The sequence below is a fragment of the Lepisosteus platostomus genome, chromosome 10 (genome assembly GCF_059453375.1).
Source record: "Lepisosteus platostomus isolate fLepPlt1 chromosome 10, fLepPlt1.hap1, whole genome shotgun sequence".
NCBI classification, from domain to species: Eukaryota; Metazoa; Chordata; class Actinopteri; order Semionotiformes; family Lepisosteidae; genus Lepisosteus; species Lepisosteus platostomus.
In genome coordinates, this window is record NC_142620.1 from 93,856 (window position 1) to 154,803 (window position 60,948).

At 39.4% G+C, this 60,948-nt stretch overlaps 1 protein-coding gene across 3 annotated transcripts; it reads right to left on the reverse strand.

Annotated features, from left to right (window-relative positions):
- Positions 1-31,583: 31,583 nt before the first annotated feature.
- Positions 31,584-60,296, reverse strand: ptpn21 (protein tyrosine phosphatase non-receptor type 21). Of its 3 annotated transcripts, none has more exons than XM_088647360.1 (20): positions 59,949-60,296; positions 57,024-57,328; positions 54,259-54,428; positions 53,967-54,064; positions 50,856-50,923; positions 50,630-50,700; positions 50,378-50,465; positions 49,605-49,693; positions 49,253-49,340; positions 48,415-48,494; positions 48,227-48,331; positions 47,860-47,920; positions 44,716-44,797; positions 42,747-44,218; positions 40,859-40,999; positions 40,350-40,568; positions 39,893-40,021; positions 39,364-39,598; positions 38,119-38,279; positions 31,584-35,408 (listed from the first exon to the last, which is right to left on the reverse strand). In XM_088647360.1, the coding sequence occupies exons 2-20, from the start codon at positions 57,201-57,203 to the stop codon at positions 35,280-35,282; spliced, it is 3,666 nt and encodes a 1,221-aa protein (XP_088503486.1). In that variant the 5' UTR covers positions 57,204-57,328; positions 59,949-60,296; the 3' UTR covers positions 31,584-35,279. The 3 variants fall into 3 exon arrangements, with proteins under 3 accessions (XP_088503486.1, XP_088503487.1, XP_088503488.1); XM_088647361.1 differs by lacking the exon at positions 59,949-60,296 and adding an exon at positions 59,321-59,475; XM_088647362.1 differs by lacking the exon at positions 48,227-48,331 and having other exon boundaries at positions 59,949-60,292.
- Positions 60,297-60,948: the final 652 nt, after the last annotated feature.

Below are 60,948 nucleotides of genomic sequence, written 5' to 3' on the forward strand. Positions count from 1 at the left end.
GGTTTGGGGAACATGTCAAAATCCCATGTCCAGAGAACTTCAGATAGAGTTCGCGGAAATGCTCAGTGGACAACCCAGGCAGGGTAAGGATCAGCATTTCCACAGTAGTCAGAGAATTTTTATTTTCAGGGATGGATTTTTAGCCCAATTCAAGTTGAAGAAAAGTGGTTTCGTGAAAATCGCAGAAAATTTTTTTTCAGAAACTCCGGGGTGCCTGGAGGTCTCGGTGCACCACGCGACAGTTGTATTCCAAAACTGAGTCACTCAGATCACACGAGTACCCAAGCATGCTTGAAACTCATTCAAATGCAAGTGCTTCTATCTGTTTCCTTGATTGTTTCCCACTCATTCCTTTTGGTTTGGGGAACATGTCAAAATCCCATGTCCAGAGAACTTCAGATAGAGTTCGCGGAAATGCTCAGTGGACCACCCAGGCAGGGTAAGGATCAGCATTTCCACAGTAGTCAGAGAATTTTTATTTTCAGGGATGGATTTTTAGCCCAATTCAAGTTGAAGAAAAGTGGTTTCGTGAAAATCGCAGAAAATTTTTTTTCAGAAACTCCGGGGTGCCTGGAGGTCGCGGTGCACCACGCGACAGTTGTATTCCAAAACTGAGTCACTCAGATCACACGAGTACCCAAGCATGCTTGAAACTCATTCAAATGCAAGTGCTTCTATCTGTTGTCTTGATTGTTTCCCACTCATTCCTTTTGGTTTGGGGAACATGTCAAAATCCCATGTCCAGAGAACTTCAGATAGAGTTTGCGGAAATGCTCAGTGGACCACCCAGGCAGGGTAAGGATCAGCATTTCCACAGTAGTCAGAGAATTTTTATTTTCAGGGATGGATTTTTAGCCCAATTCAAGTTGAAGAAAAGTGGTTTCGTGAAAATCGCAGAAAATTTTTTTTCAGAAACTCCGGGGTGCCTGGATGTCGCGGTGCACCACGCGACAGTTGTATTCCAAAACTGAGTCACTCAGATCACACGAGTACCCAAGCATGCTTGAAACTCATTCATATACAAGTGCTTCTATCTGTTTCCTTGATTGTTTCCCACTCATTCCTTTTGGTTTGGGGAACATGTCATAATCCCATGTCCAGAGAACTTCAGATAGAGTTCGCGGAAATGCTCAGTGGACCACCCAGGCAGGGTAAGGATCAGCATTTCCACACTACTCAGGGAATTTTTATTTTCAGGGATGGATTTTTAGCCCAATTCAAGTTGAAGAAAAGTGGTTTCGTGAAAATCGCAGAAAATTTTTTTTCAGAAACTCCGGGGTGCCTGGATGTCGTGGTGCACCACGCGACAGTTGTATTCCAAAACTGAGTCACTCAGATCACACGAGTACCCAAGCATGCTTGAAACTCATTCAAATGCAAGTGCTTCTATCTGTTTCCTTGATTGTTTCCCACTCATTCCTTTTGGTTTGGGGAACATGTCAAAATCCCATGTCCAGAGAACTTCAGATAGAGTTCGCGGAAATGCTCAGTGGACAACCCAGGCAGGGTAAGGATCAGCATTTCCACAGTAGTCAGAGAATTTTTATTTTCAGGGATGGATTTTTAGCCCAATTCAAGTTGAAGAAAAGTGGTTTCGTGAAAATCGCAGAAAATTTTTTTTCAGAAACTCCGGGGTGCCTGGAGGTCGCGGTGCACCACGCGACAGTTGTATTCCAAAACTGAGTCACTCAGATCACACGAGTACCCAAGCATGCTTGAAACTCATTCAAATGCAAGTGCTTCTATCTGTTGTCTTGATTGTTTCCCACTCATTCCTTTTGGTTTGGGGAACATGTCAAAATCCCATGTCCAGAGAACTTCAGATAGAGTTTGCGGAAATGCTCAGTGGACCACCCAGGCAGGGTAAGGATCAGCATTTCCACAGTAGTCAGATAATTTTTATTTTCAGGGATGGATTTTTAGCCCAATTCAAGTTGAAGAAAAGTGGTTTCGTGAAAATCGCAGAAAATTTTTTTTCAGAAACTCCGGGGTGCCTGGATGTCGCGGTGCACCACGCGACAGTTGTATTCCAAAACTGAGTCACTCAGATCACACGAGTACCCAAGCATGCTTGAAACTCATTCAAATGCAAGTGCTTCTATCTGTTTCCTTGATTGTTTCCCACTCATTCCTTTTGGTTTGGGGAACATGTCAAAATCCCATGTCCAGAGAACTTCAGATAGAGTTTGCGGAAATGCTCAGTGGACCACCCAGGCAGGGTAAGGATCAGCATTTCCACACTACTCAGGGAATTTTTATTTTCAGGGATGGATTTTTAGCCCAATTCAAGTTGAAGAAAAGTGGTTTCGTGAAAATCGCAGAAAATTTTTTTTCAGAAACTCCGGGGTGCCTGGATGTCGCGGTGCACCACGCGACAGTTGTATTCCAAAACTGAGTCACTCAGATCACACGAGTACCCAAGCATGCTTGAAACTCATTCAAATGCAAGTGCTTCTATCTGTTTCCTTGATTGTTTCCCACTCATTCCTTTTGGTTTGGGGAACATGTCAAAATCCCATGTCCAGAGAACTTCAGATAGAGTTTGCGGAAATGCTCAGTGGACCACCCAGGCAGGGTAAGGATCAGCATGTCCACACTACTCAGGGAATTTTTATTTTCAGGGATGGATTTTTAGCCCAATTCAAGTTGAAGAAAAGTGGTTTCGTGAAAATCGCAGAAAATTTTTTTTCAGAAACTCCGGGGTGCCTGGATGTCGCGGTGCACCACGCGACAGTTGTATTCCAAAACTGAGTCACTCAGATCACACGAGTACCCAAGCATGCTTGAAACTCATTCATATACAAGTGCTTCTATCTGTTGTCTTGATTGTTTCCCACTCATTCCTTTTGGTTTGGGGAACATGTCAAAATCCCATGCCCAGAGAACTTCAGATAGAGTTCGCGGAAATGCTCAGTTGACCACTCAGGCAGGGTAAGGATCAGCATTTCCACAGTAGTCAGAGAATATTAATTTTCAGGGATGGATTTTTAGCCCAATTCAAGTTGAAGAAAAGTGGTTTCGTGAAAATCGCAGAAATTTTTTTTTCAGAAACTCCGGGGTGCCTGGATGTCGCGGTGCACCACGCGACAGTTGTATTCCAAAACTGAGTCACTCAGATCACACGAGTACCCAAGCATGCTTGAAACTCATTCATATACAAGTGCTTCTATCTGTTGTCTTGATTGTTTCCCACTCATTCCTTTTGGTTTGGGGAACATGACAAAATCCCATGCCCAGAGAACTTCAGATAGAGTTCGCGGAAATGCTCAGTGGACCACCCAGGCAGGGTAAGGATCAGCATTTCCACAGTAGTCAGAGAATTTTTATTTTCAGGGATGGATTTTTAGCCCAATTCAAGTTGAAGAAAAGTGGTTTCGTGAAAATCGCAGAAAATTTTTTTTCAGAAACTCCGGGGTGCCTGGAGGTCGCGGTGCACCACGCGACAGTTGTATTCCAAAACTGAGTCACTCAGATCACACGAGTACCCAAGCATGCTTGAAACTCATTCAAATGCAAGTGCTTCTATCTGTTGTCTTGATTGTTTCCCACTCATTCCTTTTGGTTTGGGGAACATGTCAAAATCCCATGCCCAGAGAACTTCAGATAGAGTTTGCGGAAATGCTCAGTGGACCACCCAGGCAGGGTAAGGATCAGCATTTCCACAGTAGTCAGAGAATTTTTATTTTCAGGGATGGATTTTTAGCCCAATTCAAGTTGAAGAAAAGTGGTTTCGTGAAAATCGCAGAAAATTTTTTTTCAGAAACTCCGGGGTGCCTGGATGTCGCGGTGCACCACGCGACAGTTGTATTCCAAAACTGAGTCACTCAGATCACACGAGTACCCAAGCATGCTTGAAACTCATTCATATACAAGTGCTTCTATCTGTTGTCTTGATTGTTTCCCACTCATTCCTTTTGGTTTGGGGAACATGTCAAAATCCCATGTCCAGAGAACTTCAGATAGAGTTTGCGGAAATGCTCAGTGGACCACCCAGGCAGGGTAAGGATCAGCATTTCCACAGTAGTCAGAGAATTTTTATTTTCAGGGATGGATTTTTAGCCCAATTCAAGTTGAAGAAAAGTGGTTTCGTGAAAATCGCAGAAAATTTTTTTTCAGAAACTCCGGGGTGCCTGGATGTCGCGGTGCACCACGCGACAGTTGTATTCCAAAACTGAGTCACTCAGATCACACGAGTACCCAAGCATGCTTGAAACTCATTCATATACAAGTGCTTCTATCTGTTGTCTTGATTGTTTCCCACTCATTCCTTTTGGTTTGGGGAACATGTCAAAATCCCATGTCCAGAGAACTTCAGATAGAGTTTGCGGAAATGCTCAGTGGACCACCCAGGCAGGGTAAGGATCAGCATTTCCACAGTAGTCAGAGAATTTTTATTTTCAGGGATGGATTTTTAGCCCAATTCAAGTTGAAGAAAAGTGATTTCGTGAAAATCGCAGAAAATTTTTTTTCAGAAACTCCGGGGTGCCTGGATGTCGCGGTGCACCACGCGACAGTTGTATTCCAAAACTGAGTCACTCAGATCACACGAGTACCCAAGCATGCTTGAAACTCATTCATATACAAGTGCTTCTATCTGTTTCCTTGATTGTTTCCCACTCATTCCTTTTGGTTTGGGGAACATGTCATAATCCCATGTCCAGAGAACTTCAGATAGAGTTCGCGGAAATGCTCAGTGGACCACCCAGGCAGGGTAAGGATCAGCATTTCCACACTACTCAGGGAATTTTTATTTTCAGGGATGGATTTTTAGCCCAATTCAAGTTGAAGAAAAGTGGTTTCGTGAAAATCGCAGAAATTTTTTTTTCAGAAACTCCGGGGTGCCTGGAGGTCGCGGTGCACCACGCGACAGTTGTATTCCAAAACTGAGTCACTCAGATCACACGAGTACCCAAGCATGCTTGAAACTCATTCAAATGCAAGTGCTTCTATCTGTTTCCTTGATTGTTTCCCACTCATTCCTTTTGGTTTGGGGAACATGTCAAAATCCCATGTCCAGAGAACTTCAGATAGAGTTCGCGGAAATGCTCAGTGGACCACTCAGGCAGGGTAAGGATCAGCATTTCCACAGTAGTCAGAGAATTTTTATTTTCAGGGATGGATTTTTAGCCCAATTCAAGTTGAAGAAAAGTGGTTTCGTGAAAATCGCAGAACATTTTTTTTCAGAAACTCCGGGGTGCCTGGATGTCGTGGTGCACCACGCGACAGTTGTATTCCAAAACTGAGTCACTCAGATCACACGAGTACCCAAGCATGCTTGAAACTCATTCATATACAAGTGCTTCTATCTGTTGTCTTGATTGTTTCCCACTCATTCCTTTTGGTTTGGGGAACATGTCAAAATCCCATGTCCAGAGAACTTCAGATAGAGTTCGCGGAAATGCTCAGTGGACCACCCAGGCAGGGTAAGGATCAGCATTTCCACAGTAGTCAGAGAATTTTTATTTTTAGGGATGGATTTTTAGCCCAATTCAAGTTGAAGAAAAGTGGTTTCGTGAAAATCGCAGAAAATTTTTTTTCAGAAACTCCGGGGTGCCTGGATGTCGCGGTGCACCACGCGACAGTTGTATTCCAAAACTGAGTCATTCAGATCACACGAGTACCCAAGCATGCTTGAAACTCATTCATATACAAGTGCTTCTATCTGTTTCCTTGATTGTTTCCCACTCATTCCTTTTGGTTTGGGGAACATGTCAAAATCCCATGTCCAGAGAACTTCAGATAGAGTTCGCGGAAATGCTCAGTGGACAACCCAGGCAGGGTAAGGATCAGCATTTCCACAGTAGTCAGAGAATTTTTATTTTCAGGGATGGATTTTTAGCCCAATTCAAGTTGAAGAAAAGTGGTTTCGTGAAAATCGCAGAAAAATTTTTTTCAGAAACTCCGGGGTGCCTGGAGGTCTCGGTGCACCACGCGACAGTTGTATTCCAAAACTGAGTCACTCAGATCACACGAGTACCCAAGCATGCTTGAAACTCATTCAAATGCAAGTGCTTCTATCTGTTTCCTTGATTGTTTCCCACTCATTCCTTTTGGTTTGGGGAACATGTCAAAATCCCATGTCCAGAGAACTTCAGATAGAGTTCGCGGAAATGCTCAGTGGACCACCCAGGCAGGGTAAGGATCAGCATTTCCACAGTAGTCAGAGAATTTTTATTTTCAGGGATGGATTTTTAGCCCAATTCAAGTTGAAGAAAAGTGGTTTCGTGAAAATCGCAGAAAATTTTTTTTCAGAAACTCCGGGGTGCCTGGATGTCGCGGTGCACCACGCGACAGTTGTATTCCAAAACTGAGTCACTCAGATCACACGAGTACCCAAGCATGCTTGAAACTCATTCATATACAAGTGCTTCTATCTGTTGTCTTGATTGTTTCCCACTCATTCCTTTTGGTTTGGGGAACATGTCAAAATCCCATGCCCAGAGAACTTCAGATAGAGTTTGCGGAAATGCTCAGTGGACAACCCAGGCAGGGTAAGGATCAGCATTTCCACAGTAGTCAGAGAATTTTTATTTTCAGGGATGGATTTTTAGCCCAATTCAAGTTGAAGAAAAGTGGTTTCGTGAAAATCGCAGAAAATTTTTTTTCAGAAACTCCGGGGTGCCTGGATGTCGCGGTGCACCACGCGACAGTTGTATTCCAAAACTGAGTCACTCAGATCACACGAGTACCCAAGCATGCTTGAAACTCATTCATATACAAGTGCTTCTATCTGTTGTCTTGATTGTTTCCCACTCATTCCTTTTGGTTTGGGGAACATGTCAAAATCCCATGCCCAGAGAACTTCAGATAGAGTTCGCGGAAATGCTCAGTGGACCACCCAGGCAGGGTAAGGATCAGCATTTCCACAGTAGTCAGAGAATTTTTATTTTCAGGGATGGATTTTTAGCCCAATTCAAGTTGAAGAAAAGTGGTTTCGTGAAAATCGCAGAAAATTTTTTTTCAGAAACTCCGGGGTGCCTGGAGGTCGCGGTGCACCACGCGACAGTTGTATTCCAAAACTGAGTCACTCAGATCACACGAGTACCCAAGCATGCTTGAAACTCATTCAAATGCAAGTGCTTCTATCTGTTTCCTTGATTGTTTCCCACTCATTCCTTTTGGTTTGGGGAACATGTCAAAATCCCATGTCCAGAGAACTTCAGATAGAGTTTGCGGAAATGCTCAGTGGACCACCCAGGCAGGGTAAGGATCAGCATTTCCACACTACTCAGGGAATTTTTATTTTCAGGGATGGATTTTTAGCCCAATTCAAGTTGAAGAAAAGTGGTTTCGTGAAAATCGCAGAAATTTTTTTTTCAGAAACTCCGGGGTGCCTGGATGTCGCGGTGCACCACGCGACAGTTGTATTCCAAAACTGAGTCACTCAGATCACACGAGTACCCAAGCATGCTTGAAACTCATTCATATACAAGTGCTTCTATCTGTTGTCTTGATTGTTTCCCACTTATTCCTTTTGGTTTGGGGAACATGTCAAAATCCCATGCCCAGAGAACTTCAGATAGAGTTCGCGGAAATGCTCAGTGGACCACTCAGGCAGGGTAAGGATCAGCATTTCCACAGTAGTCAGGGAATTTTTATTTTCAGGGATGGATTTTTAGCCCAATTCAAGTTGAAGAAAAGTGGTTTCGTGAAAATCGCAGAAATTTTTTTTTCAGAAACTCCGGGGTGCCTGGATGTCGCGGTAAACCACGCGACAGTTGTATTCCAAAACTGAGTCACTCAGATCACACGAGTACCCAAGCATGCTTGAAACTCATTCCTATACAAGTGCTTCTATCTGTTGTCTTGATTGTTTCCCACTCATTCCTTTTGGTTTGGGGAACATGTCAAAATCCCATGCCCAGAGAACTTCAGATAGAGTTCGCGGAAATGCTCAGTGGACCACTCAGGCAGGGTAAGGATCAGCATTTCCACAGTAGTCAGAGAATTTTAATTTTCAGGGATGGATTTTTAGCCCAATTCAAGTTGAAGAAAAGTGGTTTAGTGAAAATCGCAGAAAATTTTTTTTCAGAAACTCCGGGGTGCCTGGAGGTCTCGGTGCACCACGCGACAGTTGTATTCCAAAACTGAGTCACTCAGATCACACGAGTACCCAAGCATGCTTGAAACTCATTCAAATGCAAGTGCTTCTATCTGTTTCCTTGATTGTTTCCCACTCATTCCTTTTGGTTTGGGGAACATGTCAAAATCCCATGTCCAGAGAACTTCAGATAGAGTTTGCGGAAATGCTCAGTGGACCACCCAGGCAGGGTAAGGATCAGCATGTCCACACTACTCAGGGAATTTTTATTTTCAGGGATGGATTTTTAGCCCAATTCAAGTTGAAGAAAAGTGGTTTCGTGAAAATCGCAGAAAATTTTTTTTCAGAAACTCCGGGGTGCCTGGATGTCGCGGTGCACCACGCGACAGTTGTATTCCAAAACTGAGTCACTCAGATCACACGAGTACCCAAGCATGCTTGAAACTCATTCATATACAAGTGCTTCTATCTGTTGTCTTGATTGTTTCCCACTCATTCCTTTTGGTTTGGGGAACATGTCAAAATCCCATGCCCAGAGAACTTCAGATAGAGTTCGCGGAAATGCTCAGTTGACCACTCAGGCAGGGTAAGGATCAGCATTTCCACAGTAGTCAGAGAATATTAATTTTCAGGGATGGATTTTTAGCCCAATTCAAGTTGAAGAAAAGTGGTTTCGTGAAAATCGCAGAAATTTTTTTTTCAGAAACTCCGGGGTGCCTGGATGTCGCGGTGCACCACGCGACAGTTGTATTCCAAAACTGAGTCACTCAGATCACACGAGTACCCAAGCATGCTTGAAACTCATTCATATACAAGTGCTTCTATCTGTTGTCTTGATTGTTTCCCACTCATTCCTTTTGGTTTGGGGAACATGACAAAATCCCATGCCCAGAGAACTTCAGATAGAGTTCGCGGAAATGCTCAGTGGACCACCCAGGCAGGGTAAGGATCAGCATTTCCACAGTAGTCAGAGAATTTTTATTTTCAGGGATGGATTTTTAGCCCAATTCAAGTTGAAGAAAAGTGGTTTCGTGAAAATCGCAGAAAATTTTTTTTCAGAAACTCCGGGGTGCCTGGAGGTCGCGGTGCACCACGCGACAGTTGTATTCCAAAACTGAGTCACTCAGATCACACGAGTACCCAAGCATGCTTGAAACTCATTCAAATGCAAGTGCTTCTATCTGTTGTCTTGATTGTTTCCCACTCATTCCTTTTGGTTTGGGGAACATGTCAAAATCCCATGCCCAGAGAACTTCAGATAGAGTTTGCGGAAATGCTCAGTGGACCACCCAGGCAGGGTAAGGATCAGCATTTCCACAGTAGTCAGAGAATTTTTATTTTCAGGGATGGATTTTTAGCCCAATTCAAGTTGAAGAAAAGTGGTTTCGTGAAAATCGCAGAAAATTTTTTTTCAGAAACTCCGGGGTGCCTGGATGTCGCGGTGCACCACGCGACAGTTGTATTCCAAAACTGAGTCACTCAGATCACACGAGTACCCAAGCATGCTTGAAACTCATTCATATACAAGTGCTTCTATCTGTTGTCTTGATTGTTTCCCACTCATTCCTTTTGGTTTGGGGAACATGTCAAAATCCCATGTCCAGAGAACTTCAGATAGAGTTTGCGGAAATGCTCAGTGGACCACCCAGGCAGGGTAAGGATCAGCATTTCCACAGTAGTCAGAGAATTTTTATTTTCAGGGATGGATTTTTAGCCCAATTCAAGTTGAAGAAAAGTGGTTTCGTGAAAATCGCAGAAAATTTTTTTTCAGAAACTCCGGGGTGCCTGGATGTCGCGGTGCACCACGCGACAGTTGTATTCCAAAACTGAGTCACTCAGATCACACGAGTACCCAAGCATGCTTGAAACTCATTCATATACAAGTGCTTCTATCTGTTGTCTTGATTGTTTCCCACTCATTCCTTTTGGTTTGGGGAACATGTCAAAATCCCATGTCCAGAGAACTTCAGATAGAGTTTGCGGAAATGCTCAGTGGACCACCCAGGCAGGGTAAGGATCAGCATTTCCACAGTAGTCAGAGAATTTTTATTTTCAGGGATGGATTTTTAGCCCAATTCAAGTTGAAGAAAAGTGATTTCGTGAAAATCGCAGAAAATTTTTTTTCAGAAACTCCGGGGTGCCTGGATGTCGCGGTGCACCACGCGACAGTTGTATTCCAAAACTGAGTCACTCAGATCACACGAGTACCCAAGCATGCTTGAAACTCATTCATATACAAGTGCTTCTATCTGTTTCCTTGATTGTTTCCCACTCATTCCTTTTGGTTTGGGGAACATGTCATAATCCCATGTCCAGAGAACTTCAGATAGAGTTCGCGGAAATGCTCAGTGGACCACCCAGGCAGGGTAAGGATCAGCATTTCCACACTACTCAGGGAATTTTTATTTTCAGGGATGGATTTTTAGCCCAATTCAAGTTGAAGAAAAGTGGTTTCGTGAAAATCGCAGAAAATTTTTTTTCAGAAACTCCGGGGTGCCTGGAGGTCGCGGTGCACCACGCGACAGTTGTATTCCAAAACTGAGTCACTCAGATCACACGAGTACCCAAGCATGCTTGAAACTCATTCAAATGCAAGTGCTTCTATCTGTTTCCTTGATTGTTTCCCACTCATTCCTTTTGGTTTGGGGAACATGTCAAAATCCCATGTCCAGAGAACTTCAGATAGAGTTCGCGGAAATGCTCAGTGGACCACTCAGGCAGGGTAAGGATCAGCATTTCCACAGTAGTCAGAGAATTTTTATTTTCAGGGATGGATTTTTAGCCCAATTCAAGTTGAAGAAAAGTGGTTTCGTGAAAATCGCAGAACATTTTTTTTCAGAAACTCCGGGGTGCCTGGATGTCGTGGTGCACCACGCGACAGTTGTATTCCAAAACTGAGTCACTCAGATCACACGAGTACCCAAGCATGCTTGAAACTCATTCATATACAAGTGCTTCTATCTGTTGTCTTGATTGTTTCCCACTCATTCCTTTTGGTTTGGGGAACATGTCAAAATCCCATGTCCAGAGAACTTCAGATAGAGTTCGCGGAAATGCTCAGTGGACCACCCAGGCAGGGTAAGGATCAGCATTTCCACAGTAGTCAGAGAATTTTTATTTTTAGGGATGGATTTTTAGCCCAATTCAAGTTGAAGAAAAGTGGTTTCGTGAAAATCGCAGAAAATTTTTTTTCAGAAACTCCGGGGTGCCTGGATGTCGCGGTGCACCACGCGACAGTTGTATTCCAAAACTGAGTCATTCAGATCACACGAGTACCCAAGCATGCTTGAAACTCATTCATATACAAGTGCTTCTATCTGTTTCCTTGATTGTTTCCCACTCATTCCTTTTGGTTTGGGGAACATGTCAAAATCCCATGTCCAGAGAACTTCAGATAGAGTTCGCGGAAATGCTCAGTGGACAACCCAGGCAGGGTAAGGATCAGCATTTCCACAGTAGTCAGAGAATTTTTATTTTCAGGGATGGATTTTTAGCCCAATTCAAGTTGAAGAAAAGTGGTTTCGTGAAAATCGCAGAAAAATTTTTTTCAGAAACTCCGGGGTGCCTGGAGGTCTCGGTGCACCACGCGACAGTTGTATTCCAAAACTGAGTCACTCAGATCACACGAGTACCCAAGCATGCTTGAAACTCATTCAAATGCAAGTGCTTCTATCTGTTTCCTTGATTGTTTCCCACTCATTCCTTTTGGTTTGGGGAACATGTCAAAATCCCATGTCCAGAGAACTTCAGATAGAGTTCGCGGAAATGCTCAGTGGACCACCCAGGCAGGGTAAGGATCAGCATTTCCACAGTAGTCAGAGAATTTTTATTTTCAGGGATGGATTTTTAGCCCAATTCAAGTTGAAGAAAAGTGGTTTCGTGAAAATCGCAGAAAATTTTTTTTCAGAAACTCCGGGGTGCCTGGATGTCGCGGTGCACCACGCGACAGTTGTATTCCAAAACTGAGTCACTCAGATCACACGAGTACCCAAGCATGCTTGAAACTCATTCATATACAAGTGCTTCTATCTGTTGTCTTGATTGTTTCCCACTCATTCCTTTTGGTTTGGGGAACATGTCAAAATCCCATGCCCAGAGAACTTCAGATAGAGTTTGCGGAAATGCTCAGTGGACAACCCAGGCAGGGTAAGGATCAGCATTTCCACAGTAGTCAGAGAATTTTTATTTTCAGGGATGGATTTTTAGCCCAATTCAAGTTGAAGAAAAGTGGTTTCGTGAAAATCGCAGAAAATTTTTTTTCAGAAACTCCGGGGTGCCTGGATGTCGCGGTGCACCACGCGACAGTTGTATTCCAAAACTGAGTCACTCAGATCACACGAGTACCCAAGCATGCTTGAAACTCATTCATATACAAGTGCTTCTATCTGTTGTCTTGATTGTTTCCCACTCATTCCTTTTGGTTTGGGGAACATGTCAAAATCCCATGCCCAGAGAACTTCAGATAGAGTTCGCGGAAATGCTCAGTGGACCACCCAGGCAGGGTAAGGATCAGCATTTCCACAGTAGTCAGAGAATTTTTATTTTCAGGGATGGATTTTTAGCCCAATTCAAGTTGAAGAAAAGTGGTTTCGTGAAAATCGCAGAAAATTTTTTTTCAGAAACTCCGGGGTGCCTGGAGGTCGCGGTGCACCACGCGACAGTTGTATTCCAAAACTGAGTCACTCAGATCACACGAGTACCCAAGCATGCTTGAAACTCATTCAAATGCAAGTGCTTCTATCTGTTTCCTTGATTGTTTCCCACTCATTCCTTTTGGTTTGGGGAACATGTCAAAATCCCATGTCCAGAGAACTTCAGATAGAGTTTGCGGAAATGCTCAGTGGACCACCCAGGCAGGGTAAGGATCAGCATTTCCACACTACTCAGGGAATTTTTATTTTCAGGGATGGATTTTTAGCCCAATTCAAGTTGAAGAAAAGTGGTTTCGTGAAAATCGCAGAAATTTTTTTTTCAGAAACTCCGGGGTGCCTGGATGTCGCGGTGCACCACGCGACAGTTGTATTCCAAAACTGAGTCACTCAGATCACACGAGTACCCAAGCATGCTTGAAACTCATTCATATACAAGTGCTTCTATCTGTTGTCTTGATTGTTTCCCACTTATTCCTTTTGGTTTGGGGAACATGTCAAAATCCCATGCCCAGAGAACTTCAGATAGAGTTCGCGGAAATGCTCAGTGGACCACTCAGGCAGGGTAAGGATCAGCATTTCCACAGTAGTCAGAGAATTTTAATTTTCAGGGATGGATTTTTAGCCCAATTCAAGTTGAAGAAAAGTGGTTTCGTGAAAATCGCAGAAAATTTTTTTTCAGAAACTCCGGGGTGCCTGGAGGTCTCGGTGCACCACGCGACAGTTGTATTCCAAAACTGAGTCACTCAGATCACACGAGTACCCAAGCATGCTTGAAACTCATTCAAATGCAAGTGCTTCTATCTGTTTCCTTGATTGTTTCCCACTCATTCCTTTTGGTTTGGGGAACATGTCAAAATCCCATGTCCAGAGAACTTCAGATAGAGTTCGCGGAAATGCTCAGTGGACCACCCAGGCAGGGTAAGGATCAGCATTTCCACAGTAGTCAGAGAATTTTTATTTTCAGGGATGGATTTTTAGCCCAATTCAAGTTGAAGAAAAGTGGTTTCGTGAAAATCGCAGAAAATTTTTTTTCAGAAACTCCGGGGTGCCTGGATGTCGCGGTGCACCACGCGACAGTTGTATTCCAAAACTGAGTCACTCAGATCACACGAGTACCCAAGCATGCTTGAAACTCATTCATATACAAGTGCTTCTATCTGTTGTCTTGATTGTTTCCCACTCATTCCTTTTGGTTTGGGGAACATGTCAAAATCCCATGCCCAGAGAACTTCAGATAGAGTTCGCGGAAATGCTCAGTGGACCACCCAGGCAGGGTAAGGATCAGCATTTCCACAGTAGTCAGAGAATTTTTATTTTCAGGGATGGATTTTTAGCCCAATTCAAGTTGAAGAAAAGTGGTTTCGTGAAAATCGCAGAAAATTTTTTTTCAGAAACTCCGGGGTGCCTGGAGGTCGCGGTGCACCACGCGACAGTTGTATTCCAAAACTGAGTCACTCAGATCACACGAGTACCCAAGCATGCTTGAAACTCATTCAAATGCAAGTGCTTCTATCTGTTGTCTTGATTGTTTCCCACTCATTCCTTTTGGTTTGGGGAACATGTCAAAATCCCATGTCCAGAGAACTTCAGATAGAGTTTGCGGAAATGCTCAGTGGACCACCCAGGCAGGGTAAGGATCAGCATTTCCACAGTAGTCAGATAATTTTTATTTTCAGGGATGGATTTTTAGCCCAATTCAAGTTGAAGAAAAGTGGTTTCGTGAAAATCGCAGATAATTTTTTTTCAGAAACTCCGGGGTGCCTGGATGTCGCGGTGCACCACGCGACAGTTGTATTCCAAAACTGAGTCACTCAGATCACACGAGTACCCAAGCATGCTTGAAACTCATTCAAATGCAAGTGCTTCTATCTGTTTCCTTGATTGTTTCCCACTCATTCCTTTTGGTTTGGGGAACATGTCAAAATCCCATGTCCAGAGAACTTCAGATAGAGTTTGCGGAAATGCTCAGTGGACCACCCAGGCAGGGTAAGGATCAGCATTTCCACACTACTCAGGGAATTTTTATTTTCAGGGATGGATTTTTAGCCCAATTCAAGTTGAAGAAAAGTGGTTTCGTGAAAATCGCAGAAATTTTTTTTTCAGAAATTCCGGGGTGCCTGGATGTCGCGGTGCACCACGCGACAGTTGTATTCCAAAACTGAGTCACTCAGATCACACGAGTACCCAAGCATGCTTGAAACTCATTCATATACAAGTGCTTCTATCTGTTGTCTTGATTGTTTCCCACTCATTCCTTTTGGTTTGGGGAACATGTCAAAATCCCATGCCCAGAGAACTTCAGATAGAGTTCGCGGAAATGCTCAGTGGACCACTCAGGCAGGGTAAGGATCAGCATTTCCACAGTAGTCAGGGAATTTTTATTTTAACTGATGGATTTTTAGCCCAATTCAAGTTGAAGAAAAGTGGTTTCGTGAAAATCGCAGAAAATTTTTTTTCAGAAACTCCGGGGTGCCTGGATGTCGCGGTGCACCACGCGACAGTTGTATTCCAAAACTGAGTCACTCAGATCACACAAGTACCCAAGCATGCTTGAAACTCATTCAAATGCAAGTGCTTCTATCTGTTTCCTTGATTGTTTCCCACTCATTCCTTTTGGTTTGGGGAACATGTCAAAATCCCATGTCCAGAGAACTTCAGATAGAGTTTGCGGAAATGCTCAGTGGACCACCCAGGCAGGGTAAGGATCAGCATTTCCACACTACTCAGGGAATTTTTATTTTCAGGGATGGATTTTTAGCCCAATTCAAGTTGAAGAAAAGTGGTTTCGTGAAAATCGCAGAAATTTTTTTTTCAGAAATTCCGGGGTGCCTGGATGTCGCGGTGCACCACGCGACAGTTGTATTCCAAAACTGAGTCACTCAGATCACACGAGTACCCAAGCATGCTTGAAACTCATTCATATACAAGTGCTTCTATCTGTTGTCTTGATCGTTTCCCACTCATTCCTTTTGGTTTGGGGAACATGTCAAAATCCCATGCCCAGAGAACTTCAGATAGAGTTCGCGGAAATGCTCAGTGGACCACTCAGGCAGGGTAAGGATCAGCATTTCCACAGTAGTCAGGGAATTTTTATTTTAACTGATGGATTTTTAGCCCAATTCAAGTTGAAGAAAAGTGGTTTCGTGAAAATCGCAGAAATTGTTTTTTCAGAAACTCCGGGGTGCCTGGATGTCGCGGTAAACCACGCGACAGTTGTATTCCAAAACTGAGTCACTCAGATCACACGAGTACCCAAGCATGCTTGAAACTCATTCATATACAAGTGCTTCTATCTGTTGTCTTGATTGTTTCCCACTCATTCCTTTTGGTTTGGGGAACATGTCAAAATCCCATGCCCAGAGAACTTCAGATAGAGTTCGCGGAAATGCTCAGTGGACAACCCAGGCAGGGTAAGGATCAGCATTTCCACAGTAATCAGAGAATTTTTATTTTCAGGGATGGATTTTTAGCCCAATTCAAGTTGAAGAAAAGTGGTTTCGTGAAAATCGCAGAAAATTTTTTTTCAGAAACTCCGGGGTGCCTGGATGTCGCGGTGCACCACGCGACAATTGTATTCCAAAACTGAGTCACTCAGATCACACGAGTACCCAAGCATGCTTGAAACTCATTCATATACAAGTGCTTCTATCTGTTGTCTTGATTGTTTCCCACTCATTCCTTTTGGTTTGGGGAACATGTCAAAATCCCATGCCCAGAGAACTTCAGATAGAGTTCGCGGAAATGCTCAGTGGACCACCCAGGCAGGGTAAGGATCAGCATTTCCACACTACTCAGAGAATTTTTATTTTCAGGGATGGATTTTTAGCCCAATTCAAGTTGAAGAAAAGTGGTTTCGTGAAAATCGCAGAAAATTTTTTTTCAGAAACTCCGGGGTGCCTGGAGGTCGCGGTGCACCACGCGACAGTTGTATTCCAAAACTGAGTCACTCAGATCACACGAGTACCCAAGCATGCTTGAAACTCATTCAAATGCAAGTGCTTCTATCTGTTTCCTTGATTGTTTCCCACTCATTCCTTTTGGTTTGGGGAACATGTCAAAATCCCATGTCCAGAGAACTTCAGATAGAGTTCGCGGAAATGCTCAGTGGACCACCCAGGCAGGGTAAGGATCAGCATTTCCACAGTAGTCAGAGAATTTTTATTTTCAGGGATGGATTTTTAGCCCAATTCAAGTTGAAGAAAAGTGGTTTCGTGAAAATCGCAGAAAATTTTTTTTCAGAAACTCCAGGGTGCCTGGATGTCGCGGTGCACCACGTGACAGTTGTATTCCAAAACTGAGTCACTCAGATCACACGAGTACCCAAGCATGCTTGAAACTCATTCATATACAAGTGCTTCTATCTGTTGTCTTGATTGTTTCCCACTCATTCCTTTTGGTTTGGGGAACATGTCAAAATCCCATGCCCAGAGAACTTCAGATAGAGTTCGCGGAAATGCTCAGTGGACCACCCAGGCAGGGTAAGGATCAGCATTTCCACAGTAGTCAGAGAATTTTTATTTTCAGGGATGGATTTTTAGCCCAATTCAAGTTGAAGAAAAGTGGTTTCGTGAAAATCGCAGAAAATTTTTTTTCAGAAACTCCGGGGTGCCTGGATGTCGCGGTGCACCACGCGACAGTTGTATTCCAAAACTGAGTCACTCAGATCACACGAGTACCCAAGCATGCTTGAAACTCATTCATATACAAGTGCTTCTATCTGTTATCTTGATTGTTTCCCACTCATTCCTTTTGGTTTGGGGAACATGTCAAAATCCCATGCCCAGAGAACTTCAGATAGAGTTCGCGGAAATGCTCAGTGGACCACCCAGGCAGGGTAAGGATCAGCATTTCCACAGTAGTCAGAGAATTTTTATTTTCAGGGATGGATTTTTAGCCCAATTCAAGTTGAAGAAAAGTGGTTTCGTGAAAATCGCAGAAAATTTTTTTTTAGAAACTCCGGGGTGCCTGGATGTCGCGGTGCACCACGCGACAGTTGTATTCCAAAACTGAGTCACTCAGATCACACGAGTACCCAAGCATGCTTGAAACTCATTCATATACAAGTGCTTCTATCTGTTGTCTTGATTGTTTCCCACTCATTCCTTTTGGTTTGGGGAACATGTCAAAATCCCATGTCCAGAGAACTTCAGATAGAGTTCGCGGAAATGCTCAGTGGACCACCCAGGCAGGGTAAGGATCAGCATTTCCACACTACTCAGGGAATTTTTATTTTCAGGGATGGATTTTTAGCCCAATTCAAGTTGAAGAAAAGTGGTTTCGTGAAAATCGCAGAAATTTTTTTTTCAGAAACTCCGGGGTGCCTGGATGTCGCGGTGCACCACGCGACAGTTGTATTCCAAAACTGAGTCACTCAGATCACACGAGTACCCAAGCATGCTTGAAACTCATTCATATACAAGTGCTTCTATCTGTTGTCTTGATTGTTTCCCACTCATTCCTTTTGGTTTGGGGAACATGTCAAAATCCCATGCCCAGAGAACTTCAGATAGAGTTCGCGGAAATGCTCAGTGGACCACTCAGGCAGGGTAAGGATCAGCATTTCCACAGTAGTCAGGGAATTTTTATTTTCAGGGATGGATTTTTAGCCCAATTCAAGTTGAAGAAAAGTGGTTTCGTGAAAATCGCAGAAATTTTTTTTTCAGAAACTCCGGGGTGCCTGGATGTCGCGGTAAACCACGCGACAGTTGTATTCCAAAACTGAGTCACTCAGATCACACGAGTACCCAAGCATGCTTGAAACTCATTCCTATACAAGTGCTTCTATCTGTTGTCTTGATTGTTTCCCACTCATTCCTTTTGGTTTGGGGAACATGTCAAAATCCCATGCCCAGAGAACTTCAGATAGAGTTCGCGGAAATGCTCAGTGGACCACTCAGGCAGGGTAAGGATCAGCATTTCCACAGTAGTCAGAGAATTTTAATTTTCAGGGATGGATTTTTAGCCCAATTCAAGTTGAAGAAAAGTGGTTTCGTGAAAATCGCAGAAAATTTTTTTTCAGAAACTCCGGGGTGCCTGGATGTCGCGGTGCACCACGCGACAGTTGTATTCCAAAACTGAGTCACTCAGATCACACGAGTACCCAAGCATGCTTGAAACTCATTCATATACAAGTGCTTCTATCTGTTGTCTTGATTGTTTCCCACTCATTCCTTTTGGTTTGGGGAACATGTCAAAATCCCATGCCCAGAGAACTTCAGATAGAGTTCGCGGAAATGCTCAGTTGACCACCCAGGCAGGGTAAGGATCAGCATTTCCACAGTAGTCAGAGAATTTTTATTTTCAGGGATGGATTTTTAGCCCAATTCAAGTTGAAGAAAAGTGGTTTCGTGAAAATCGCAGAAAATTTTTTTTCAGAAACTCCGGGGTGCCTGGATGTCGCGGTGCACCACGCGACAATTGTATTCCAAAACTGAGTCACTCAGATCACACGAGTACCCAAGCATGCTTGAAACTCATTCATATACAAGTGCTTCTATCTGTTGTCTTGATTGTTTCCCACTCATTCCTTTTGGTTTGGGGAACATGTCAAAATCCCATGTCCAGAGAACTTCAGATAGAGTTCGCGGAAATGCTCAGTGGACCACCCAGGCAGGGTAAGGATCAGCATTTCCACAGTAGTCAGAGAATTTTTATTTTCAGGGATGGATTTTTAGCCCAATTCAAGTTGAAGAAAAGTGGTTTCGTGAAAATCGCAGAAAATTTTTTTTCAGAAACTCCGGGGTGCCTGGATGTCGCGGTGCACCACGCGACAGTTGTATTCCAAAACTGAGTCACTCAGATCACACGAGTACCCAAGCATGCTTGAAACTCATTAATATACAAGTGCTTCTATCTGTTGTCTTGATTGTTTCCCACTCATTCCTTTTGGTTTGGGGAACATGTCAAAATCCCATGCCCAGAGAACTTCAGATAGAGTTCGCGGAAATGCTCAGTGGACCACCCAGGCAGGGTAAGGATCAGCATTTCCACACTACTCAGAGAATTTTTATTTTCAGGGATGGATTTTTAGCCCAATTCAAGTTGAAGAAAAGTGGTTTCGTGAAAATCGCAGAAAATTTTTTTTCAGAAACTCCGGGGTGCCTGGAGGTCGCGGTGCACCACGCGACAGTTGTATTCCAAAACTGAGTCACTCAGATCACACGAGTACCCAAGCATGCTTGAAACTCATTCAAATGCAAGTGCTTCTATCTGTTTCCTTGATTGTTTCCCACTCATTCCTTTTGGTTTGGGGAACATGTCAAAATCCCATGTCCAGAGAACTTCAGATAGAGTTCGCGGAAATGCTCAGTGGACCACCCAGGCAGGGTAAGGATCAGCATTTCCACAGTAGTCAGAGAATTTTTATTTTCAGGGATGGATTTTTAGCCCAATTCAAGTTGAAGAAAAGTGGTTTCGTGAAAATCGCAGAAAATTTTTTTTCAGAAACTCCAGGGTGCCTGGATGTCGCGGTGCACCACGTGACAGTTGTATTCCAAAACTGAGTCACTCAGATCACACGAGTACCCAAGCATGCTTGAAACTCATTCAAATGCAAGTGCTTCTATCTGTTTCCTTGATTGTTTCCCACTCATTCCTTTTGGTTTGGGGAACATGTCAAAATCCCATGCCCAGAGAACTTCAGATAGAGTTCGCGGAAATGCTCAGTGGACAACCCAGGCAGGGTAAGGATCAGCATTTCCACAGTAGTCAGAGAATTTTTATTTTCAGGGATGGATTTTTAGCCCAATTCAAGTTGAAGAAAAGTGGTTTCGTGAAAATCGCAGAAAATTTTTTTTCAGAAACTCCGGGGTGCCTGGATGTCGCGGTGCACCACGCGACAGTTGTATTCCAAAACTGAGTCACTCAGATCACACGAGTACCCAAGCATGCTTGAAACTCATTCATATACAAGTGCTTCTATCTGTTGTCTTGATTGTTTCCCACTCATTCCTTTTGGTTTGGGGAACATGTCAAAATCCCATGCCCAGAGAACTTCAGATAGAGTTCGCGGAAATGCTCAGTGGACCACCCAGGCAGGGTAAGGATCAGCATTTCCACAGTAGTCAGAGAATTTTTATTTTCAGGGATGGATTTTTAGCCCAATTCAAGTTGAAGAAAAGTGGTTTCGTGAAAATCGCAGAAAATTTTTTTTCAGAAACTCCGGGGTGCCTGGAGGTCGCGGTGCACCACGCGACAGTTGTATTCCAAAACTGAGTCACTCAGATCACACGAGTACCCAAGCATGCTTGAAACTCATTCAAATGCAAGTGCTTCTATCTGTTTCCTTGATTGTTTCCCACTCATTCCTTTTGGTTTGGGGAACATGTCAAAATCCCATGTCCAGAGAACTTCAGATAGAGTTTGCGGAAATGCTCAGTGGACCACCCAGGCAGGGTAAGGATCAGCATTTCCACACTACTCAGGGAATTTTTATTTTCAGGGATGGATTTTTAGCCCAATTCAAGTTGAAGAAAAGTGGTTTCGTGAAAATCGCAGAAAATTTTTTTTCAGAAACTCCGGGGTGCCTGGATGTCGCGGTGCACCACGCGACAGTTGTATTCCAAAACTGAGTCACTCAGATCACACAAGTACCCAAGCATGCTTGAAACTCATTCAAATGCAAGTGCTTCTATCTGTTTCCTTGATTGTTTCCCACTCATTCCTTTTGGTTTGGGGAACATGTCAAAATCCCATGCCCAGAGAACTTCAGATAGAGTTCGCGGAAATGCTCAGTTGACCACCCAGGCAGGGTAAGGATCAGCATTTCCACAGTAGTCAGAGAATTTTTATTTTCAGGGATGGATTTTTAGCCCAATTCAAGTTGAAGAAAAGTGGTTTCGTGAAAATCGCAGAAAATTTTTTTTCAGAAACTCCGGGGTGCCTGGATGTCGCGGTGCACCACGCGACAATTGTATTCCAAAACTGAGTCACTCAGATCACACGAGTACCCAAGCATGCTTGAAACTCATTCATATACAAGTGCTTCTATCTGTTGTCTTGATTGTTTCCCACTCATTCCTTTTGGTTTGGGGAACATGTCAAAATCCCATGTCCAGAGAACTTCAGATAGAGTTCGCGGAAATGCTCAGTGGACCACCCAGGCAGGGTAAGGATCAGCATTTCCACAGTAGTCAGAGAATTTTTATTTTCAGGGATGGATTTTTAGCCCAATTCAAGTTGAAGAAAAGTGGTTTCGTGAAAATCGCAGAAAATTTTTTTTCAGAAACTCCGGGGTGCCTGGATGTCGCGGTGCACCACGCGACAGTTGTATTCCAAAACTGAGTCACTCAGATCACACGAGTACCCAAGCATGCTTGAAACTCATTCATATACAAGTGCTTCTATCTGTTGTCTTGATTGTTTCCCACTCATTCCTTTTGGTTTGGGGAACATGTCAAAATCCCATGCCCAGAGAACTTCAGATAGAGTTCGCGGAAATGCTCAGTGGACCACCCAGGCAGGGTAAGGATCAGCATTTCCACACTACTCAGAGAATTTTTATTTTCAGGGATGGATTTTTAGCCCAATTCAAGTTGAAGAAAAGTGGTTTCGTGAAAATCGCAGAAAATTTTTTTTCAGAAACTCCGGGGTGCCTGGAGGTCGCGGTGCACCACGCGACAGTTGTATTCCAAAACTGAGTCACTCAGATCACACGAGTACCCAAGCATGCTTGAAACTCATTCAAATGCAAGTGCTTCTATCTGTTTCCTTGATTGTTTCCCACTCATTCCTTTTGGTTTGGGGAACATGTCAAAATCCCATGTCCAGAGAACTTCAGATAGAGTTCGCGGAAATGCTCAGTGGACCACCCAGGCAGGGTAAGGATCAGCATTTCCACAGTAGTCAGAGAATTTTTATTTTCAGGGATGGATTTTTAGCCCAATTCAAGTTGAAGAAAAGTGGTTTCGTGAAAATCGCAGAAAATTTTTTTTCAGAAACTCCAGGGTGCCTGGATGTCGCGGTGCACCACGTGACAGTTGTATTCTAAAACTGAGTCACTCAGATCACACGAGTACCCAAGCATGCTTGAAACTCATTCAAATGCAAGTGCTTCTATCTGTTTCCTTGATTGTTTCCCACTCATTCCTTTTGGTTTGGGGAACATGTCAAAATCCCATGCCCAGAGAACTTCAGATAGAGTTCGCGGAAATGCTCAGTGGACAACCCAGGCAGGGTAAGGATCAGCATTTCCACAGTAGTCAGAGAATTTTTATTTTCAGGGATGGATTTTTAGCCCAATTCAAGTTGAAGAAAAGTGGTTTCGTGAAAATCGCAGAAAATTTTTTTTCAGAAACTCCGGGGTGCCTGGATGTCGCGGTGCACCACGCGACAGTTGTATTCCAAAACTGAGTCACTCAGATCACACGAGTACCCAAGCATGCTTGAAACTCATTCATATACAAGTGCTTCTATCTGTTGTCTTGATTGTTTCCCACTCATTCCTTTTGGTTTGGGGAACATGTCAAAATCCCATGCCCAGAGAACTTCAGATAGAGTTCGCGGAAATGCTCAGTGGACCACCCAGGCAGGGTAAGGATCAGCATTTCCACAGTAGTCAGAGAATTTTTATTTTCAGGGATGGATTTTTAGCCCAATTCAAGTTGAAGAAAAGTGGTTTCGTGAAAATCGCAGAAAATTTTTTTTCAGAAACTCCGGGGTGCCTGGAGGTCGCGGTGCACCACGCGACAGTTGTATTCCAAAACTGAGTCACTCAGATCACACGAGTACCCAAGCATGCTTGAAACTCATTCAAATGCAAGTGCTTCTATCTGTTTCCTTGATTGTTTCCCACTCATTCCTTTTGGTTTGGGGAACATGTCAAAATCCCATGTCCAGAGAACTTCAGATAGAGTTTGCGGAAATGCTCAGTGGACCACCCAGGCAGGGTAAGGATCAGCATTTCCACACTACTCAGGGAATTTTTATTTTCAGGGATGGATTTTTAGCCCAATTCAAGTTGAAGAAAAGTGGTTTCGTGAAAATCGCAGAAATTTTTTTTTCAGAAACTCCGGGGTGCCTGGATGTCGCGGTGCACCACGCGACAGTTGTATTCCAAAACTGAGTCACTCAGATCACACGAGTACCCAAGCATGCTTGAAACTCATTCATATACAAGTGCTTCTATCTGTTGTCTTGATTGTTTCCCACTCATTCCTTTTGGTTTGGGGAACATGTCAAAATCCCATGCCCAGAGAACTTCAGATAGAGTTCGCGGAAATGCTCAGTGGACCACCCAGGCAGGGTAAGGATCAGCATTTCCACAGTAGTCAGAGAATTTTTATTTTCAGGGATGGATTTTTAGCCCAATTCAAGTTGAAGAAAAGTGGTTTCGTGAAAATCGCAGAAAATTTTTTTTCAGAAACTCCGGGGTGCCTGGAGGTCGCGGTGCACCACGCGACAGTTGTATTCCAAAACTGAGTCACTCAGATCACACGAGTACCCAAGCATGCTTGAAACTCATTCAAATGCAAGTGCTTCTATCTGTTGTCTTGATTGTTTCCCACTCATTCCTTTTGGTTTGGGGAACATGTCAAAATCCCATGTCCAGAGAACTTCAGATAGAGTTTGCGGAAATGCTCAGTGGACCACCCAGGCAGGGTAAGGATCAGCATTTCCACAGTAGTCAGATAATTTTTATTTTCAGGGATGGATTTTTAGCCCAATTCAAGTTGAAGAAAAGTGGTTTCGTGAAAATCGCAGAAAATTTTTTTTCAGAAACTCCGGGGTGCCTGGATGTCGCGGTGCACCACGCGACAGTTGTATTCCAAAACTGAGTCACTCAGATCACACAAGTACCCAAGCATGCTTGAAACTCATTCAAATGCAAGTGCTTCTATCTGTTTCCTTGATTGTTTCCCACTCATTCCTTTTGGTTTGGGGAACATGTCAAAATCCCATGTCCAGAGAACTTCAGATAGAGTTTGCGGAAATGCTCAGTGGACCACCCAGGCAGGGTAAGGATCAGCATTTCCACAGTAGTCAGGGAATTTTTATTTTCAGGGATGGATTTTTAGCCCAATTCAAGTTGAAGAAAAGTGGTTTCGTGAAAATCGCAGAAATTTTTTTTTCAGAAACTCCGGGGTGCCTGGATGTCGCGGTAAACCACGCGACAGTTGTATTCCAAAACTGAGTCACTCAGATCACACGAGTACCCAAGCATGCTTGAAACTCATTCCTATACAAGTGCTTCTATCTGTTGTCTTGATTGTTTCCCACTCATTCCTTTTGGTTTGGGGAACATGTCAAAATCCCATGCCCAGAGAACTTCAGATAGAGTTCGCGGAAATGCTCAGTGGACCACTCAGGCAGGGTAAGGATCAGCATTTCGACAGTAGTCAGAGAATTTTAATTTTCAGGGATGGATTTTTAGCCCAATTCAAGTTGAAGAAAAGTGGTTTCGTGAAAATCGCAGAAAATTTTTTTTCAGAAACTCCGGGGTGCCTGGATGTCGCGGTGCACCACGCGACAGTTGTATTCCAAAACTGAGTCACTCAGATCACACGAGTACCCAAGCATGCTTGAAACTCATTCATATACAAGTGCTTCTATCTGTTGTCTTGATTGTTTCCCACTCATTCCTTTTGGTTTGGGGAACATGTCAAAATCCCATGCCCAGAGAACTTCAACTAGAGTTCGCGGAAATGCTCAGTGGACACCCCAGGTAGGGTAAGGATCAGCATTTCCACACTACTCAGAGAATTTTTATTTTCAGGGATGGATTTTTAGCCCAATTCAAGTTGAAGAAAAGTGGTTTCGTGAAAATCGCAGAAAATTTTTTTTCAGAAAATCCGGGGTGCCTGGAGGTCGCGGTGCACCACGCGACAGTTGTATTCCAAAACTGAGTCACTCAGATCACACGAGTACCCAAGCATGCTTGAAACTCATTCATATACAAGTGCTTCTATCTGTTGTCTTGATTGTTTCCCACTCATTCCTTTTGGTTTGGGGAACATGTCAAAATCCCATGCCCAGAGAACTTCAGATAGAGTTCGCGGAAATGCTCAGTGGACCACTCAGGCAGGGTAAGGATCAGCATTTCCACAGTAGTCAGAGAATTTTTATTTTCAGGGATGGATTTTTAGCCCAATTCAAGTTGAAGAAAAGTGGTTTCGTGAAAATCGCAGAAAATTTTTTTTCAGAAACTCCAGGGTGCCTGGATGTCGCGGTGCACCACGTGACAGTTGTATTCCAAAACTGAGTCACTCAGATCACACGAGTACCCAAGCATGCTTGAAACTCATTCATATACAAGTGCTTCTATCTGTTGTCTTGATTGTTTCCCACTCATTCCTTTTGGTTTGGGGAACATGTCAAAATCCCATGCCCAGAGAACTTCAGATAGAGTTCGCGGAAATGCTCAGTGGACCACCCAGGCAGGGTAAGGATCAGCATTTCCACAGTAGTCAGAGAATTTTTATTTTCAGGGATGGATTTTTAGCCCAATTCAAGTTGAAGAAAAGTGGTTACGTGAAAATCGCAGAAAATTTTTTTTCAGAAACTCCGGGGTGCCTGGATGTCGCGGTGCACCACGCGACAGTTGTATTCCAAAACTGAGTCAATCAGATCACCCAAGCATGCTTGAAACTCATTCAAATGCAAGTGCTTCTATCTGTTTCCTTGATTGTTTCCCACTCATTCCTTTTGGTTTGGGGAACATGTCAAAATCCCATGCCCAGAGAACTTCAGATAGAGTTCGCGGAAATGCTCAGTGGAGAACCCAGGCAGGGTAAGGATCAGCATTTCCACACTACTCAGAGAATTTTTATGTTCAGGGATGGATTTTTAGCCCAATCGAAGTTGAAGAAATGTGGTTTCGTGAAAATCGCAGAAAAGTTTTTTTCTGAAACTCCGGGGTGCCTGGATGTCGCGGTGCACCGTGCGACAGTTGTATTCCAAAACTGAGTCACTCAGATCACACGAGTACCCAAGCATGCTTGAAACTCATTCATATACAAGTGCTTCTATCTGTTGTCTTGATTGTTTCCCACTCATTCCTTTTGGTTTGGGGAACATGTCAAAATCCCATGCCCAGAGAACTTCAGATAGAGTTCGCGGAAATGCTCAGTGGACCACCCAGGCAGGGTAAGGATCAGCATTTCCACACTACTCAGAGAATTTTTATTTTCAGGGATGGATTTTTAGCCCAATTCAAGTTGAAGAAAAGTGGTTTCGTGAAAATCGCAGAAAATTTTTTTTCAGAAAATCCGGGGTGCCTGGAGGTCGCGGTGCACCACGCGACAGTTGTATTCCAAAACTGAGTCACTCAGATCACACGAGTACCCAAGCATGCTTGAAACTCATTCATATACAAGTGCTTCTATCTGTTGTCTTGATTGTTTCCCACTCATTCCTTTTGGTTTGGGGAACATGTCAAAATCCCATGCCCAGAGAACTTCAGATAGAGTTCGCGGAAATGCTCAGTGGACCACCCAGGCAGGGTAAGGATCAGCATTTCCACACTACTTAGAGCATTTTTATTTTCAGTGATAGATTTTTAGTCCAAGTCAAGTTGAACAAAAGTGGTTTCCTGATCCTAGCTGAAAATGTTTTTTCAGAAACTCCGGGCCGCCTGGTTGTCGTGATGTGCCGCGCTGCAGTTGTATTCCAAAACTGAGTCCCTCAGATCACACGAGTACCCAAACATGCTTGAAACTCATTCAAATGCAAGTGCTTCTATCTGTTTTCTTGATTGTTTCCCACTCATTCCTTTTTGTTTTTGGAACATGTCAAAATCCTATGCCCAGAGATCTTCAGATATAGTTTGCAGAAATGCTCAGATTCGATTGTGCTTAATGACAACTTTTTTACCCAACGACTCAGTTTCAGGATACAACTGCTGTGTGGTATACCGTGCCATCCAGTCCCTAGAGTTTCTGAAAAAAAAGATTCAGATAAGACTACATACCACCCGTTCTAGTTGACTTGGGCCCCAAAATCCATCTCTGAGCTTAAAAAGTAAAAACTGTATAATCTATGAATTCTAACCCCATCTTTACCTGTGGTTTCAACTGAGCATTTCCGGGATGAATATCTGAGCCTCTCTGGGCATAGGATTTTGACATTTGCCCCAAACCTATAGGTTTGAGTGGGAAACAATCAAGACTATTGATCAAAGCTCTTACAATTATTTGAGATTCATTAATGCTTGGTGACAACTTTTGACACCACCGACTCAGTTTTGGGATTAGAATTACTGTACCATTCAGGCCCCAGAGAGAAAATTCAGATAGGATCAAAATTTCAGATAGGATGAAGAAACCACTCATCCTAAACCTGATTTGGGTCCCAAAATTAAAAATGGAGATTAAAAATTGTCTAAGTAGTGTGTGAATGCCAACCCTATTCCTACTTGGGGTGTCAACTGTGCATTTCCGCGATCTATATCTGAGGATCTCTGGGAATCTGATTTTTTCATGATCCTCAAACTAAATGTATGAGTGGGAAACAATCAAGACCGTTGATCAAAGCTCTTGCAATTGAGATTTAATAATGCTTGGTGACAACGTTTGATCCCACCAACTCAGTTTTGGGCTACAATTTCCGGGCAGTGCACCAAGCCCCAGAGAGTTTTTGAAAAATAAACTTTTTTAGATATGATTAAAATACCACCCGTCCTAAACCTGAATTGGGCCCCAAAATTCAGTGCTGAGCTTAAAAATTGGTGTCAAGTAGGGTGTAAATGCTTACCTTAACCTTAGTTTGGGTGTCAAATGAGCATTTCCGCGATCTGTATCTGAGCCTCTCTGGGCATCGGATTTTGATATGTTCGCCAAACCAAAAAGTATGAATGGGAAACAATCCTGACTGTTGATCAATGCTCTTACAATTAAATGAGATTCAATAGTGCTTGGTGACAACTTTTCATCCGACCAACTCAGTTTCTGGATACAATTTCCGGCCAGTGCACCGCACCATCCAGGCCCCAGAGAGTTTCTGAAAAAAAATTCAGATAGGAGCAAGAAAAATACCTGTCCTAAACATGATTTGGGCCCCCAAATCAGGCGCTGAGCTTAAAAAGTGTAAAATTAGTGTGTGAATGCTACCTATAAGTGAGCTTTTCTGGACATCGGATTTCAACTTTCCCCAAACCAGGGGGGTGCTTCTTGATTTCTTGGCTAAGATCGAACAGCAAGTGGCTTGAACTTGGCTGGGAGACTGGTCAGCAGGATGGGAAGGTGATGGAGGAGCAGAGCATGGGAAGATCGGACGACTGGAAGCTGAGGAGAGCCTGAAAGAAAGAAGATAACAACAAGCCACCACCGGAATCGCTGTGGGCGAAGCCCAGGGGGAGAAACTGGGGCTTCCAGATGATGGCGAAAACCTTGGTTGACATGGTCCTGGAGATGGCGGCTGAGTATCCTTTGTCCCGTGAGGGGCACATGAGGTGCTCAGTGTGCTTTGTGCTGAGAAACTTGGAAGAAAGGGAATGATGAATGGATAGGAAAAAAATTTAAAAAGCTATTTTTCTCAGACATTGGGACTTATAAAGAATGGACATTTTTTGTTTACATGATTTTCCAGATGTATTTTTAGATCTTACTCTGTCTTCTGAGAGTGTGTGCTGAGACTTGAAAAAAAAAGTGAAGTTTGGGAAAGACTTGTTCCACTTAACGGAGTACTTAATGGAACCACTTTTTTGCTAGAGAACTGAGACCGTTAACTATACAACTTTTTAATCCGCACGTAACAGAAGTGGACATAATCACCTTTTTAAAACGGTTTGTGGATTTTCAGGGAGACATAAAGAAGATTCTAGATGCAGAGTGGATTTGGACTGGCACATGAAAATACGTGTTGAGGTTACAACCCAATGCATCAGAGGATAGTGGTGTAGTGCCCCCCCAGCATATTTTTCTATAGGGCAGAATAGGGGGCTTCTGTTTTACCCTGGTCAACCACTTATCTGCAGGAAATGTAATGGACTGGGCCATGTTGCAGCAACCTGTAACTTTGTAATCTGCAAAAGGTGTAGGTTTGGCCATGTTGTAGAGGACTGTAACAATTTCTTGATCTGTAATCTGTGGGGTCGACGGGCATGTTTATAGAGCCTGTCCAATAAAGACAAGAACTTTTGCAGCAGTGGTAAATGATAGAGGACCTACGATGGGAGAAAAGAGATTCTGCTGGAGGTGTGGCCAAAATTACTGAACCTGCAAAGCTGCTTGACTTTGAAGAAGCTGGAGCTGGAGAAGTGGAGGAAGGAGGTCCAGGGAAGACAGAAGCAGCTGAAGTTTCTGGGTCTTCAGCCGCAAAACTTGTGTCTACCCACTGGGGAGAAAGTGAAATAGGAGAAGGAAAGCCAGAGATGCCAGAATGGACATCAGTAGTGGTTCGTAACAAATGGAAGATGCTCTCTGAAGCGCACCAGCCAGATTTCAAAATGGTTCTCAAACCAAAGTAAAACAATCAGTTTACTTTCAACCCTTATTGTATCTCTTGCAGAAAATGCCCAGCCATCTACATTGGGTAAACAGGAAGGAGACTAGTAGACCACTTCAGAGAATGTTAGGACTGTAAAGATTAAAGATCTCTCCTTGCCCATAGTTTCTCATTTCACCTCTGATGGCCATGATCACACTGATCTCTCCATCTGCAATCTCAAAGAAGGTTTTCTTAGCTCCTATAGCAGAAAGACATCAGAAACTCAAATTATCCTGAAACCTGGTTCACACCTTCCCCAACAGATTTGTTTTATTCTAATCCTCTCTATTCATTTGTAGGTTTTGACTTCACACTTCTCTCGACTTCGCATTACCTGATTGGCCACTCTGCCTCTCCCCTGCTCCAGCCTCCTCCACTACCCCGGCTTTTGTTCTCCTACGCTATATAATCTTTGCTGTCTGCCCATTCTCACACCCGAAAAAGGCTACACAGCCAAAACCATAACCTATCTGAGCAAATATGATATCACTACATTCATTATTTTGAAAATGTTCCTCAATCCAAAAAATATCTGAAAGACTCAAAACCATTTATTAAAGATCTTTAAAATGTGTCTTCTTTAATATCAGTTTTAGACAAATTTTCAATCAGTTGAAAAATACTCTTAAACTGTATTGTCATGAGCACTTATTTCAGGCAAGTGTAGGGTTAGGGTTACAAGAACCATTTATGGACCGATTGTTCCCAATGTACTAAATGTACTCAGTATAACCAGACTACCCTTTATATCAAGTATACCCACTGCATTCATTGTACTCAATGTACCTAAGTACCCAATACGTAATAAGCACCTCATAAACGTCATGCACCTAATGTACTCACTCAATGCACCCACTGTACTCAATGCAATGTAACCAATGTATTTAAAGTACCAGTATGAGATACTGCCCAGGACTGTCAGGTATGGAGAGAAGAAGACTGGCAATCAATAGACTACACAAAGTTTTGTCTCTTTCTTAGGTGTGGCAGAAGGAGGCTTTCAGGTTACTGGATGGAGCTTACTCGGGAGAGTGGTACTAATGGATTTTGTTTCCCTTTGGGACTTTTTTTTTCAGATTCTAGGGCCTGTGATGTCCAAATATTTGTTCTTGGGTGTACATTATTGATACTGTTTTCAGCTAGTGCCTTTATGAATAGTTCACGACATTGTTAGAGGAGTTAAACTACAATTATACCGAACTGTCTTGTGCCAGCCTGTATGTGCATTGTTGGTTCTAGGGAATACAAAAAACTTGTGACAAAGGCAGCTACAAGTTTCCTTCATTGTAGATGTCACTAATGCAACAAAAAAAAAACTGATGTGTTATTTCAGATCTCGTGCTTACTTAAAATAAGCAGGATGTGTGATTACATGTACTGCAACTGCCTAAGGATGTCACCACCGATGCCATTAAGGAAAAGTAAATAGCATTCATATATTAAAGAAAATATAAAAATGACCACAAAAAAACTTTTGGAAATGTTTATTCATAGTTATAATAAACCAAATTTGTCGAAACAGACAGGTCTTTACATTTTTTGCACATTATAATTTTTACATTGCTTTACAAATTGCTAACTTAGGTAGCATAAAAGCATCAAATTACAATAATAATACTGTAAAAAGATGGAGTCTTAGGGAAGATTGCCAACTGGTCACGTGACTCATTTTAGGCAACTGAATACATTTCAATTCCACCTTCCTTCATTGCACAGGTAAAGCTCCCTTGTAAAACTTGAAATCATCAATGGAATCAGTTTTTGACTTACTGTTTAACCTAAAACAGTCTGAGAGTCAGAAGAGTCCAAGTCAAAGGTGCAACTCCATCTTCATGCACTGAATGTTTATGTATGGTGTAATCATTTAATATTATTAATTTAGTGCTGTGCATTGCTAAGACACGATTACCTGTATTACTGAAATTCTTACGCATCACTTAAACTTTTGCCCAAATAAAAGTGGTATACAGAAATTGAAAAATATTAAAAACTAATAACCAAATAGATGTTAAAACAGTATAATTGTTCACTTGCACTTTGTTCTATTCAAAAGTTCATAATTACAATGCATAAGTGACTTTCACTGCTTATAATTGATATTACTCTTAGCACTGAATAGTAAACACTAGAACAACCAATATGCCTTAAAGAACATTGTCGCAGCATTTCTCAACAATTATAGTTGCAATATTTTTTTCTGAAACAAAGTCAAATAAGTAAAATACTTCAAATAACACTTTACAGAACACTTCATCATCTTAGTCACCTAATACTCTCTATTGAGTAAAATGAGGATACTAGAAGATATTACTAGTCCGTACAAATTTAAAGGGAAACTGCAATCCCAAATTCTCAGACTGGTTATAAATAAATTTCAGATTTAAGCATGTTGTCGTTAATTTAGTAAAAGTACTGTATGGTCGCCATAGTTGTCGCAAACTCCTGGCCTGAGAGAGAGAGTTCTTGATATGAAACACCTATTCCTACTCACTAGTCAGTGTAATGACTAATGTAAAGCAATGTACAAGCGAGTAAGTGCAGCAGACATTTTACTGCAGAAACGTTTCAACGTGATATGAATGCAGAGTTAATAAATAAGTTGTATTTGTCAGCAAAACCATCTCAAAGTAGAGAGCAATATTTCTATCAGATTAAGAGATGTATTCACAAGACTGCTTATTCACAACTCTAGGCTTTACTGGAGCTGCTACAGTATGTAAAGAAAATCTGCCTTTCCTCTTTTGAAGTTCTAGTCTTCCACCTTAAGTACATAAATACAATTCCTCCATCCCTATTACTGATAAACACTAATAACTAGTACCACCCCCACATTTAAAAAAATCTCCTTTTACCTCCATATCTCAAGGCTCTGTACTCCAGACACTGCTGCTTTACTAGATCTCCGAGAAGATACTTTACCTAGATTGCTCCAGAAATACCAATAGCAAAACTGGGTATCTAGTAAACTAGATATCTAGCAAACCAGGGAAAAAAAGTAAATATAATCTGTACATTACTTTGGATATTATTTTCATAAATGCAGACAGTACATATTTTGCATAAATAACATCAAATTTTAAAAAATGACAAGTTTAACTGTCACTCTTTAACAATTTTGAAAAAAATGCACTTTTCAGCTGACACATTTATTAAAAGTTATTAAAAGTTAGGGAAAACCCATTTTCCCATACAAATGTTAATGACCCTCGATGGAAAACAGGTCTTAACTGCTCGACTAAGTAAACTGACAAAGGCGTAAGGACATCTCGGAAAGTTAATATGAAAAAGGAATGAAGTAGACAAGCAAATGTTAACTATCCCATGTATGATCAAGGCTTAAAAATAAAGATGAGGCTTATTATTATATAGCTTATGATACATCAGAACATCAAAAATAAAAAAAACGTATCTTTTAATGGGTATAACAAATATCTGCTTTTACTGCTGTTTCACTATAATAATACTAAATATATTTATAAAATCACTAAATATTACTATTAAAAAAATCCTGGCATTTAAATAACATTGCTGCAATATGTAGATACACAACACAAAATAAACACACAAGTCTTCTTTTTGATTTCTAGATGTTCAATTATGTTTTTTTGCCAGAATTACAGCAGCATCTTAAATAACATTCAAAAATATTTTTTTTCCTTTGGTAGCCACTTGGGAAGTCATCTAGCTGGTGTTTGGACCCCAGACTCTTAATTACTCATCTTCCAAATTACTGTTCTATAAGATACTACCTGTAAAAAATTGTACAATTTAAAAAACAAATACAAAAGTAAATTCTTTGTTTCAGAAGGCATAGTATTGACTGACAAAGTTCACAGTTTACCCCCTTATACTTTAAAAAAGTAACTTTGAGGGAAAATGTCTTTCTGTATTTTCTTAAATTCTGTAGTTTTTTTTAATTATATGCGAAATATGTCATAAAGTGCATTTTATTAAATTATACATTCCACTTGTTAGGAAATTTGCCTCTCCTGATTTCTTCAATACAGATTTAAAGTACACTTATTAAGATCTTCATAGCTTTTAGATTTTAGTCACATTTCAAAACATTTTACAGGAACTGTAAAAATTACAACCAATTAAAAGTATGCTTAATTTATTCAAGTGAGTTTTTCACTACTATGATAATGAATTGAATCTACCATTAATGATGATTTAGGTCTAAACAAATGCAGCTAGTATTTGGCTTTCATTTTCATAAAACTTACGGTAAGGACAACCCAAAAAGATACTGTGTTACTTTATGCTATGTACAAACACCTCTCCATAGTGCCATGAATCATTGGGCCATCTCAACCAATGTGCCCCTTTTCTGAAAATCTTGGGAGCAATGTAATTTACAAGTGAACCCTTTGAAAAGTGATAATCAGAGGACATACTCTTCCTGGACTGGGGGGAGCAATTATAAAAATCCCATTGCAAAGAATGTTCATAATTTAACTGAGAAAAGTACTCAGTACTCAGTCACATAGCCAAAGAGCTGGCTTCTGACAATATTCTACCGATTGAGTGGCATTCCTGAAAACAACATAAAAACTATTACTTCACACCTCCCATACCTAACATTCAACAAAATAATTCTAACAGATTCCAAAAGCCTGTTAGTTCACTCTGATTTCCACAAAGCTAAAAACTACTTAAAAGCAAATAAAGATAAAAATTAAAGATAGTCATGCAATTAATATTCACACTACTGACAAAACATTGTCTATATACAGAAGTGCTGGAAAAAAGTCCATTCTTAATGTTAAAACCCTAAACCCAAAATCTGAAAATAATACTGCTTCCAGGTTATTGATTAATGGCACATTGATCTGTAATCTTTTCTCATTTCCAAAATTTCCTGACCAATGAGCACTGTACTTCCTTCATTGACGGCAAGAGACCTTCTAACAATCAGTAATACTTCCAGAAAAAATAAAGTGGCTTTGAGTAGCATTGCAACTCAGTGTCTACACAACACACAGACACTTGAAAAATGATTTCTTGACACCAAGTTTTTTATCTTGCTAAACATATAAACAAAGTACTGCTCTGACAAACAAATGGCATTCTAAAAAAGACACATCAATCATGTCACGTCAACAAAGTAACCGTATTGTTGACTAAAGATACTGTTCTTCGGATCACAAAGTGATGCAAAAAAACTAAATAAGTCTGGAATTTTTTAGGAATTGAATGAGCACTTTGTAAACAAAAGTATATTGTGCCACAGTCTGCACCATCATCATACGCTGCTCTCTTAGTCTATTTAGAACAGTAGGGACGTCCAGCATCTGAAAAAAAAAGTTAGATTAGGTGTAAAATAAGCAATCTAAACAAAACGTATATTTCTACATGTGAGTGATTAAAGGAATATATAAAACTAAATTACTAAGAATTACAACAATTACTTAAAACAAATAAAAATTTCATGTTTAAGAACACAGAAAAGACTACAAATAAGAGGCCATTCTACACATCTTGCTCATTTGGTAGATTAATGAAATATTATAATTCAATATCAATTTAATTCAAAATACTTTATCCATACCCATGGGGATAATTGATATCTTAACAAAACGTCAATTTTACTATGTTTTGCTGTCATTGTTGTTGAGATGGACAATGAAACATATTACATGCATTGTAATAATTCTTGCTCAACCCAAGCGATGCATAGGTATGGTACTTAAGTGCTCACCTATCACCAAGAATGCTGGCATTGTGCTGGAATTTTACTTTCACTCTTGACTAAGGAAGGACAAGCTCATATGGCTTTGGATCAGTTTGTAACTATTTTCTTGCGTCATCACTCTGAAGTGTTATGGTAAATTAAACTAATTGTAAATAAAATAACCACTAGGTCAGCTATAGAGATTGAATTAGAATATTTATTAAATTTCAGGTTCTTTTCAGTTTGAAATGTCTAATATATTTTTTTAATTAAAATCTGAAATAAGCACTTGTTCTCTAATAATAAAATGTATTATGACATCTCTAACAATTTAATTATCATTATGTTTATATTGACTTTTTAATTAAATTTAGAACTTAATTTGCATTCTGAATGTATGAATTCAGAATGCAGGCCACATAATGCAGCACAATGTGCCATGCATACCACAATTTAATGCAGCATTATGCCCCTTTGTAAAAATATTCAGTTGTGGGACTGCACTACTTTGTGAAACTGCCATGTGAAGAAGTGAATGCTTAACGTGGAGTGTGGAAGCAGTTGGGCTGTTGCCAGAAAACACCTGTTTTCAAATTCCAGTCAATGCTAAGGGACAATCCTCTTCCAGTTATAGAATTTAAACTGCTTACTGTTTAGATATTTATATACATTTTAAACTGTTTTACAGTATATTAAATATTAAAATAATTAAAATAGAAAGAAGTGCTGTTTTACAAAATTAATCATATATATACAATTCATTTTGACAAACTTAAACAGCTAATTTTGCTTGATGAATTTAAAATCTGTCAGCCTGACTGTACTGTATCTTTCATTTCATTGTGCAGGACATCACTTTGCTCTAGCCAGATAAAAAAATAGTTTATTATCATAGATTGTTGTGAATCTGAAGTGCCTCTTTCAGGTTTATATCCACATTAAGAAAATGTATATTTTGTTTTAATGTACATTTTAGCACTACAGTAATCAGGAAAGAAATTAACTTTACATTTTGATTATAAAAATATATTTCACACATATTGTACCTTAGTGGCTTTAAAACAATGCTGTATTTACTGTGTATAATGTTTATTTATATACCAATTATATCATACTTTAACAAAGTTTTAAAATGTGAACAAAGACTACATTCCCAATGTGCCACATGCGCAAATTACATTAAGTTACAGTGCAGTCCATAAGCATTTGGACAGTGACACAATTTGTACTGTTTTGGCTCTGTATGCCAACACATTGGATAAATAAAACAATGACTATGAGGTTAAAGTGTAGAATGTCGCTTTAATTCGAGGGTAATTACGTCTTTATTGGGTGAACCTTATAGGAATCACAGCCCTTTTTATACACAGCCCCCCCATTTAATGGGTCCAATAATAAACTATTTTGGACAACTAGGCCCATGAGCAGCTTTTATTCTAGTGCTGTACACATCTTCAACAACTAACTATAATGCCTCAGACTCAATACACATCTACACTATGCAGTTTCTGCAAGGTCTACCATGTTTTCTTACTGCTACAGACCTACTTTCTTTTTCAATATTAATATTTAAAATACTGTAATATACAGTATAAAATTAATACAAGTAAAAGCAGTATACAAATTAAAGAAAGCATTGACCGGGATTCAAAACAAGGTATTTTCATGTGAGAGGCCAAATACTTCCACACGCCATGTTAAGCATTCACTGAGTCACCTGGCGGTTTTACAAAGTAGTGCAGTCCTGCAACAGAATATTTATTTAAAAAGTGTGGGACAATGTGGTATGCATACCACCTTATGCTACATTATTCATCATGCATTTTGAATGGCTTGATCTGTATATGACAACCCCTAAGACCAGAACTCCTGTTCTTCTTTTAACTCCAATGCTATAACAGTTTTTTTTTATGACAGAAACTAAAACTGAACAAATAATTCTAATGGAGAAGTATTATCAATGCATTGTAAAGCTTCAACATCAAATAAATTCCATCCATTGTTTTAAATTCCACACTTTTTTTATTGCTTCCTCATATTGCTTTGGTGAGGACATAGAAGCCTTCAGCCCATTCACCAGCACCTCCTTAAAACTCAGACTTACTCATATACATACTGTATGTATAATCTATGCTCCTGCTACATCTGTGAATAACTACTCTTTTCAAGAACAGGAGCATCTGTTACATGTGTGACCAATCTAAGTCTTTTCAAGATATCCATGCATTGTTGCTATTCCTGTATTTGCCACTAACTTTATTTTTCTACTATCTGCAATTCTATTTATGGCACTTACACAGAAAAATGTTCAATTTTTTGCAACCACATACCTCATTGTGTTCCAGACAAGCAATCATAATTTCTGATAATATTACAACCCCTGTTCTTCCCACACCAGCACTGCAGTGAATCAATACAGGAGGGTTAGTACTTTTAGGGTCTGTGGTGCTGTTTGTATGGCGTCGTACTGATTGAATTTCTTCCAGGTATGCTGGAATTTGAAAGATACACACAATTAACAAGACTAAACAATTAGAGCATGTAATAGCTCTCCATTATTACACTAGTATTTTATTGTAGTTCAATTAAGTAGCTGTGTCAGCATGCGTTGGCTGAAAATGAACAAGAAAAGGTCTATTCCATGATGAAAAGAGAAGAAAAGAAACATTTCAGCTGAGGAACCTTCTTCAGGTGGTTCTTCAGCCTTCTTCACCTGAAGAAGACTCCACAGCCGAAACATTGTGTTTCTTTTCTTCTCTTTTCAGCCTAGTATTTTAAATTTTATTTTTGTATGCAATAGTGATTATTACAATATCACATTTCAGTTTATTGCAAAAGATTTCACCTCCTTTCAATGTTTTCTTTAATTCCAAATACACTTTGTAGAAATAATATTTTAATTAAAACTTAAATGGTCAAAAAGGTTAAATTAAGCAAAACTGCAAAGAAAAATCAAACACTAAAATGTTAAGTATGGGACATCACTGGAAGGGGGTGAATACTTTTGCAAGCCAATGTATGATATTCATTGTATGATATAAATATTTCATATAGCAGCTTTAAAAACAACTTTAAAAAAAAAAATTAAAAATGAAAACAGCAATAAAGATGGAAGATAAAATTAACAAAGAAACCAAGGTTTATAATGTAATCAGTGCAAAGGGGTAAATAGACTAACTTAAATATAAAGTAAATCTTTTTAAAAAAAGTTTGAGCCTGAATTTGAAGATGTTGAGGAACAATGACCAATATCCTTGGGGCTAGAATTCCAGAGCTTTGGGGCATAGTAAGAGATGGCCCCATCACCCAAAGAATGTATAAGAGCTTGGGGACAGACAAGAGGCCAGTCAGATGAATGGCTGCAGATGAATGAGGCTGCAAGGTGCAGTCTTTTATCTCAACTATTGTGTTCTGAATGAAGATTGCAAGTGATTGCAATAGTGTTGTTGATAAATCTGGAGAATACTAAAAGGGTTAAGATGTATAATGTGGATATAGACAGTCCTACAGATAATTGGACAGATAGTTGGTCAGATCACACTAATGCATGGAAAGAGAAGCACAGATACACTCACCTAAAAATCCCTTGAAATCTTCTGGGCAGCCATGATCTGGCCAGTCAGTGTACTGTAGGTGCCAAACTGTCCTCTCTTGGCCGGTCAACAGGTGCTTAATTTTCAGGCCTGTTGTGGCATAGCAGCCTGAATCAGTCCTGAATCGTGTAGTGATTTTAAACCTTCCATACGTCACACTGTTATGCCTTGATCCAAGTCGGGGCCAGTACCTGAAACTCTTCTCTCTGCCACCCTCCTATAATATTAGCAAAAAGAATTACATTATGATCAGGTGGTTCTTTTATTTTAACACACCAGTTTCCTATTGCACCCATTTCTTTCATGACTATATACACGGTGGTATACTCAGTTTTATATATATACACATTTAAACATATATCCTTTGCTTGTGAAATAAACAGGAAGGTTTAGGTGCCACTGCCTTATTTCAAATCAGAACAGGAAAGCAAATGATGTTTTTAAACTCTGTTTGTGTAAAAGATATTTTAAATTTGAAGAAAGAGGAGTTGAAATGCTTCAGAAAACTTACCTCCTCTGCTGTAACCATTGCTATGATAGCAACTCCTTGCTCCCATACCATCTGCCAGAAGTCCTGACAGGTATTTTGTAGTGGACCCTGTGTAGTTATGTAATTCCACTCATTTCCTCCTACAGTCACCTTTGAAAGCAGGAAATATTTATTAAAAATTCAAGATCTTGACATACAAACTTGACTGGTTATTTTTTACCAAAAAAGCAGTAGTTCAATCGTTTATTCTGTGGTATTCAGATATGTAAGAAAACAACTATTACAAAAATAAAAGTTACTGTTTCCGTATTTTGTACAATAAACCCGGTACAATGCAGTGCTCAATTAAGACTGACCTACGAAATGAGAACTGTATTTTTATGTAGAATGCAGTACATTTTTTTCTGTCATGAGCAAACATCATCTGTGTTTGTTCACACCATACTACAGAGGTTACTGAAAGTTATTTTAATAGTACTTTGATATGAGAAGCATTGATGTAGCCTGTGTTGTTCTCTTTGGTCGGTACAAGCTCCACTCTGGTGTCATCATAAGGCAGCACATCCTGGAAGCGATTCCTCTCAGCACTCTCGGGCTGCTGGGCGACAGAGCAGTCTGCATTCGCTCGCTTCTTGGGCACCTGCTCATACTCTGTGAAAACCATGCCTCTCTCTAGTCTCTCCTCCAAAATTTTGCACTAAAAGTCATAAAAAAATTCACAATAAAATAATTAGGGTACTTTTAAGCATTTTTAAGAATTTACGCTATTAAAACCACCAATGGAACAAAACACTTAAGCTGACCAATCATGACAGTCTCTAAAATTCTATAATTTAATATGTACAAGTAACATCCGTTCTCTCCCACTTCCAAAAAAAACTTCAGAATACATGTGTACATACAGCACATAAAAACACCATAAATAGCTATGACATTCTGGAAATAATGAGCTAGGTTTCCCATAACGTACATCACAAAAAGGCATACCCTTTCATCATTCGATGCCATTTCAGGCTCATCCTTACTGTCATCGTGTATGGTCATCCTGTACAACGTTAGTCCATTCAGAGCTGCCAGCTTCAGTGGGCCCATTTTCTTGATATCAGATTTATTTCCTTTTTTCATTCCCTAACATTGAAAACACAGAACTAAGATGAAGACATCCGTATACACCAACCAAACCTAAGCATAATGTAACAAGTGCCACAAAAAGAACTTGCAATAGGATTCAAATGTCAAGAATGTACAACACAATCCCTGTTGTCATACTGCATTCTTCTGTCACAGGTACAGCACACTGGTATGCAAAACCCACACCCAGAAACTACAAAGAATCCTACTGCATTTACGTGTATTCCTAGTTAAAATCTTTCAAATACTTTGCATAGCCTAGCACCAACGTTGTCAAACTTGTACACTAAAAGGAGCAGATACTAACTGCAAATCTTTTGCCGTCAGGTTTAAATAAGTAAGGCATGTGGTGTAGATTATGGGAAAAAAATGGTGACTATCTTTAAATAGGTTAAAGCTTTTTCACCCTGCATTGTGAATTAATCAAAAATTACAATGTAGATACTTTTATTGTTATAAATATAATTATAGAAAAATATATGTATAAAATAGCTACAGTTGGGGATTTGGCAGTGATATGCAGCCCATAAATTTCAGAAACAATAATAAGATATAACAGTATTCGAATCACCCTTGGTGATCAACAATCAACAAAACAACTTCTTCTCTAGAACAAAGACTTTGCATGATCATCAAAAAAAATGAATTTGTGATGGAAAATGAACATCTATCCACCCATTTCCTAACAGCCTTGTCTAGTGTAGGGTCAAGGGAATTAACATCTTATTGGAAATAAAGTACTGATTGTGCACCAAATGTACTTAAAACAATTTTGAAATATATTTTAATACACTAATAATATTACCACATGTATGAAAGGATGTTATTATTAACAAAACTATAGATGCCACCTTTTTTGAAAGGTACATGAAATAAGCCAGATACTAAAAGCCATCCAATGTTTTATTCAATATCCAGAGCCTATCCTGGTGAGCAGAGGGCACAAGGCAAGACACATTTTGGATGAGATACCTTTCCATTGCAGGGTAGTCACACAAATAGACACAAATACACATACACTTACACCAGGACCACCATTTACCTACTCATGTGTCTGGAGGAAACCCGTGCGAATACAGCGAGAACACAAACGCTACGCAGATAGCACCCCAGGAGTTGAACCTGGGGTTCAAGCACTGTGTGGCAACAATGTTAACAACTGTACTTCCTTACCACAGAAACTGCATGCAAAAAAAAAAACTTTAAATGACACAAAAAAGAAAATTTAAAGTGCAGCATAACAAATGGAGGATCCTAACAAATTCAAAATGTAAACAAGAAACGCCTTCAGTTCATCAAGAACATTTGTTTTTTGTTCTTTAGCGTCTCCTACACACACAAACAGCTTAAAAAGTTATTCTGTTCAGTAACATAACATTATTCCATTATCACAAAATGATAATAGTGTGTCAGACTATTTAACCTAACCATAATTGCCATCTGTGCTTGTTTATAATTTATTACTGCATTTACTTTTATCAAATTATCAAAACCTCAAAGTTTGAATATTCTCAAACTCTTATTCACTTAGAATCTGTCTTTACACTTCAGGTAAAAATGAATAAAGCACTAACTGGTATTTATTTTTCTGATTATTATTATTAATGGTTAAGACTTTTAAGGACATTGAAAGAATGATTCTATTGTCTTGTGTAAATACTTGTTTACATTAAACCAATTTTATTGCAAAACAACTGCAGGAAAAATAGTTTACAACTTAAAAAGAAGCTGAAAATGTACTTACTCCTAGAGGAGGGAGTCCCTCCGCAGGGTTTCTTTTCCCAGGTGGTACATCAGAGTTAGGTCTCTTTTTGGCAGAGTCTCTCTTGGCCTTCTGCCTCACAGAGCAGCTAAGGTCCGACTCTGACATGGATGGCAAAAGCACACCTTCCTCCCTTCTCTGAGGCCTACCATCAATGACCAAGAACACAGGGCTTCCCTCTCTAGGCAGCCAATCTGTCTCCAGCTCCCGCACGAGAGGGTGCGGTTGATAAGTAAGAGGCCCTGGCAGGGAGGGAACAGCATTATAAGGGTAACAAGAGACAGGGTCAGCAGATGACTGACCCAACAAGGCTACATGCTGCTCAACGCTACCAGTAGCATCCTGGGACTGAGGTGTGTGCCTGCCATTTTCATCGTCAAACTCTTCCTCCTCTCCACTGCTATGTACCAGCATGGTTGCATCTGAGAGGGACTTCTTGTGTCCATAATGCAGGTCTTCTTTACTGTTGCAGTCATCTGGTTTTATTTTTTCAAGGAACACGTTAACCTGTGATCCCAAAGCTGTCACCCTGGGAGGTGGGGTCTCAGCAGCAGAAGCTGACATAGTCCTCTCTTTCAATTTCATGCTATCAAAGCCATAAGCCAACCCTGCTATTTCAATGCTGTTGCGCTTCTTCATGTGTGCATGCTTGGCAGTGGTCAAGGGTTCACTCACTTCCTGCAATGAATGTGCCACTGGCAGGCTGTCCTCTTGGAAGGTCTGCACAGAGTGATGAACTCGCCTTGTGATGAGATCCGGATTGCTGTTGCTGACGTACAAGTGGCGAGAGAGGTCAGGTGTACTGTTGGCTGGCCGAGGATAAGGATAGGGGGGGGGTGGGCGGTAAACTTGTGTTCTCATGATGTTGGGAGTTGGGTACTCCTGAGCCTGGAGCTGAGCATTGGTCAACTCAGGAACACTCACTGCACCAACCACTGGTCGCCTATCAGCAGGATAGAGGTAAGGAGAGGGACTATGGAAACTGTAATTGAGGTGGAAAGGATATTGGTTGGTGTTATGAGAGTTAAACTGGGCATGCTCCCTAATCTCCGGCTGACTGTATACCAAAGGGTCAGGACGACTGTAAGCATACGAGTTGCCAATGTTGAGGTTCCTCATTGAGTGGCTCTGTCGATCTTCTTGCATCATCTCCCGGTTCTTCTGCCGCATGACAGTTTCGTAGTCGGGGGTGGCCCGATAGGAGGGTGGGATCAGAGCACTATGGCGGTGAGAAGGTATGTAGTCTGTCCTCATTACATCACTTCCTGTTATGCTGGGGTTGGAAGACATGGGAGACGGCTGCATGTAATGCTGTGGGTTATTGAGAGAGCTCGTGCTATGTGCACTATAGACACTCCCATTTCTAATTCTGCCATTGTACTCATGAGGAGACCTATCCAAGCTTGTCTGAGAGTGATAGTAATATCCATTCTGATTATTAATGTAAAGATTGTCTGTAGGGAAAAAAGAAATTTGTTACTGCAGAATAAGGTTTCCTAAATGCCTAAATATAAAAATATGATCTCAAATATGGTAACCAAGAAAGTATTGTTACATTTATTTGCATACAAAATTAACATAAACTATATATTGTATAAAAAGCAATCTTAAAAAACAAAAATCAACAGAGCTGTTTTAGAAAAAAAACATCCAAATCCAACCATTACAAACTACTGTAAAAAATTACAAACCGGCACGGTGTCAAAACAATTTTATACAGTTCATTATCAAACAGTACAATTGAAACGTGTGCTCTCTCAATCTGCCCCTGAATAGTCAGTAGTCCAGCAGATGCTGCCGTCTACAATAAATTGTAATCCCAAATTACCATTAAAGGTAATATGAGTGTTGTTGAACCCAACATTGTACCCAATGACACATCCTGAGTGAGCCTGCAAACCTGATGTTATGTAACAGCCTGTTACCAGCCAATTAGGGATGACGAGATTACCTTGAGACGATGTGTAGGGTTCGGTGTAGTGTCCATTGTAGTGTACCTGAGGTGGAGGCATCATGTAAGGCTGGGGTTTTGGCTTAAAAAGAAGATAAAAAGTAATTTAACATTTTTTTATTTTATCATCCACTACTGTGTGTAAGTTCTTCAAGCCAGAAGAAGGTGAAAACTTACTGCTGGACTGTACTCTAGAAAAAAGAACATTCAGCCTTATTTCACAATTCTATTCTCTGCAGTACCTTGGCTCATGGCTCATAGATATTAATATTTATATACTCTCCCACTACCAGGCTGAACAGTTTTGGCTACACACTTGGTAACCAATAAGCTAACATGAGACCCAAACACAGCTCTCACCTCAACAAAATAATAAAAAAATGACATCTGTGTGCACACACAACTGTACTTTTCTAAAGTACTGGTATGTTGTTGTACATCAGCTGCAGTAAATCTTGGGTCTTGGGTTGCCCATTCTTCACTGATATTCCTCTTACATAAAGAAGATAAGCACTATTACACATGGCCTGATTAGAATAGCTCTTGCTTGAAATGAGCTTTGAAAACTGTTGACTCATGATTAGGATTGTGCTGCTTCAAGTAACAAATTGTTTAGTGTACTTTGTTGTTAGTGGAGATTGTTGTTTATTATTCCAGGCACTAACTATTCAAAACCTAGGTAGATTTTATGTAGACTTTTAATTATCAAGAACTGATCTTATCTAGTCTTTGAATTGACAATTTAGATACTACAAAGTCACCAAAAAGCCAATTCCCTCTTTCTCATGTCTGATTGGCTTGCCATTTTCAAACTGCTGAGGTTTTAAATCCACATGGATGCATTTTGGCAGTATACTGATTTGCGCTTACCTCAGTTTTAGGATTTTACAGTTCTAAAATAATCAGCGCTTAAGTATTATCCTAAGTAAAATGTTATAGTTCATTTTTGTTACAGAGTAAAGGAAGCACCTCTAAATCATCGTTTTTCTCTCTACATGCCTCATTAAATAACACTATTAGCCAGTCCTCTCAACTTACATTGTAGTTGCTTTCCATTTCCACCACTGAATACATGTATATACTTGGTTGTTAGTTTGATCTGATATATCAAATAGTTATGAACTAAAACATATTAATCTGATAAAGTTCAAAGGCAAACCATTTGACATTGCAATTAATTCAACAAACGCTCAAAATCTAAACTACAGTTATCCCTTGATTTATTAACAAAAATGTGTATTTACTTTTTCACAGTCCTAATGGAACAAATTCATTCTCCTAAGATTATGTAAATCGCTCAGATTGGTTCCCAAATCCTAGAAAAACCACACTTTACCATACCTTTACCAATACCAGTATGTACTAACAAGAAAACATACTTTACCAATAATTTAATTTTGTGTAGTACAAAAGCATTGCAATGACAACAGTGATATTTATGATACTTTGACCTTTAAATTCTGGTTAACCTAACAGACCTTTTCATATGTCAAATGATGTTTATATTGTACAGTAGTTAAGATTTTTAAAGTAATATAAACACTCTAAGAAAACTTGCAAAAGCTTTCTTTAATGAAACCTTATTTTAATATAATCTAACTTTTTACATTGGTAAATTCATTAAAGAATAAATTAAGAGCACACAGCTTTGGTTATTAAGAATCAAAATTAAGATTTTATTAAAAAGTTTAAATGAACACACACTAGAAAACTGACACTGATAAACAGGAGGAGCTGCACTGATGTTGCTGGTGGTGTAATGCTGTCAATGAGCGGTTACTAACCATGGAAGAGGTATTAGGGTCTAGGTACAAATTCTGCTTGTTACAGCAGAATACAGGTTTGCATTTCTATAAATATGTATACATTTGCGGACTTCATAATAGCAAAATCCTTAATAAGAACGTTGTAGACGATGTAGGATGCTTGGATATAGGCTACACTAAAGTGTATTCTACCCCCTACAATAGGATGCTCATTAATGAAAAAATTATCCCACTATAGTAAAAACAAGTTTTTCGAAAAATTGGTACAAATTCGTGGGATATCAGAGGTTCCCAAAACACTTTACATATAAGTGGGGACTCACTTCTTCCACCACTGAAGTTCTGCATTCATCCTGCTGAACCCTAACAGCCCCTCTGCACAGAAGATCAGGGACGGAAGTGTGGAACATCTTCTCCAATTAAATTAAGGTGGAAGCTTAAGTAGAGCAAATTCTATTTGGGATGTTCAAATTCACAGAAAATGAACAGTGACCTTTAATGATTATGTACTCAGGATCATAGTTTAATATGTCTTACGACGTATGGCATCTCCCACAGCATGTCGTATCCAATCCCCAAAGTGGTTTAGAAATTGTGGTTCAACACGACTTGCAGCAGCAACCTGCGTCTCCCATCCTACTGCTGACCAGCCCTAGTCTTGCTCAGCTTCTGAGATCAGGCTAAGAGCGCATACTTTCCAGAAAATCAACATAATGCCAAAGTGGTGTTTTGCAGAGATACAGAATATGTAATAAAATATTTAAACCTCTATTACATAAAGCATTCACAAAACAATTTCTACATCTCAGACCTCACAACACTGCAAGAGGTGTTATTTCAAATCATAAAGTCACTCATGAATGTTGATGGATGGATTCAGTGGTTTGTTTGGCAGTGTCCTGGTGCTACAGCTGCAAGAAATTAGAGGAATCCTTACCAGTGTTCATCCTGTACATGTCCTACCATTAACATTATGATCAGAACTTTAATGTTGCATTCATTTTAACAATGGCATTTCTTCTAAAGCAGTGTGCAACATCTCTTTTGGAACATTTCACCCCAAAGTATGCACCATACCCAAATACTCTATAAATTGTGTCACCCATGTTTATGAACAGAATTACTTTTTGTTGTAAATGTACGGTTGCTTGACGTGTCTTAACACTGCATATATATAATACTTGTTCCAATGGACAAAATAAACATGCAATTTAGGATTTCAAGACATGCTTTAATATTTTCCTTTGTCATGTTTTCATTTAAATAATGTATGTCTGCAGTAAATACAACGCATGAATCACAAAAATTAATTGGAAGATATAATGAATTTATTAACCTCTTTGTCATATAGTTTTTTTCTGCCAGTATATTAACATACCAGAGACATCCTTGTTGAAGACCTCCTTCTTACAGGATTAACTGGAGCATTCTGAGTTTGTCTGTAAAGCAGAAAATATCAATCAGCCACTCTTGAAAGTCCTAAAAATATATAATTTTCTGTAGCCCCAGACGACTGTTAAAGATAAAATCTGACAATGCTGCATAAAGCACAGAAAATACAACTGGAGAATTAGGGGATAGTATTTTCACTATGCAAAGACTAAGGTGTATAATAGTGGAGCTTGCATTCCTATTCAATCGCATAATTCTACGGCACTGTCAAGAAAATAAGATGTTCTCTATAAAATAGCATGGACAATATCATGGAGAGGAAGGGTTTGTGCTTATGAAAGTTGGTTGCTCACCCTTTGTTAAGCAGAGAAGGACGAGAAAGCATTGGTAAGCGAGGAAAGGAAATAGTGAGTAAAGACTTCTGGGAGCCCTCAGAAGGTGCTGACTCAGATGGCTCTCTGGAGACAGGAAGGGGACAGAAATAAGGGGACTAATGACTCAGCAAAATCACTGTCATACCAGGAAAACTGCAAACACTTACAGACTGGTTTTGTTAATTTTGTAAAATTTATGGCGCGCAAGGCACATCCTGCAAACGTATTTGGAAGTTTCCATGTCATCCTAAAAAAGAAAAAAAATAAATTCAAAGTAGCAGAATGGGATCCCATTTGTTTATAAGTTCATACAATACTGTCCATCAATCACAGGTGGTACCAGATGTTACAATTTGGCAAACTGCAGAAAATAATTCCTGGTTATTTACAGATAGGTTTCCAACCATAGAACTAGAGGTCCATAGGTCACATAATTTAATTTGAATTGCAGTATGAAGAACTGCACTGATAACTATTTTCTTGTACAATTTCTGACTTTATCATATTTACATTTTTATAGCAAACACAAATACACAAATTAGGCTACAACTGAACTAAAAATTGACACAAGAACATTACATAAAGTGAAGAAATAAGATATTTTGAGAGTTTGCTCTAAAATGCTCATTAAATTCACTCTAGAGGTCTTAGTGTACTCTTAAACATTTAATTTAATGCAATTTCCATTCTTAAGCTGATACCATTTCTCAAGCTAAATTATTTTATTAAATTATTTTACAGTTAACCAAACAGAAGTAAAAAATATTTGCACATAGTTAAAAAGTACCTGTACATCAAATGCCAGGGCTAACTATTGAGGAAATGATTTCAACAATGCAGTATGTCTTCCATAAGGCAAACAAAAGAACACATACATATTGTACTATGATTCACCAACAGGACAGATACCAATGATTAAATATATTAAATTACACATTGAAAGAAATTAATATCTTAAATATTACATATTGACATTTGCAGAACACTGCAAAATGCAGAACTTACAGTCTGGAATTGAATGGTTTCTTCCTTGTTTGCCAGCTCTAGTGCAAAGAACGATTTGTTGTGAGTCATGCTGGTAATATCATTCCACCTAGAAAGCCCAGTGAAATAAAATTAAGTACCAATACTTTTGTTAACCATACTAGTATTATAGTATATGAAAGAAAGTATACAGCCTTTGTAATGAGAACAAACCTCAAACTAATGTGAATAGCTAAAAATAACCAAGTGCCAAACAAAAAATCAGAACCCTATATTTTAGAGCCTATATTTTGTATGAGACTCACAACATTAGAACCTGATCACATCTCTTATGACTGCATCCTTGAAAAGTTAATACATGTTTATTTCTTACCTAAATATAACAGGAGGCCGACCATTCTTGTGCTTCACAAAGATCCCATCCAGACATGCCCCAAGAACTAAATCATTCCCTTGGCTATCCTGTGTCCAGAGCAAAGACATGGATAAAAAGCACAAGATCACGCTTCACCTGAGTCCTATTTAAACATTCAAACAATTCTTCTCAAGTTTCAACACAGTTCAACGGCTGCCTGATTTTGTTTTGGATACTTCTGAAGAATTACTGTTTCAGAAGAGATATCTATGTAGTTTTATGTAAAGTTCAGGGTGTGAAAATAAAAAATATATATATATATATTTTTTACTGTTGACTCTTTTGACATCACTAAAAATAATTTAATAAAGTAAAAATATCCACATAATAGTTTAATGTTTGGAACAATACAGTCAGTTTTCTACAATAAATTTAAAGATTTCCACTACCACTAATTCTTACTACACAAGAGCTAGTTTGTTATTAAACAATCGAGTCACAAAATACTACAAATAAATGGTTATGTCTGCCTTAACAAAGCATGTAAAGCATGTAAAAAATTGTATAGAAAATTTCAATCATGACAGCTGTTTTTTTAGACATCTTCTCCCTTACCCCTTTATTCCCACTGAATCAATGGTAATTACTGCACAGGTTTTCCATAATGGGGGGCTCCTCAGGAATGTAGCTATTACGTAAGTAGCAGAACTGTCTGCACTACTATTAAAATGAATTTTCTCACTGTAGTTCACAATTTCTTCCAAATCTGCATGAATACGTTTTTTTTTTACCTTTGCATGGTAACTTTCCTGGCCATACCCATCCATCTTCTCAACTTCCTGCATGTATAACATTTCTGCCTCTGGTGGCTGAAGCCCTCTAACAAATGAAAATCATTAACAGCCCAAAATAAAAAAAAACATTGTTAAAGCAAGTCCTTGCTACAGAATCTTAATCTGAGATCATTTCAATGTCTTTAATAACTAACTAAATTAAATATTGGCTTTATAGCTCAGATTTATTTCTTTTGTTCTTTACATTACCTGTACTTTTGGTGTAGCAAGGCCACTTTCTGTGTGGCCTCTTCAAGCATTCTTTCATCTTGAATCCATCCCTTGGACACAAAAGACAAAACAAAAAAAAAGTAAAATAACCGATAACCTAATCTAACAATTTCATACAAAAAGGGATGTTGTATGCAATAGTTGTAAGTTGTACTAAACCAGTGCACATTAATGAAATGATCAAATAAAAAAAGAAAGGACTTACAATTGGAAACAACACAAACTTCTGTAGAAATTCCTGGGATTCATAATGATCAAAATCACCAAAATCAGCTGAAAAAAAAAAGTTATTTAATTCTTCAATTTACAAAATTTCAATATTTTGCTTTTAAATAAAAAGCCTGTTTCAGATGGCATAAGAATACCAGGGTACCTCTAAGACATGCTTAAAGCAAGGCTATCAGCGTCTGTTCCTGGGCAGCTAAAGGATCTTCCAATTTCGATCTAAATCAAGATTCTTAATTGTCATATTCTTCATTAAGAACATAAAAAATTTACAAACAAGAGGAAGCCATTTGGCCCCTCGCCCATTTGTATTTCACTGTTAATTTGAAAAAACCTGGGGCCTTTGAAAATTCTGAGTACTTGAACAAGGTCATGTAATATTCTTTATTATTTAAGATTAAAATAATTTTACAGGCTAAAAAAAAATCAAAATTTCTTCCAGCAAAGGAATATATCTGTTTGCTCTTCTCTAAAGCAACAAAATTATTTTTGGAACAGTGTCCAAAAATGCAAGCATTCTAAATGGGGTATTAGTGGAGCTCTTAAGTTAATTAAGCAACTTTATCTAAACCCATAGTGATTTTCTCTTAGAATCCTTGTGCCAAGCAGATGATCTTCTAGCTTAGCTCTAATTACCACTGCAATAACCTGACATGCAATAGACGCAAGAGCTATTGATCACTTACTTCTCGCTTTTGTCACCTTTAATTGTGGATGGATGCCACATTAATCATTTTCCAGTAAGTATATTTACATATCTACTACTATAAAAGCTTTGCAAAAAAAGTAAAAGAATTGCATCTTTTTTTTACTTAAGTACAATAAATAGAATACATCCAGGTTCCGGTAATTTGTTTATATGCTTCAACATTTCTTTGTTTTTTTTCCATACAATTGGTAGAAAACTATCAAGCCATGTAAATTTACCTTAAATGCTTCCAGTGCCTGTAACACTTCTTTTTTCATGCTAATATTTAATATTGATCTTTGACTTTGCAGAGCCTGAGGCATGTTTTCCAAGGCAAGTGAAATATTAATTTAATACAAAATATTAAATTTTACAAAACATTATTTTACTCATCTCAAAAGTTTCCCACTTATATCCAGCACTCAACCTTCTACTGATATTTTGTTCTTTATTCTTTTTATGGTACTTGCACTTAAAATTCATTCTGCTCCTTTTTTACCTTTCTGGATCATTTTTTTAAACATTGTATGAAGTGTTTTCTTCCAAATCTCAACACTGTACAGTAAACGCCCTCATATATGATATTTATGCATCTGAAAACCTCAAACAAAAGGGAAAAAACTAAAAGAAGAGATTTACATACTTTCCAACAAAGACTTTTAATGTTGGATCATTTTGATCAATAAATGAATGAAAAAGTATAGCCTTTTGTGTGTTATTTGTTTTATTGGGTTCTCTTTATCTATTTTATGACTTAGATGAAGACCTGATCACATTTTAGGTCAAATTTATGCAGAAATGAGAAAAGTCTAAAGGGTTTACAAACTTTCTAGCACCACTGTATTTTCAATAAGGATGGTCCTTGCTGGTACATCTCTGTTGTGCAATCCATATCTACATCACCCCCTAGGGGACAAAATTGCCTATATCCCTAAAGCAGTGGTTCTCAAACTGTGGTACGGAGCGCCGCCAGCTGGTACGCCATATGACCCTGGAACTTTGTTGTGTGCGCTGAAAAATCGGGACTGGTTTTCATATTTACTATTTTAAGACGTGTCGAATACGCAGCCTACATACTACGATACAGTGCGCACTAATACTTAAGTGGACACAGAGCTACAATGTAATTCTATTCCATTCTATAGGAATACGTGCTATGAACGGAAGTGACCAATTGTATTTAAAAAAAACTTACCTCCAACAAATAGAGAGGTAGAAGAATGTGCGTGAGTTTGGAACAGTGCCAATGTTGTAAACACAGGAATGCATAGAAATGCATGCTAGGAACGCTGGCAATCTTGTGAGCACGGGAAAGCGTGATAGAAAAATATTTAAGAACTGTTCTAGGTTAATTTGAGAAAAATACACCGAGTATCTCTGTGTTTCGCTCCTATGCGCATTAAATAAAAACTTCTTTTAACTTCTGAGACAGACTCCTGAAACGGCAACGGGGAAAAATGCAAGCTTGCGGATTGCTAAAGCAGGTAAGCCCCACACTATTTTTGAAGAACCTTATTTACCGTTGGCAAAAGAGCTGACACGTATTATGTTTGGAGAAAAAGCTGCTAAATAGCTCGACCTGCTGCCCCCTTCTGAAAGTCACAGTCACTCAGAATTATTGAAATGGCGGATGATATCAAACGTACGCTGGTAGAGCGCGTTAAATGAGCAGATGCTTTTCACTGCAATTAGATGAGTCTGTATTCGATTTGGCCAATTTGCTTGTTCACGTTAGATACTGTATGAGTTTGAGGGAACATCCCATGAGGACTTTCTGTTCTGTAAACCGCTACCAACAGGAACTACAGGAGAGCACATACTTCAGCTTCTGAATGAATTTATTGAAGAGAATGGCATCGACTGGATAAAATGTGTCGGAGTTTGTACAGACGGTGCTAGAGCGATGACAAGCCGACACAGCGGTGTGGTTGCATGAATTAAGAGAAGTTGCTCCAGAAATGAATGGACGCATTGCAACATCTAGCGCGAGACCTTAGCCGTCAAGACAATGCCTGACGATTTAAAATCTGTTAGACTCTGTTGTGAAGTTTTTAGGGCTGTAGAAACCACTCATTTTCTCACCTTAAAAGAATCCTGCCAATAAAGTAAATGACATTCACAATGTTTTGAATGCAATGCTATGTCTATCAAGCTTGAACTGGACTACCCATTATCTTTTCAAGAAGGCTTACTAGAAACTGGTGTTAAAATATTCAAAACATTTAAAATGAATAACAATGGCTAGAGACTATGAAATCTACTGTGAAAAGTTTACAGGACAGGGAGAAATGAGATCTTGGTGATATAGCATTGGGCAAGGAATCAGCTGAAGAGATGATCCTTCTCAAAAGTAGTTCAAACAATAAAAAATATATATTTTTTAATTTTCTTATGAAACCATACCTTGAACAGCTAAACCAGCTAACTGAACAGCTTGTTCTACTGAGCAAGGGATCCGCCCCTCCAAAACATCCTTCTTTAGCTGAAGATAATATTGGTATCTGCAAAGGAACAGAAAAGTTATATATTCCAGTAAAAATATAAACTTGTAAAGCAAACAGCTCAGTTAGATAGATAATACTTCATTAATCACATAGGGAAATTGATGATATATTAAGGAAATTAAATATTATTTCCTTAATATATCTGATAAAGAGTGACAACACTCAACAGCATGTTTTATTAAGAAGCTCACCTTGTTATTTCTTGTTGCAGCTGAGACACACTTGGCACATAAAACACAACCCCAAAGTAAACTGTAGGCTCTAAGCCATATTTGTCAAGTTGTTTCTTCAGAGGTTTTTCCAAATCTACCCATCTTTGTTGACTCTGCTTGTTGAGATACCAAAGACTAAAATAGGTCACCTGTTAAGACAAAATGCAAAGATATTATTTTGATGCCAAGAATGGAAAAGCAGTGATTCTATATAAATTAATCAAGACCTTCTGTCCAATGTAGTCTATTTTTTTAAATGAGGGAAACCAGCTATAGCAGAGAAAAATATACTATTTTAGGTGGAGAATAGGAATTTAAAGAAATTGTACTGAAATCTGAGGCTTTAGTAGTCATTTCCGGACTGAAATTACACTAAAGAGACTTTAAATTCGCCAGCAGCCAAATCACCCTGCAACTCACAACTGGCCTGGTCAGTACCTGGATGGGAGACCTCCTGGGAAAACTAAGGTTGCTGCTGGAAGAGGTGTTAGTGGGACCAGCAGGGGGCGCTCACCCTGTGGTCCATGTGGGTCCTAGTGCCCCAGTATAGTGACAGGGGCACTATACTGTAAACGGGCACCGTCCTTCGGATGAGACGTAAAACCGAGGTCCTGACTCTATGTGGTCATTAAAAATCCCAGGGCGTTTCTCAAAAAGAGTAGGGGTGTAACCCCGGCATCCTGGCCAAATTTCCCATTACCAATTCATGGCCTCCTAATAATCCCCATCTATGAATTGGCTACATTACTCTGCTCTCCTCCCCACTGATAGCTGATGTGTGGTGAGCGTTCTGGCGCACTATGGCTGCCGTCGCATCATCCAGATGGATGCTGCACATTGGTGGTGGTGGAGGGGGGTCCCCATTACCTGTAAAGCGCTTTGAGTGGAGTGTCCAGAATATAAGTGTATATATAAGTATAAACTCTAAGTATAAAGCTATATAAGTGTAAGCAATTAATTAATTAAATGACAATCTGAATATGATTAAATCTAAGAATTATGTATTTTTTGTACAGAGTGATATTAGTATCACTCTGGGGCTATCACTCACGGCTCTCGTGTTGCCAGCACTCCCTGAGATAAAAGTGATATTAGTATCACTTTAGGGGCGGAGCGGTGGCTCTATGGTTAAGGATCTGCGCCTGTGACTGGAAGGTTGCCGGTTCAAATCCCACGGCCGGCAGAGGAATCCTACTCCGTTGGGCCCCTGAGCAAGGCCCTTAACCCTAACTGCTCCAGGGTGCCGTACAATGGCAGACCCTGCACTCTGACCCCAAGCTTCTCTCCCTGTCTGTGTATCTGTGTCTCCATGGAGAAAAGCTAATAAAGGAACATTATTATTATTAGTACACTAGTTATAATAATTTTAATAGTTTCAATGTAAAATGGCAATTTGTTGTAAAAATACACAATGAACAATAAAAGTGAAAAACCAAATACTTGTAACAGACTGCAAACGTACTGTATTTTGTGATCCATTTGTTCATATTTTTTTTGTATAAAAGTCCATTGAAAATCTATTCAAGTCTGTGGTATATAAAGATATATAACAATAAAAGAACAGCCACTACTCAGACATAAAAATGATGCTTAGTAGATGGGAAACATACACACAAATCAACACATTTAAAAGAATACTTTTTTTTATTTTAAAGCATTTTATTCTGTTTCACTTGGTTTACAGGTTTATACTGAAAACAAACCTTCAAACCGCCCTCGTTCCAGGAAAAGATCTAAAAGTCATGTGTCAATACATAGATACAGTATCAATGACATACTGACTCCAGACATAATGCAAATTGCTATCCAGGTCCTTTCACATCTGCTTAGGTGACTAATGGCATAATTCATCAACCAACTAAGGTAAATTGAATCAGATATGATTACAATAACACCAGCACTTTCAAAAACTATTTGATAATAAAAGGTAATGATACCTTCTATACAATTCACTTATAATTAGGAAAACTAAATGAATTAGATGGGAACCTTACCATTACCATCTAAATAATCCTTCAGTGAATGTGTAGTACAACACAAGGGAATACTTAAGAAAACTTTTTAAACAGTTACAATGCCTTTAGCACCAAATATGCTTACCTTTTTGTAATTATATGTGAATATAACCCCCCTCACAAAAACAATTATGACTAAATCAAAGTTATCTCACTGTAACAAGCAATATAATCACGCACATTAAAGACCTAAAAGGCCAGTGTTATTCCTCATCTTGAAGTTTCTTTTCCGAACTTATTGTAGCCACATGATATAACTGTATGACTAAATGGATTTGACATTCAAGTAGCTGAAATTAGTAGCATTTAATTACTCATGTGACAACACTTCCTTTTCTGCACATTAACAATGTAAATGCAGGTTTTCTGTACCATATACTATCCCACCTCTTCATCTTATTAGTGGTTTCTTTTAATACACTGCCAACATAAAAAAATATATAGCATAACAGTATGTAATATGAAATGTTTACTGCGACAATAACAGTCAGTGGTCAATCACATACAGTGGTTTTGACTCACCATTTTTTTTTACCAAAAGGGAAAAAAACATTTTGCTATACCATTTTCTTAATTCATTTCTTCCATGTTCATTTTATGGCATATGACAGTGAATTGTTTATAAAGTTAAAACTCTTAATGATATATCAGGAAAGAACAGGCACATCTTCCATGAAGAAAGAAATTCCAAACTACAAAACAAATTAAATATGATAAAAATGATCATACCTCTCGCAGCTCTAGGCGTTGTGCTACTGCCTCCAAACACTCCTGCCCTGTGCTCTCCACAGAAAGGGTAAATTCCACAAATTCACTGTTCAAGAGCTGAATACGAGTTACGAGGCAACTCTTGCTAGATACTGTGTACCTTCGGGTCCTCTTGAGCTTTAATCCAAATGGTAAGGGCATTGTGCTCTCTCCTCCACAAAAATGGCCCTTTATTAACCAAAAATATCTCTGTCTCTGTCTTTAAAAAACTGTCCAGTAACAGGTGACAGGAGAATCAGGCCTTTATGCACCACAAACATATGTGTCTGCAGAAAAAAGAAAAATAACATTATTCACAAAGCATATGGTTCATTAATGTTGCCACCACATCCAGTAAAATACTGAACTACCATAACAGAAGGCAAGACTACAACGAAGCCAAGGAGCGACGCTTTCTTATTTTGGATTTATCTGATAATACATGCCCAACACATTCTAAAGGAATGCAACTGGAAAAAGCACGCAGTTAGAACAAATGAAATAAAAGATACAAAGAAAAATATGAACAATAAAGAACTACACAGTGCTTTACAAGAATAAAAAAAGCTCATATTCAATTAAAGAACCTGGTCTTTCAACTCAAGGCTAAAAAATATTTTTTTTCCTAGAAAAACTACACTTACAAACACCACAGAAAATTATCTTACTTTCACAATGAAAAGTCTACCTCAGCTCAATTGTAAGCCATATTATTTTTCACTTTAATGTGCATGCCACAACATTTTCATATACTGTTATTATTTAGCCATAACAACGATAAAAACAATGCTAATTACATGCATGCAACATCCTACTCAACTACTTCAATTGACTCCATTAAGCGTCATATGCTGAGTGTTTATCTAATCATGCATGTGGTCTAAATATCTTTGAATTCTTTGGAGCTTTTTAATCTTTTGCATCTTCTAAAGTGGTTATTTTTCCTAGTTTAGCAGAATCTTTAAATTAGCCATTTGCCAGTGAAACCAGAACTTTTATATCATTAATATAAATTGGAAAGAGTAGTAGTGCACAGAGATTCCTATGGCAGTACGCCAATTACACCATCCCAATTGGAGTGTTCACCCTTTTCTGTATCCAGTTTCCTGCTTATAAATCAGTTCTTTACCCTAGTACATGCATGATATTGAATGCCTAACACTTGCCATTTAATAATGTATCTTTTATAAGAAACTATGTTTGCATTGTGAAAATCTAAATACACCACATCACAAGCATCATTACTGCTGTTGCCCATTCAAAGAAATAACTTAAGTTAAGCAAGACCAGACTGTTCAAAATTCATATGAATTATTAGCCAATAGTATGTTATTGCAATACAGGTGTTCCCTTTGTTTAAATTTTTGCTTCTGCAAACTAGACATGCTGGTCTATAATTTATTTTGTCACCATTTTTATGAAAGGATGCCGCATTAGCAATCTGTCAATCAGTGGGTATTATCCAGTTTGAAAGACCAGTGAAAGAGTTAGGTTAATGAATGCAATTGATATTAAGTACAATGTCCTTAAGTACAATTGGAAGAATACCATCAGACCTGATATTGTGTTTCTAGTACCTGTAATACTTCTGTTTTTTTTGTCTCTACTTCAACATTATTTAATATGGAACTGTGTCTTTCCTCAACGTGCAGCTAGCTGTCTCTTCCTTGAGAAATACCTGAGCAACATTTAATTAATCAGCAATTTCTGTTTGATCAATTAAATGTTTCTCTAAGAACTTTTACTTCAGCCTTTACCATTCATCAGCTATTATAATATTGTAAAAGCCTCATTAGTTTTATGCTCCTTAAGAATAGTCCTGTTTCCTGGCCTTCCTAATAACCTTTCTAGCCCGTGCATGGAGTTCATTACAATAACTTAATTTATCCAGGTGGATGCTGCACATTGGTGGTGGTGGAGGGGAGTCCCCATTACCTGTAAAGCGCTTTGAGTGGAGTGGCCAGAAAAGCGCTATATAAGTGTAAGCAATTAATAATAATAATAATAATAATAATAATTTAACTGGATCTTGTTCTTCTTTGAATCATTTATAAATGTTTTTTTTCTTGTTATATTCCTACTTTGGATTCCACCCCATCAAACATATATACCCCGTATATTTATATCTGTATGGAAAAACTGAAAACAAATACATTACCTAGTATTGCAAATCTGACAATACCATCAACCAATAATACATCCTGGGACCTGCAGTCAGTATTTCGATAGGAATTCGATCACGCCGAAACTCGAAACTCGCAGAGAAAAGAGGAACCGACCTAACTTGTCCACCTCAGGCATCACCGGATAGAGCTACTCGATCCGTACAGACCTCCGATTCCAAATCATGTACAGTCCATTACAATCAGCATATCAGACAAAGAATATGTCAGTCCTTTCTTGAAAGATTTGTGATATTTGTGTAGCACACACACTGGAAAACAGCACACCAAACAAAACAATGCGTAGGAACCAATTTCTGACCAAGATAAATTATATACACTTTTAAAGTGAAGAAAAATCCCCAAACTGTCCAGGTTTAGATATTTCGGATTGCAAGCAGTGGCTTATATTAATATAACCGTAAACAAAACCTGGTCGTTGAACACGAAAACAAATAAAGCGAGTATTATACTAGTAGTTTCTTCCCAACTCATACATGTAACTGGCGATATTACAATAACAAGATCATAACTCCGCCCGTGATATTAACAAAACGCGCATTAAGTAAAGAATATTACATCAGGGAAAAGTGGGAAATAACAATGTATATCAAAAGACTACTGGCAATGATAAAACATAAACAAAATGGCTATACTGCAAAGCTAAATCTTTTTTAATCTCTCAAGTGACTGACTTTCCGAGTCGCACCAAAACATAGGTTGAAATAGGCTTTAAACAAATTACCTGCTCATACCATCTACCCCAATCAAACTGGCTTCATTATGTGATGCATTCATCTTTTCCTGTCACTCGATTTACTTATTACATTTACTACACTTGGATTTAAAAAAAAATTCCCTTCTCAGTCGGAATCAACATGCTGGAAATCAACAGGTCACTCCGAAAACACGCTTCACTTCCTGTCCATGGTGAACAGACCGTCTGTGTATTCATCCACGGAACTATTTTACTTTTGCCTTTTTAACGAAGGTCCGTCTTTGTTCAAATGCGAATGAGCTTGAAAATGTGCGTAACTAGTATTCTTTCTGTGTTTAGTAATTGAAAGAGTTTATGGGGTTAGTTAAGTGTTGTCGTACCGCGTTGATGCAGGCGGCGTACTACACAAGCGCCGTGCGGCGTTTGCAGCCCATGACCTCAGGGAGCTGGAATGCCCAGGCAGGGACACGCCAGGAATGAGGCAGCTGGTTCGCTCGCAGCGAGCGATATTGTTGCACACAGTAGCAGCTCAGCACTTGAAACAACAACGCTAGAAAGTACTCGTCAAAGCTATTTGTTCTTTTATTTGTAACAACCTTGCCGTATGACTGATGTTTCGCTTTTGTTTTTTTTTATCTATCCTCGGTCGAGATCGCACCATTTTTTTAGAAAGCCGCTTTCGCTAGGAAGGATCCCAGACATTACTAAGAAACTTTTCTCGGGAAAAAAACTAAAAGATAAGGAATTTAAATTTGTAGGTAGGATATTTTTCAAGTTTTATTATTATTATTATTATTATTATTATTATTATTATTATTATTATTATTATTATTATATGAATATGAGCTATTGGGGCATTAAAACATAAAACCTTTCAACCTGATAACTAGCACTGTATTGACTACATCCTTTGCACGAGATAAAATTGTGTAAAGACCAAGAACCATATTTGATCTTATTTTCGATTGATTTACCCTTTTCAATAAAGAATTTTAAAACAATTAACAACAACGCAGTAGTTAGCATT

Excerpts from the sequence above, each read along its gene's own strand:
- ptpn21 (XM_088647360.1), bottom strand. The coding sequence starts at position 57,203 with ATGCCCTTACCATTTGGATTAAAGCTCAAGAGGACCCGAAGGTACACA. Across the intron at positions 50,924-53,966 it reads AGCTGGTTTAGCTGTTCAAG|CTGATTTTGGTGATTTTGAT; the intron begins GTATGGTTTCAT and ends TTTTTTTTTCAG. Across the intron at positions 48,332-48,414 it reads AAAATTAACAAAACCAGTCT|AGAGCCATCTGAGTCAGCAC; the intron begins GTAAGTGTTTGC and ends TCCTGTCTCCAG.